General features: G+C 42.0%; 3 protein-coding genes across 6 annotated transcripts; 2 read left to right on the top strand and 1 right to left on the bottom strand.

The window, feature by feature from the left end:
- The first annotated feature begins 6,814 nt into the window (after positions 1-6,814).
- Positions 6,815-20,293, top strand: crb1 (crumbs cell polarity complex component 1). The gene is made up of 9 exons (XM_060916329.1): positions 6,815-6,863; positions 8,387-9,331; positions 9,649-10,199; positions 10,642-10,807; positions 17,133-17,364; positions 17,968-18,642; positions 19,240-19,281; positions 19,465-19,587; positions 19,966-20,293. The coding sequence occupies exons 1-9, from the start codon at positions 6,815-6,817 to the stop codon at positions 20,216-20,218; spliced, it is 3,036 nt and encodes a 1,011-aa protein (XP_060772312.1). The 3' UTR covers positions 20,219-20,293.
- Positions 20,294-23,837: 3,544 nt separating this feature from the next.
- On the top strand, positions 23,838-27,487 carry LOC132886476 (alpha-2-HS-glycoprotein-like). Its single transcript, XM_060921157.1, has 7 exons — positions 23,838-24,047; positions 24,926-25,036; positions 25,466-25,550; positions 25,703-25,854; positions 26,774-26,878; positions 26,975-27,043; positions 27,172-27,487. Exons 1-7 carry the CDS (start codon positions 23,838-23,840, stop codon positions 27,418-27,420), a joined length of 981 nt encoding a protein of 326 aa, XP_060777140.1. The 3' UTR covers positions 27,421-27,487.
- Positions 27,488-35,818: 8,331 nt separating this feature from the next.
- LOC132891003 (profilin-2-like) lies at positions 35,819-42,383 on the bottom strand. Of its 4 annotated transcripts, none has more exons than XM_060928453.1 (4): positions 42,254-42,375; positions 42,014-42,150; positions 39,942-40,134; positions 35,819-37,588 (listed from the first exon to the last, which is right to left on the bottom strand). In XM_060928453.1, exons 2-4 carry the CDS (start codon positions 42,143-42,145, stop codon positions 37,491-37,493), a joined length of 423 nt encoding a protein of 140 aa, XP_060784436.1. In that variant the 5' UTR covers positions 42,146-42,150; positions 42,254-42,375; the 3' UTR covers positions 35,819-37,490. The 4 variants fall into 4 exon arrangements, with proteins under 4 accessions (XP_060784436.1, XP_060784445.1, XP_060784418.1 ...); XM_060928462.1 differs by having other exon boundaries at positions 42,014-42,147; XM_060928435.1 differs by having other exon boundaries at positions 42,014-42,375.
- Between the last annotated feature and the right edge of the window lie 18,565 nt (positions 42,384-60,948).

Here is a 60,948-nt window from a genome sequence, read left to right as displayed (position 1 = left end):
CACACAAAGACAGGTTAATTACCGTCAGGTGTAGTGATTCTGCCACTCACCTTCCCTGGCTCCGCCCTCCTGTCACAGACCGGCGCTTGACCACGCCCCCGCTGCCACATACCCCCACCGCCCGACTCAGGCCGGGCGGCCGTCCGGCCCGCAGCCGACTCCCCCCCCCTTGGCGGGAGAGGAAGTCCACCACGACCATCTGCGCCCCCGGCCTGTGGACCACCTTGAAATTGAAGGGTTGGAGTGCCAGATACCAACGGGTGATCCGCACGTTGGCATCTTTCATGCGGTGGAGCCACTGGAGGGGCGCGTGGTCCGAACAGAGGGTGAAAGGGTGCCCCAGCAGGTAGTAACGGAGGGCGAGGACCGCCCACTTGATCGCTAGACATTCCTTTTCAATAGTGCTGTAGCACCCCTCACGCACCGACAGCTTCCTGCTAATGTACAGGATGGGGCGGTCCTCCTCCTCCACCTCCTGGGACAAAACCGCCCCCAGCCCTCTGTCCGACGCATCGGTCTGCAACACAAAAGGGAGAGAAAAGTCAGGGGAGTGTAATAGTGGCCCCCCACACAGTGCAGCCTTTACCTCAGAGAAAGCCCGCTGGCACTGCTCCATCCACTGGACCGGGTCTGGTGCCCCCTTTTTAGTGAGGTCAGTAAGCGGGCTGGTGACGTCCGAATAATTAGGTATAAACCTACGATAGTAGCCAGCCAGCCCCAGGAACTGTCTCACCCCCTTTTTGGTCTTGGGCCTCGGGCAGGCCGCAATCGCTGCTGTCTTATTAATTTGGGGACGCACCTGCCTGTTGCCCAAGTGGAAGCCCAGATACCATACTTCCACCCGCCCAATCGCACACTTCTTCGGGTTGGCAGTGAGACCCGCCCGCCTCAGCGACCTAAGGACGGCCCTCAGGTGTTGCAAGTGCCGCTGCCAGTCGTTACTATAAACGATTATATCGTCCAGATATGCGGCCGCGTAGGTGGTGTGGGGCTGGAGGACCCTGTCCATCAGCCGCTGAAATGTAGCAGGCGCCCCAAACAGCCCAAAAGGAAGTGTGACGAATTGGTGTAAGCCAAACGGAGTGGAAAAGGCCGTTTTTTCCCAGGATAGTGGAGTCAAGGGGATCTGCCAATATCCCTTTGTCAAATCCAGTGTCGAATAAAAGCGAGCCGTGCCTAGTCGATCGAGCAGCTCATCAATACGAGGCATTGGGTACACGTCGAATTTAGACACCGCGTTGACTTTTCTATAGTCCACACAGAACCGGACCGACCCGTCGGCCTTGGGGACCAAGACCACCGGGCTGCTCCAGTCACTGTGGGACTCCTCGATGATGCCCATTTCGAGCATGGTCTGGAGTTCTTCCCGAACCACCTTTTTTTTGTGTTCGGGCAGCCTGTAAGGGCGGCTACGCACTACCACCCCCAGGGGCGTCTCTATGTGGTGCTCTATGAGGTTAGTGCGACCGGGCAGGGGCGAGAACACATCCGAAAACTCGGCCTGCAACTGGGCGACCTCCGTGAGTTGGGTCGGGGAGAGGTGGTCTCCACAGGGGACCGGAGAGGTACGTGATGCCAATGTCCCTTTTTGAACCTCCGGCCCCAGCTCCGCCTTCTCCAGAACTACCGACACCAACGCCACAGGGACCTCCTCGTTCCAGAGTTTAAGCAGATTGAGGTGGTAAATCTGTAGCGCCCCACCCCTGTCCGTTCGCCTCACCTCATAGTCGACGTCCCCGACTCGCCGTGTGACCTCAAAGGGTCCTTGCCACTTGGCGATCAATTTGGAGCTCGACGTGGGCAACAGTACGAGTACCTTATCTCCCGGAGTGAACTCTCTAAGGCGCATACCCTTGTTGTACAGGCAGGCTTGCCGTTCCTGGACCTGCCGCAAATTCTCCTGAGTTAGGTGGGTGAGAGTGTGGAGTTTTGCACGCAGGTCCATAACGTATTGGATTTCGTTTTTGCTTTGTGAAGGTCCCTCCTCCCAATTTTCCCGCAGCACGTCCAGGATGCCGCGCGGCTTATGCCCATATAACAATTCGAACGGGGAGAACCCCGTGGAGGCTTGGGGGACCTCTCGCACTGAGAACAGCAAGGGTTCGAGCCACTTATCCCAATTACTTGCGTCCTCACTTACGAATTTTTTAATAATATTCTTGAGGGTGCGGTTGAACCGTTCTACTAAACCGTCCGTTTGTGGGTGATACACACTGGTGCGGATCGGCTTAATCCCCAATAACCCATACAGTTCGCGCAGTGTCCGTGACAAACGTAGTGCCTCGATCAGTCAGAATCTCTTTCGGGATTCCAACTCGGGAGATGACGTGGAAGAGTGCCTCCGCAATACTGCGTGCGGAGATATTGCGCAGAGGCACTGCTTCCGGGTATCGCGTTGCATAGTCCACCAGGACTAATATAAAGCGGTACCCTCGTGCTGACCAATCTAATGGCCCGACAAGATCCATCCCAATTCTTTCGAACGGGGTCTCGATTAGAGGTAGAGGGCGCAAAGGCGCTTTTGGAATGGCCGCTGGATTTACTAATTGGCATTCACGGCACGCCGTACACCACCTACGGACATCGCCACGAATCCCCGGCCAATAGAATCAGGCCATTATTCGGGCTAGTGTCTTATCCTGCCCTAGGTGTCCAGCCGTGGGATTAAAGTGAGCCGACTGGAATACCAATTCCCGGCGGCTCTTTGGAATTAAAAGCTGCATGACTCGCTCTTTCGTCTGAGTGTCCTGCGTCACTCGGTATAATCTATCCTTCATAATAGAGAAATAGGGGAAGGACGGGGTGGCGTTCGGCTGGAGCGTTTGACCATCGATTACTCTCACTTGGTCAAACGCATGCCGCAGAGTCTCGTCTCGCGATTGTCCTAATGGGAAATCCGCGAGGGGATTCCCCAACAGAAAGAGGAGGAGCCGGCGGCTCCTCACTCTGTCGCGGAGATGACGTAGACGGCTCTGCGACAGCAGCTCCAGCCAAAGCGACACCGGGACCTCCCCCTGTCAAATGGCAGGACCCACTCTTTACTAGGCACGTCATTAAACCCCGAAATCCCGGCCAATCAGTCCCCAAAATTAAAGAGTGGGTAAGGCAAGGATTAACCGCCGCCTTCACTATAGATTTTTCCCCTCTGAAAAATATGTGGACCGACACCAAAGGGTAGCTGTGAACATCCCCGTGCACACACAACACCTTCACCCCCTGTGCTCCTCCCAATGCCTCGTCTTGCACCAGGCTTTGGCGGATCGAGGTCTGATTGCAACCAGAATCCACCAACGCCTGATATGTAGCCCCTTGGACACTCACCGGTATGCGATACGCTCCGGCCCGATCGAGGGCGGCCTCTGGCGCGTCGGGGATCCGTACCACCGCGCCCACCTCCATTGCTGCGCACTGTTGTTGCAGGTGGCCTGGCTCCCCGCAGCGCCAGCAAACCGGCCCGGGCTTTCCCTCTGCACCGGTGCTCTGGGGCTCACTCACCTGAGGGGGGGGAGAAACAGACACAGAAGGGAGAAACGGGAGGGCACCACGGGTGCGGCGGGCCAGCTGGGGTGGAGCCGGCCCCCGTCTCCGTGGTGGGGGAATGGGGCGAGGATGGGACACAGAAGGGAGGGGAGAAAGAGAGAGAGAAGAGGAGAGAAGAGAAGACGTCGTCGGCTGTCCTGCCACCGGAACAGCCGCCAAATGATCCTCCGCCAGTCCTACTGCCTGATCCAGCGATGCCGGGCGGTGGCACTGGACCCACTCCGTGGTTCCGGCTGGTAAGCGGGCGATGAACTGCTCCAGCACCACCTGATCGATGATTCCCTCGGCGTCACGATCGTCGGCCCTCAGCCACCGCCAGCAGGCGTCCCGGAGCTGCTGGCCGAATGCGAACGGCCGGCCAACTTCCTCCAATCGCAGCGCGCAGAAGCGCTGGCGCTGTTGTTCTGGTGTGCGCCCCACGCGCTGGAGGATGGCCTGGCGGAGGTCCGCGTAGGCCAGCCAGCGGTCGGCGGGGAGCTGTAGCACGGCCAGCTGCGCCTCTCCTGTCAGGAGGGGGAGGAGGCGCGCTGCTCCATCGGCCACCCCGAGGCTTCGGCGACCTGTTCAAACAATGTGAGGAACGCCTCGGGGTCATCCTGCGGGCCCATCTTGGTCACAGTGAGGGGAGACGGGCCCGCGGCCGGGGCGCTGGTGGACCCCGCAGACGCGAGGAGATGCCGGAACGCCTCGCAATCTTCCTGCTGGGCCAGCACCAGGGCTTCGAAGCGCCGCTCTTGTTCCTTTCAGAGAGTGACGAGCGCCTGGTGCTGGCTTTGCTGAGCCGTGGCGAGGGCGTGGACCAGGTCAGCGAACGGGGAGGATTCCATGGGGCTGCTGGGTTGGTGCTCCACCTTTCCCGGGTTCCGGCACCACTGTAGAATGTCCCTTATGTGTAGGTGGAGCACAGAGGACAGCAGGACAAAGCTTAAGGTACGTAACAGGCTTTATTGCCAGACTTTTCAGTTTAACAATATTTCAGCGACTCACACACACACACACACACACACACACACACACACGCTGTGTTCTCGTCCCAGGAAGAGCTCTCCTCTGCTCTCCCTCTGTCTCCTTAAATAGGGCGCAGTTACTGGGAAGACACACAAAGACAGGTTAATTACCATCAGGTGTAGTGATTCTGCCACTCACCTTCCCTGGCTCCGCCCTCCTGTCACAGACCGGCGCTTGACCACGCCCCCGCTGCCACAGGGATGTTCAACAAGAATACATAAGTGTTATAATCAGGTGTCCACAAACATTTGGCCATATGGTGTAGCTATAAAGCAGAAACCTTTCTTGTGGGAGGGAGAGGAGGGTATCTATTGTCAGCCCCAAGAAATTAACATTCTAAATATGTTGTTAAATATTCCCTTATTTTCAGTCCATAATTATGATCTGATGTGGAAAATGTGTGTTTGACAGAAATAAATCAGGATTATTTACTTCACTGAAGTGTGTATTATGCAGGAGTGTTGTCATGTGACCTGACACAAAGGTAAGTTACTGTTAGCCTGAAGTTAATTATGAGAACATGTTCTGAACAGTTTTATTCCTCTTATACCACAGTGACTTGTGAATGATTACGATTTTTATTAATGAAAGAATATCATACTTTTTAGTCATTTATAGTTACATTTCATGTTGTGGGATCGCCATGAAACAAATTACTTCCTGTTCTCACTAAGAACCCCAACACAGAAAAGTTGGGACAGTATGGAAAATGCAAATTTAAAAAAGGAAGCAGGAATTTCAAAATTGACTTTCACTTGAATTTAATTGCAGACAGTTTATCTTGAACCCAAGATATTTCGTGTTTTGTTAGTCAACTTCATTTCTTTTGTTAATATACATCCATTCCTGTGTTTCAGACCTGCAACACATTCCATAAAAAGTTGTGACACGGGCAATTTAGGGCTAGTAATGAGGTAAAACAATTAAGTAATTTGATTTGAAACAGGTGATGTCAACAGGTGACTGTCATCATGATTTGGTACAAAATCAGTATCCAGGAAAGGCCGAGTCTTTGAGGAGTAAAGATGGGCCAAGGATCTCCAGTTTGTCAAATACATGAGAAAATTATTGAAATGTTTAAAAACAATGTTCCTCACAGAAAGATAAGAAGGGATTTGGATATTTCACCCTCTACAGTGCATAATATCAAACGATTCAAGGAATCTGGAGGAATTTTGGTCTGTAAAGGGCAAGGGCTCAAGCCTAATCTGAACACCCATGATCTCTGATCCCTCAGACAGCAAGGCATCAAGAACCGTCATTCATCTATAGTTGATATAATCACATGGGCTCGGGATTACTTTGGCAAACCTTTGTCAAGCTACAATACAGAGTTACATCCACAAACACCAGTTAAAATTTTACTGTATAAAAAGAAAGCCTTGTGTTAACTGCGTCCAGAAGCACCATTGACTTCTCTGAGCTCAGTGGCATCTGGGTGGACCATCTCACAGTGGAAATGTGTATTGTTTTCAGATGAATCAGTGTTCCAGACCTTTTTTTGGAAGAAATGGACACCATGTGCTCTGGACCAAAGAAGAAAAGGACCATCCAGACTGTTACCAGGAAGAGTCTTTAGCATTAATGCAGAAGAGTACATTGAGATTTTGGAGAAACAAAAGACAACATCTTTTCCAGGGAGATTTCAGCAAAACCACATTTTGCACACATTACAAAGGCGTTGCTATGGAAGAAGAGGGTGTGTCCTCTCTGTCCCCAATAGAGAATGTGTGAATTTTGAAATGAAAAATGTGACAATGACGACCCTGTACTGTTGGACAAAATAACACCTGAAACACTTCATCACTTGGTGTCTTCAGTCCCTAAACATCTTTTAAGTGTTGTGAGAAGGAATGGGAATATTATAAAGTTTTAAATGCTTTACCATCCCAACTATTTTTTAAATGTGTTTATTTTGGAAAAAAAAAATCTTACTATTGTCAGCACTGCTGCCTTGGACAATTAATCAATACCTTTTAAGCAATCAGATTTGAGAATTCAACAGTGCTGTGGGATAAGTCATGACAGACCTTGGTGTGAAGTGTCCTTCATGTGTGATGTCACGTTAACTAGCCCATGGACATGTAAGTGCGTTAGCCTAATCCTGTGGATCTGACTACCGTTAATCCGAGACTCAGTCAGTCACTCACACACATATGCGCGCATAAATGAAGATATGTTGTAGAAGTTACTTGCTGTGATGGTGATTTCCCAAGCTGAGAATCGCCCAGGTCTCGGGATTCAGTCATCTCATCAATTGTGAATCATGTCAGGAGTGAACATGCTAATCTGGACCATCTTGTTGCTTTATGCAGGTAAAGACTGCCTTCTTCAGTCAATTTTTAGCATAACCAGTGAATGACTCATGGTGATGTCTGTTTGCTCCATTATTCTAAATGTACTTGAGTCTCCAAAACTTGTCTGGTGTCAAAAGTGTGCTTTTTTAGTTGTGCACTGAAGCTAAATGTCTGGTATAGCTATTTAAAAAATTGTTAACCTCCATAAACTAATTTTAAACTAAGATTTTTAAAATGGCAGCAAGATTCCATATTTAAACATTTTACATCAAAGCAGAACTCCATCCATATCACTTCCAGCTTTCCGCTACAATTTCTCCTTGAGATGTTATGCAATAGCAAAATACACTGAGTTTCTGTTTGTCCAAAATGGCTGCCCCATATCAACCCAGCATTTAGCTACAAGTTGAAGTTTAGTTAATGTTTATAGGCCAATCCTGCCTATTCCCTCAGATACTACTGACCAATCCCACCTGCTCCCTCAAACACTCTTGACCCTTTGACTCTTGACACTTTGACCATTCCCTCAGACACTCGACCAAGCCCGCCTATTCCCTTAGACATGCTTGACCAATCCCAGAGAAACCTTACACAGTCTTGACCAATCCTGCACGTTCCCTCAGACACTCTTGACCAATCCTGTTTCTTCAGACACTCTTGACAAATCCCACCAATTCCCTCAGATATGCTTGACCAAACCCAACAGAAACCTTAGACAGTCTTGACCAATCCTGCACATTCCCTCAGACACTCTTGACCAATCCCACCTATTCCCTCAGACATGCTTGGCCAATCCCAACAGCAACCTTACACAGTCTTGACCAATCCTGCCCATTCCTTCAGACACGACCAGTCCTGTTCCCTCAGACGCTCTTGACCAATCTTGTCCACTCCCGCAAACTCTCTTGACAAATCCCACCTGCTCCCATGCATAGTCTTGTTCAATCCTGCCTGCTTCTACAGTTATTTTATTTTGTACTTGCCCACAATATATTGTGACAAACTTAATGTCAAACTATTTGTCAAATTATAAACAAATTTGTACTTTAAGCTTCCCCCCCCCAACAATAATCAGGACAAAACAGTTACTCATGATGAATAAATGGAAGCAGTAAATGTGTTGTGCAGTGCTGTACAAGCACCATGTACTCTTTACTGTATATTAGCCTCATTAGCATCATAACTAGGGTGCAAAACTAAAACAGCACATTTGAGACACCAAAGACATCTTGGTTGATGAACTACATTTAATTTAACCTGGATATTGTGTCCATTTGATTTTTTTTCCATCCAGTCTATTTCTAATCACATTATTGACCCTTAATAGAAGTATGTCTCGGAAGCTTCCTTCGTTTTAAATCGATAAATCTGAATGTGTTCCCAACCTACTGTTAGTGCAAATGTAGTGTTAGAGTTGTGTTCCCCATAGGATCCATAAAACCCATAAAGAGGCCATGTTGTACATTCATGGCCTCTCAGGGACAGTGCTTGAAATACACTCCTGTACTCAGATAAACAACAGCATTTTTATTTTGTAACAGATGCTCTCTTTCATGAGGACATTGATGCCTGCAAAAACAGTCCATGCCAAAATGGTGGTGTTTGCATAAGAAACAAAGGCAATTATACTTGCCAATGCTCTAAAAGTTCCCAAAATGGCCGACTCTATGGCGGGCCAAACTGCACGACTGTACTGCAAGGCTGTGAGCACCATCAATGCCAAAATGGTGCCACGTGCTCTCCTTTTCTCAGTAGCAGTCAACACAGGTACAGCTGCACCTGCCCTGAAGGTTACACCGGCACAAGGTGTGAGATTTCCACTACGTTCTCTTTCGAAAAGAATGGATTCTTACACATCAAAACAACCCTCAAGGACACAGTGGCACTTTTGAACACTACATTGAGTTTTCGCACAGTGCAAAAAACAACTACTCTACTTCACTGCGAAGTAGACGACTATGTACTCACACTGCAGTTGCACAATGGACGACTACGTCACTCCATGCAATGGGGCAACAACAGCGAGTCAGATCTGGTGGACCTTTTTCAGGATGTAGCAGATGGCCATTGGCATAAGGTGCAGGTTTCCTTGTACGAAAGTGTGCTAGGACTTGATTTGCATGACCCATCATGCACTGCAAAAACCTGCCACAAAGAAGCACTTGTGGAAAGGGATCTGGGATCTGGGTCAGGACAGTCCTCTTTCACTCTGATCCAGAGTGTCTATATCGGTGGAACAGGAAATGGACAAGTAAATTCGGACTCCTATTTCCTGGGCTGCATGCGAGATGTCTACATTCAGTCCCACCTAGTGGTTCCAGAGTTAAAGGTCAGAACTGAGCAGTTCAGCATGACTTTGGGCTGCAGGGAAAGTGATGGCTGTGAGGACAATCCATGCAGGAACAGAGGAAAGTGCATCAGCTTGGGATGGAAGAAGCACAAGTGTGAGTGCCGTCGTCCCTATGAGGGAAATGTCTGCTCTGAAGGTGAGGCGCTCTCTGAGATAAGTGTCATTGTGCTAATATTGTTACTATGGCGGAGGTCACACAGGGTTACAGTGTAATAATTAATAGAGGGTATGTATTTTCTGTCTGTCCTTCTGTCTCACTGGCTGTGTCTTTCTTTCTGCTAGCGTTCAACCTTTCTGTCTTTCTGTTGCTTACTCTATCTCTGTCAATCCTTCCATCTTTAGTTTTGCACTGCAGATAGAAGGCTGATGGTGCTAACAGGAAATGGAAGCTCATAGCCCTTAGTTTAGGACTGCGCAAACTACACAATGCTAAAACACTCTGTGTGTTCACAGAACACATCGCTGCACGGTTTGGACATGAAGATGTGGAAAGCTATGCAGTTTTTTCCGTGGACGATGACCCCATGGACACTTTCACTGTGTCAATGTTCATTCGCACACGGCGTTTAAATGGTCTGCTCCTCGTTTTTTCCAACAGTACGAGCCATTACTTGCACGTATGGCTGGATGGTGGGAAGGTCAAAGTTCAGGCGAATCACTTTGAAATCCTGCAGAGTCACGACGGAGTTAATGATGGACATTTTCACCTGGTGAGTGTGCATGTGGAGCGGGGAACACTCACGCTCTCGCACTCGGCTAGGACTCAGGCCTTGATGTCCAGCCGAGGTTTGATGATCCAATCAGGTGACACGGTTCATGTGGGAGGCTTAGAGGATCGAAAAGCCTCGTTAGCATTCAGTGGCTACTTTAAAGGATGCATCCAGGACCTGCGGCTGAACTTCAATCACCTGCAGTTTTACCCAATCAGCACTCCACTGGTTTCCTACAGGCTCAAGACAATGGTGCAGATTATGCAAGGCTGCAATGGCGATAATTACTGCAGGGTATGTGTTTTCTGTCTGCCTGTGTACATATGAGTCTGTCTTCTTTGGCTGGTTGATTCCTGTCTTTCTGTCTGCTTGTCTATCCAGTAGTATCAAGTAGCTTGTCTTACTGTGTATTTGTGTGTTAGTATATCTATTTGCCTGTTTATCTGTCTGTTCATCTATCTGTCTTTGTAAATATCTTTCTGTTTGTCTTTCTGTCAGTCTATCTCTCTTACTGTCTGTCTGTCAGTCTATTTACCTGTCTGTCTACCAGTCCATGCATCAATACATCTATCTGTCTATCTCTGTTTTTCAGTTGATTGGCTTATCTATCTATCTATCTATCTATCTATCTATCTATCTATCTATCTATCTATCTATCTAGTTTGAAGGCTCACGTGTCATGACAGTAACTCTGTTGTCTCGGTGTTGACTCATTGCTCTCTCTTTTATTTTGCAGATAATCCCCTGTCTGAATGGCGGTGTGTGTTACCCCATGTGGGATGATTTCACCTGCAGTTGCCCTCCGAACACAGCAGGGCGGCGCTGTGAGGAGCTGAAATGGTGTGAGCTTTCCCCATGTCCTGTTACTGCAGGGTGTCTCACACACGCTCAGGGATTCGACTGTGAGTACAGCTCCACAGACAAACTGAGACACTGTATACGTCTCACTTCTATATTAGGAGCTCAATGTGATTCAAATCAACTCGTTGTTTTAATCAAGTAACTCTGTATATATCAATAGGCTACATTTAAATGATTGTTGCTATGGTCACTTATGGTCATCTTTTATTTCTGTGCAAGTCCATGCAAGAAGGTTCTGGGTTTGATATTTGCGACTGGCAGGGGCCTTTCTGGGTGTGTCTCCTGGTGCCTGTGTGGGCTTCCTCCAGGTGCTGCGGTTTCCTCCCACAATCCAAAGCCATGTGGATTAGGTCAAGTGGTTACTCTAAATTGCCTATAGGTGTGTCGTTTGTCTCTTTGTGTTAGCCCTGCAATAGATTGGCAAGCTGCCCGCTTCTCACCCAAAGTCAGCTGGGATTGGCTCCAGATTCCCCTGCATCCCTGACAGATAAGCGGTATAGATAATGGATCTATGTTACTGATGTGAAATTTCGTTCCGGTGATCAGTTCCAAACTTCCAAATGTGATTGAACTTTTGAAATCAATTATTTCTTCATTCCTATAGTGAAATAAGTCAAATCAAGTCAAGCTTATTTGTATAGCGCTTTTAACAACAGACGTTGTCACAAAGCAGCTTTACAGAAAATTAAAGACTTTAAACATGAGCTAATTTTATCCCTACTCTATCCCTAATGAGCAAGCCTGTGGTGACAGTGGTGAGGAAAAACTCCCTCAGACAACCTGAGGATGAAACCTCGAGAGGAACCAGACTCAAAAGGGAACCCATCCTCATTTGGGTGATAACACATAGCATGATTATAAATAACTTGCTTCTATAACGGTGTCCTATAGAGTCACAAAGTATAACTGTGAAACCAGGAAATTCATGATAGTTTGAACACAAAGTCTGTTTTGTTGAAGCTATAAACTGTTCATTGCTGGAAACTTGAGTGTAAAACTGTTCATGACAACTGCAGTCCTAAAGTTAGCAAGTCAACTGTAGTCCTCAGGCATAGTGTCCAGAGCCATCTTCCAAGTGTGACTTTCGACTGTCCATGCGGGGCCATCCTCCACAGGGGTAATGTGATGAGACTCCAGCTACAAGCAGGGCATCGGGATGGATCAGGCAGGTCCGGAGAGCAGAAGAGGTCAGCATCACTGGTGTCTCAGGATTGATATGTAACTCAGAGAGGGACAGACAGAGGGAAGAGACTGGAGGGGGGAGGAATGACATAGGTTCTTAGGTATGCCCCCGATGTCACCTAAAGAGTAAGAACAGTGTACATTTTACACTGAGTGTAAGCAGGGACCCCTTATGAAAGAATCCTATAGTTATATACTATGGTTATACTATGGTCATCGTGACTATAGTATTTTGATGGTATTTTTGTCACTATAGGACTATACTATAGTAATACAATAGTTCTGGAGACTATAGTATTACAGACTATAGTTATACTATAGTTTTAGATACTACAGTTCACCAGACTATAGTGATACCATAGTTCACCAGACTATAGTAATACTATAGTTCTCCAGACTATAGTAATACTATAGTTCACCAGACTATGGTAATACTATAGTTCGCCAGACGATAGTAATACTATAGTTCGCCAGACGATAGTTATACTGCAGTTCACCAGACTATAGTAACACTATAGTTCACCAGACTATAGTAATACTATAGTTCTCCAGACTATAGCGATACTATAGTTCACCAGACTATAGTAATGCTGTAGTTCTCCAGACTATAGTAATACTATAGTTCACCAGACTATAGTAACACTATAGTTCTCCAGACTATAGTGATGCTGTAGTTCGCCAGACTATAGTAATACTATAGTTCACCAGACTATAGTGATGCTATAGTTTGCCAGACTATAGTGATACTATAGTTCGCCAGACGATGGTAATACTATAGTTTGCCAGACCATAGTAATACTATAGTTCGCCAGACTATGGTAATACTATAGTTCGCCAGACTATAGTAATACTGTGGTTCTCCAGACTATAGTAATACTAGGGTTCTCCAGACTATAGTAATACTATAGTTCACCAGACTATAGTGATACTGTGGTTCACCAGACTACAGTGATACTATAGTTCTCCAGACTATAGTAATACTATGGTTCTCCAGACTATAGTAATACTATAGTTTGCCAGACTATAGTAATGCTATAATTCGACAGGCTATAGTAATGCTATAGCTCGCCAGACTATAGTAACGCTATAGTTCGCCAGACTATAGTAATACTATAATTCACCACCAGACTATAGAAATACTATGGTTCTCCAGACTATGGTAATACTATAGTTCACCAGACTATAGTGATACTGTAGTTCACTAGACTATAGTAATGCTGTAGTTCACCAGACTATAGTAATACTATAGTTTGCCAGACTATGGTAATACTATAGTTCTCCAGACTATAGTGATACACAGCAAAATCCCCAGTGTTGAATTAACACCCAGAGTGTTTGTATAGGTCCAACTAGACACAAATTAACTCTGAAAGTGTTAATTCAACACTGAGGAATTTGCTGTGTACTATAGTTCTTCAGACTATAGTAATACTATAGTTCTCCAGACTATAGTAATACTATGGTTCACCAGACTATAGTAATACTATAATTCACCAGACTATAGTGATACTGTAGTTCACCAGACTATAGTAATACTATAGTTCTCCAGACTATAGTAATACTATGGTTCTCCACCAGACTATAGTAATACTATAGTTCTCCAGACTATTGTAATACTATAGTTCACCAGACTATAGTGATACTATAGTTCACCAGACTATAGTAACACTGCAGTTATCCAGACTATAGTAATACTATAGTTCACCAGACTATAGTAATACTACTAATTACTATAGTCTGGTGAACTATAGTATTTCTATGGTCTGGAGAACTATAGTATTACTAATGTCTGGTGAACTATAGCATTACTATAGTCTGGTGAACTACAGTATTACTATAGTCTGGAGGTGAACTGTAGTATTACTATAGTCTGGAGAACTATAGTATTACTAATGTCTGGTGAACTATAGCATTACTATAGTCTGGTGGTGAACTTTAGTATTACTATAGTCTGGTGGAGAACTATAGTATTGCTGTAGTCTGGTGAACTATAGTATTGCTATAGTCTGGTGGTGAACTATAGTATCACTATAGATATGGTGAACTATAGTGTTACTATAGTTTGGTGAGCTACAGTATTACTATAGTCTGGAGAACTATAGTATTACTATAGTCTGGTGAACTATAGCATCACTATAGTCTGGTGAACTATAGCATCACTATAGTCTGGTGAACTATAGCATTACAATAGTCTGGTGAATGAACTATAGCATTACTATAGTCTGGTGAACTATAGCATTACTATAGTCTGGTGGTGAACTTTAGTATTACTATAGTCTGGTGGAGAACTATAGTATTACTATAGTCTGGTGAACTATAGCATTACTATAGTCTGGTGGTGAACTTTAGTATTACTATAGTCTGGTGGAGAACTACAGTATCACTATAGATATGGTGAACTATAGTATTACTATAGTCTGGAGAACTATAGTATTTCTATAGTGTGGAGAACTATAGTGTTACTATAGTTTGGTGAGCTACAGTATTACTATAGTCTGGAGAACTATAGCATTACTATAGTCTGGTGAACTACAGTAATACTTTCACCAGTATAATACTTACTGGTGAAAGTGTGTGCCGGTGTTTGCGCATGCGCATTGGGGCTTTGTAGGACGCATTGACGTGTAGGACAGTTTATCAGAACACCTGGCTGAGCCGCGACGCTGACAGAGCGCGCGCGTAGGCAGCCATTTGCCGGCATTTTTAAATCACTGCTGTCCTGTCGCTCCATTCTTCATCTGTCTAATCTTTGTCTAGTCTCAACAAGTAAAATAATCCACGCTGTCTGTTAAAAACTTCATTTATTGGTTAAAACTTGTGTTACTAGAACTCCGCGAGCAATTCCCTCAGCAGGCATTCACAACGCTCTTCCGGGTCTCGTTTGGGAAAACATGGAATGTTCCATTACGCGGGAAAATAGAGGGGTGTCCCGGGTTCTTTGTGGAGCAGTCCATTTTGACGGGGGTGTTTCAGGGGTAATGACTTTAAAGCCATTTGGAGGGTTCAATAAGGTATTTTTGTTCATGTCAGTTATTGTATGTATTTTATAGAATGTGAGAGAATGTGGCTTCATTTGATCAAGCACACTCCAGCAGTTTCTGCAGAGGAAATGCAATCTAGTTTGAGTACTATCGTATTACTATAGTCAGATAACTATAGTATTACTATAGTTCGAGTACTATAATATTACTATAGTCTAGAGAACTATAGTATGACTATAGTCTGGAGAACTATAGTTTCTAAAACTATAGTATAACTATAGTCTGTAATACTATAGTCTCCAGAACTATAGTATAACTATAGTATAGTCCTATAGCAACGAAAATACCATCAAAATACTATAGTCACGATGACTATTGTATAACTATAGTATATAACTATAGGTAGTTTTTTTTTTTTTTTTTTATCAGACATCTAATTTTTGGGTTTGTTTACCTGACATGTTTCGACGTACAACTTCCGTCTTCCTCAGAGTGTCACCGGATGTTATTGGTGACGCATCTTTTATCAGCTGCTGTATCTGAAGGCCTGGCCTTCCTGTCTGGTTTGACAGGTCGGTCACACCTTATACTGTCTGTTCGTCCCCTGCAAGATGTCACTCCAGGTATGGGAGAGCATGTATGCTCCCTCATCCCGGTTGATGGTCCTTGGGCTTCGCTTACGGATCTCCATGGCCTCCCTGATCCAGCGCTGATGTTTGTTATCTTCTGTGCGGATGACTCTGGCATTCCCCCAGTCCATAATGTGATTTTCCCTTTTGCAATGATCTGTTATAGCTGACTTATACCAGACAGGGAGGCCACGCCTTCAGAAACAGCAGCTGATAAAAGATGCGTCACCAATAACATCCGGTGACACTCTGAGGAAGACGGAAGTTGTACGTCGAAATATGTCAGGTAAACAAACCCAAAAATTAGATGTCTGATAAAAAAGAAAAAAAAAACTAACTATATTTAATATAAGACATAATGAACGTAATCAAAAGATATAACTATAGGATTTTTTCATAAGGGGTGTCTTATTAATCTATAGTGATGCTATAGTATTTCTAAATAAGTATAGTACTTGTATAGCACTAAATAATACTATAGTCTTTATTGTGTAACTATAAGAATCCTATAGTTACTAGTTCAGTGTTTTGAATAGCTATGGTAACTCTACTGTGCTGATAGTAAAACTATCATAATCCTATAGCTACTACTATAGTATATTTGTATAACTATAGTATTACTATAGTTCTAATGGTAATACTACTGTGCTGATAGTAAAACTATAGTAATCCTATGGCTACTACTATAGTATTTTTGTATAACTATAGTATTACTATAGTTTTAATGATAATACCACTGTGCTGACAGTAAAACTATAGTAATCCTATAGTAAATACTATAGTATTTCTAGAAAACTATAGTTTTACTATTGTTGTTATAGTACTGTAATACTATAGTAATACTATAAAAACTATAGTTATACCATAGTATAACTATAGGATATTTTCATAAGAGCGACTCTGGCAAGGCTAACTATGACAGCATAACTAAAAGGGAACAGCCAGAAGGTAACACAGACATGCGGGAGCCCGGGGACATAAAGCAGCCAGCCACTAGTCTTTGGACTGATTGTGAACATCAGGTCTAAAAATAGCAGTACACAGGATTTCTTGGACTCGGGGATTATCCCAAAGTGGATTAAACCTGCTGTGTGCTGAGACTGCGGTGGCACAGTGGTGTAGTGGTTAACACCATCGCATCACAGCAAGAAGGTTCTGGGTTTGAGCCCCGTGGTTGAAGGAGGGCCTTTGTGTGCGGAGTTTGCATGTTCTCCCCATGTCTGCGTGGGTTTCCTCCAGGTGCTCTACTAACTGGCTACTCTAAATTGCCCATAGGTGTGTTTGTGTGAGTGCAAGGAAAGAACCAGCCACCCTACTGCTGCATTTCCGGCCAAGTCAACCAAACATGGTTCGGTGGTGAAGACGTGCTAAGAATGCAACAAATCTCATTAATCTGCATCATATCGAGAACACATGCATGGCTATACTCATATCACTTTCCTTCTCAGTGATGATCGATAAATACGCTAGCGGTTGGAACAAAGTTGCTGCCCTGTGTACGGGGATTCCATCTGACGTCAGGTTTGAGTGAAAATAAGAATTACAAACACACTATTTTCCTCTCCACCTCACAGGTGTTACGAATGTCACTCTTCGTGAAGGAAACCCCATCATCCTGTTTCGAGGTAACGGCAAAATCCGCCGCCCCCTCCACAGCATGTCGTTAACGTTCCGCACGAGGAGTCGTGACGCCACACTGCTGCATGCCTCACAAGAAAATGACTTCATTACAGTTTTCCTCAAGGACAGACGACTTGTTCTGGAGCTTCAGAGTAGCTCAAACATCTCACTCCGAGTGCAGAGCCGGTGAGGGATGAATGCATGTACTCTCACTACTACTACTACTACACCCTGATCAGAGCAGTTTGATATCATTCAGCCCCTTTATGATCACATCTCTCAAAGAAATCTGGAATCAGTCATGCCATAAAGGTTATTGGTTTTCAAAAAAACCAGCCTAATTAAACATTATCTAACATAATTAACTAGCTAGTTAACTACTAGTACAGCAGCTCATAGTTGTCACAGGGTGACACGAGTGAGATGTAAGCCCCTGATTTTCAACTGTGATTTATTTATTTAACGTCAAATGAAATTGTTAAAATATAAAGTAACCATGACATACTTTTTATGACCAACATTATCTAAATTAGGTATTAGATAAGTTCACGGACATTGATCCTGGTATTTATTTCCGCCATTTCACCCCTGGTGAGGGAAAGTTTTGACATCTTTGCTCTAACTCAACTTTACATCCACACTAATGATGCAAAAACCACCAAAACATCTGCAATTTATTTTAAAAAAATTCTTCAATAGAATTTCAGTTTCTAGGGAAGAATCAGAAATGTGCCAATATTTTTTTTTGTTGTTGTTTTATTTACACTTTTTATATTGAATTTTTTTTAGCCGGGTACTGGTGACTGATGGACGTTGGCACAATGCCATTCTGAGCATGAACAACCCATCCGCGCCAACCTCCAGGTGGTCCATGGTCCTTGACAACCGTCGAGACCAAGTGTCCATCTCCTCCACCTCTTCTGGAGATCTGGATTTCCTGAGGGAAGACACGGACATCCTTCTGGGCGGCTGGGAGCTCGATACTGGGACAAATTTGGATGGATGTCTGGGTTCGGTGGAAATCGGTGGCCTTATTTTGCCATTTTATGCAGAAACAGAACTCAGTATGCCCAGACCTCAGGAGGAAAAGTTCTTGAGAATGTCCGGAATGCTGAACTTGGGGTGCTGGAGCTCTGATATTTGCAATCCAAACCCTTGCCACAATGGAGGCCAGTGTGAGGATCTTTTCGACCTCTTTAAGTGTCGATGCCCAGCTGATCGGCACGGTAAGATTTGCGAGGTCAGGACCAATCCCTGTGCCTCAGATCCTTGCGTTCGTGGATCCTGTGTCATTGTTTCTGAAGGTTACAAGTGTGTGTGTGAGTCAGGATACATCGGTCAGCGCTGTGAAAACAAACAGGACGTATGTGTGGGACACAAGTGCCGTAATGGAGGTACCTGCCTCAGAGGAATCAAACAATATGCCTGCCTTTGCCCAAGTAACACAACTGGAGCGCTCTGTCAGTAAGTCACAAAAACACAATCCTTTTTCTTTCATCCTTTTATGGTATTTGTAAAAATTCGCAATACAAGTCACTTGTATTGCTTCTTGTTTGTCTTTTATGGGTGTGTATTTATGGATATTGTTATTATTTGTGGGTGTGGCCACAAATAATAACACTGATAAAATCACTATCAGTGATTTTAACATTCAGATTTTGTTCAGAAATCAATTTTATTTTTTATTTTAAATGTTTTTATTTTTTAATTTAAAATATTTAATTTCAATTTTATTTTTATAAATTATATATGTATTAATTTGTAGTATTAATTGTTCATAATTTTATTAATTTAATTTTTAATATTTTATTTTAACATTCAGATTTTGTTCTGAAATTAATTTAATTATTTTTTATTTTAAAAAATAATTACAATTTTATTGATTTTATTTTATTGTTAATTGTTCAGAAATTAATTTGATTTTTTTATAAATTTGATTTTTTGTAAATTTTTATTAAATGTTCTTTATTAATTTTATTAATTTAATTTTAACATTCAGATTTTGTTTAGAAACTAACAAATGAAGTTGAATTTGAATGTCAATGTCTTTTATCTTTTCAGAGAACGAATGCCAGAAATGCCTTGGTACATCGACAGGCTTCCGTGAGTTACCTTTCCGTGATATAATCCCTGATACATTAACGTGCTTTTAATGAATGAAGAATAAAAGGAATACAAGTAGATCTTTTGAGTAGTATGATTATCGTACCACTATTTTGCATATATTTCCAGGAACTGATAGTTGCTCGTGGATAATGGTGTATAATGTGTGAATTGTCTCGTCAGGTCTCCCAGGTTGCCGGTGTCCATCTGTGGGAATGACAAGTGGACTTACAGCTGCTTTAATGGTGGAAACTGCTCCATGGTTGAGGACAAGTGTGACTGCCTGCGTGGGTTTTCTGGACAGTGGTAAGCTTGCAATAATAATAATAATAATAATAATAATAACAGCCTGAAAGGGAATTTGATGAGTTTTGATCACCTGTAATTGTCACCATCAGCGTATCTGCGTAAAGCTTCATATTTTCACCTGGAGTTGATCAGAGAGTCCATTCTGGATTCACGTTTATCCCTGTCTGCATGTGACTTGACCCTTTTTATGGATTAGATCATTGTGTGGAAATGTATAGATAGATATATAGGCAAACTAATCAATCACATTTGTGGAACACACTGATGGAGAAAAGATGACAAGATGAGAACTTTAAGTCAAAATGGCAAGAAATCGTTAGAGAAATGGATCACACTGGAGGAAATCCTCCTGACTACTGTCCCGCTTGTGCGTAGGTGTGAGCTGGAGCTGGACGAGTGTGCTTCTGGCCCGTGCATGAACGGCGGATACTGCCGCAATCTCATCAACAGATTCCAGTGTGTGTGTGAGATCAGCTTCGCCGGCGAGCGCTGCCAGATCGACATCAGCGATTTCTACCTGTACGGTTTCCTGCTGATGTGGCAGAACATCTTCCAGCTGCTCTCCTACCTCATCCTGCGCATGGACGACGAGCCTGAGATTGAGTGGAATGGTGCCAATGATGAGTAAAGTGGAAAAAAAACAGAGGAGTGAGTGACGAATGTATTGAAGAAACTCAGCATGAAAGGAGAACTCTGAATTAGTTAAGTACATCGTTCATTTGATGGTGTACGAGTTGCGTTTTTATTTGTAATGGACAGTGATAATGTGGACATTTTATAAATACAAAATATAACGAAGTTTTAAAAGAGAAGTTCTTTCAGAAATAAAGTCCACAATTTTGTACAAGACGTGTTCAGTGTCTGAAGGTTTTTTTTTTTTCTGGAGCTAACAAACTAATGTAGCTAACACATAAGGGAAGCTTACTGTAGCCTCCAGTTTAGCAACGCGAACTAAACTGTGTGTATCACACACTCGTGTCGTTAATCAACGATGGGATAGTGTGATGCAGCCTGACACAAGGCGGAGTTACTGTTGTGGATTTTCAAATAACATCAAGTCACAAAGTGTTTTCTTTTACGTGACCACTATTTTATTTATTTATTTTTTAAACCCATACATTTGTTAAGGGTATTGATAGGTTTTGATCCATCTGTACTGAAAGAGGTCAAATTGACAAAGTATGAGCTAGAGATGTCGACCTCTGCCTCCTGAGAGATTCTACCTCATGGATCCGGGAGCTCACTGACACAGACACAGCTGCTCAGAGATGTTTCTCAGTTTATTATCGGACAAACATGAGTATATCCACATCCAAGAGTGTGTTGTAGCTCTGTGATTGGATGATGATTTAATTGACGAAGCTAAGTTATCTATCCATCCATCCATCCATTATCTCTAGCCACTTATCCTGTCCTACAGGATCGCAGGCAAGCTGGAGCCTATCCCGGCTAACTATGGGCGAGAGGTGGGGTACACCCTGGACAAGTCACCAAGTCATCGCAGGGCTGACACAGAGACAAACAACCATTCACATTCACACCTACGGTCAATTTAGAGACACCAATTAACCTAACCTGCATGTCTTTGGACTGTGGGGGAAACCCACACGGACACGGGGAGAACATGCAAACTCCACACAGAAAGGTCCTCGTCGGCCGCTGGGCTCGAACCCAGGACCTTCTTGCTGTGAGGCAACAGTGCTAACCACTACACCACCGTGCCGCCCGCTAAGTTATCTATGTATGACATAAACAGGTCATGAAGCATGACATCCCTGGTTTAGACTCCACTACTGTATGCAAGAAGAGAGACATTCTGTACCATTACATCACCCGTCAGGATCAGAGTCTTATGAAAAGAAGACAGTCATTACTGGTAAACGTGACTTTCATTAAGCAGAGAGCAGAATGTGCGAGTGAAGATAAATCTCAAGGATTTAACTAACCAAAAGAAGTCCCAATCAGAACAGCCTGTACCAGTTTCAAGCATGCCAACAGATTTCTCTATCAGGTATACCAGTATGTAAATTTCTTCCTCAAATCCTGAGCCATATACAGTTCTGCTTTAGCGTCAGAGATATTTCTGAGCCAGCAGTCTTATATTCCAAGTATGCCATCCCTCTGAATTAGTGTTTACTTTGGCTTCAAAGCCTCTGAGAAGTATTGTCTCCAAACCAGTCCCTATTCCCTTAAAAGGCAAAGTGTACAAGGGTCTGAATGGAGGGAGCTGTGACGCAATTCCATTTCATACAACCCATCAGTCCCCCTGTCGGCCAGACACAGAATTACATCACACGGTCTGATGTGAGCCCTTTCTGTGGGTCCTGTCCTGAAAGTAGCATGCAAACGCATGACTTCTGTAAAAGTCGTTGTTTATGAAGTAAAGAGTTACGAGGATGAAGAGGCAACCCCAAACCACGAGTGCAGTATTTATGACCAGCTGAATGATATTAAACAAGAGAATGGTTGAAAGTTACATCTCAGTAGGATGACCTGAGAGGAACAATGCCTTTACCACACAGGACTTTGAAAAGTAAAGTTCATTTCTGTGTGAGTTTTCTTCTCTTGCAGGTTAAACACACTGATTAATCTTGTTGTAAAAAGGGGTCTGGACAGTTCACAGTTACTGCACTCAATGACCTTGGATGTTATCTAGGGTAAAGTGGACAAACATGTTGGCACAAACCTGAACTTGAATCCCTCATGTAAATAATAAAATCCTATTTACTCAGCCTGGGTACAGGACAAGAGCATGTGTTTAAAGGAGAGAAAATGTCTTTACAGGAGAGAAAAATCTCTTTTTAGATTTTGTGTTACCCTTGCAAAGCCTTTCCCATACTCAGGGAGGCAGATTTGAGTGGGGATGCACTATAAGGCATAGAATAATGCACTACACAACCTATAATAGTCCACAAAATATATTGTATGGCCTATAATAACACTTATAATGCACTATAAAGCATATCGTAATGTACATGATTCACTATAAAGAGTATAATGTCTGTAATGCCTATACTAAGATTAGATTAGATTAGATTAGATTAGATAAAACTTTATTGATCCCTTTGGGTGGGTACCACTAGAATGGCACATACCACTAGAATGGCACATATCAATACTAGTAGTCCCTGAGAAAGTCTATAATGATTTGCATAATACAGTGTTACCTGTAATTCTTTAATACTTTTTACAACCTACAGTAGGGCAATTCCATGTAAATGTCAACCTCACCATGCAAAAATAAAGCAACATGTAATACATCAAAACCACTCCCAGAGATATCACCTAGGCCTGTATTTTACAGATGTGAATAAGTTGAACCAATTTGTAACCAACCTAATATGTCACTGTCAGTCTTTCTTTCTTATAATGTAAAACCCAAGCTAAAATCAACTTTGATCATGTACAATTCTATATTATTGCCACAAGCCACAGAAATGTATGCTAAAATCCACAAAACAGCAAAACAATAGCCATCCTCAATATTATTTAAGAACTTTGATAGTTTTAGCTGATATTTAGAGAGTTTTTCAAAGGGTTATGGTGGTTAAATTGCTGATTTTCTAAACATATGCCATGTCTATTTCAGACGCGTCACATCCATAACGGAATTATGTCACATCCATAACGCTGATTTTTTCTTCCTAGATTCTGCTTGAAATAGAAAATATTTTAAACAAAGGCTTTTTTTATTTTCAGCTAAGACTCCTTTATTAAATGCATGCCTGCATTTGGATATTATGTTTGCAATTTCACAGAGTTTGATGAATATGTGTAGTCACCCTGGAAATGGGGTATTTTTTCCGTCACATCCATAACGCATGTCTTTTTTGGCATTTTCTAGAGTTCTAAATGTACTATGGGAATTCTTTTTTTCCCATGACTTCTCCAATATGAGAGGTCTTAAAAATATACAACAAATTTTAAAATACTGGAAAGGAATAAAAATTAACTAGGTCAGTTGTTGCCATTTTGAGTCCAAATGTCACATCCATAACGCTGGAATTGCTCAGTAACTATCTAAACATCATTATATGTTATAATTTATGGAAATGCAAAAGTCCAGGTCAGGTGAGTGTACTTTTACAAAAAAGTCAGTTCCTGACAGGATGTCCTCACACACTTCCATGACATTGGTCAGAAATGTGTGTGTTTTACCCCTCCCATGTGAAGAAGGGTCAACGTTGGAGTATATATAACCAATCAGTCAGGCAACTGAGTCAGCATTTCCACTCAGACTCGTCATGATGAATCTCAGGGTTGTCGTCGTCGCCCTTTGGGGGCTTGTGGCGTGCGGTTCATGTAAACCGGTGACACACAACATCACTCTGCCGCTCTGCGACTCTCCAGAGGCTGAAGCTGCCGCTCAGGTGGCTTTGGATTTCATCAACGCGCAGCACACACATGGCTACAAATATGCCCTGAACCAAATCGAGGACATCAAGGTCATTAATAAGGTAAAGAGCTATTGAATATGGTGAGGAGCTGTACAACTATACAGCTATGCAGCACTGGTGATAAAGATGACAGTTAAGACATGACAACTGAAAGTTCAGAATCTGGTTCAAGGGGACAACGATGGCAGCTTGGCTATCCTGGGACATGAACACTTCCAATCCGAAGTACAATGTAAATCTATAGGGACCTCAGTAACGATGTTAGTAATTTAATAACGAGAGGTGCGTGTCAGGGACTACAACATTCATAAACTTGGGAAATTCTTCTTATTTTATTTTTTCAGCTGTCATCGTCCATTGCCAACACCATCTTGACATTTAAGCAAGCAAACAAAAAATGTCAGCTTTTATTTCTAAAACATAATTTTCTTGTCATGTTAAGTGGGTTTCCCCTTGAAAAACTGTAAAGTGTAGCTTTTAAATGTTATGGGAAATTCACAATAAAGAAAAATACCTTATTATGACAAAAATAAGCTCAAACATGGACTTCTAATAGTAATAAACAAGCCAGGGCCTAGATCTAGCATATTTTATGGTATTTAGCCTAGTCTACATTATCAGTACATAACAAACATGCTGCGAGTCTCACCAAGCATTAGGTGTAATAAAATATATCGCATCCAAAGCCCACATCTGCAGTTGTGATGACGTCACGTAAAAGCGTCCACGATGCTGTGACCTTTTCGTTCTCGTCACTTTTGCTTTGTTTGTTCAACAACATAACCTAACAGATTTGCCAAGGCAAAATTCAAGTAGGAGCCCTGCGTCCAGGATGCATTAAAATTCTGAACATGCATTTTTTGCCATTTTTGTGTGTAAAACATGCACGATTTCTGCATTAATGTGATCCCTGATAGGTCTAAATTGTTTGGTTGCAGGTTGACGGAACACACACCTATCTGTTGGAGCTGGAGTTCCTCGAGACTAAGTGCCACGTCCACAACCCAAAATCTGTGCCTCACTGTGATGTTAGACCCAAGATCGAAACGGTAAGTGTCGCTTTATTGCAACATCAGCACTTCTGAATATAACTCGTTAGGCTAACTAGTGTTCTCGCTGTAATGATTTCTGTTTTAAAAAATCTCCCAAATCTTAGCAGCAAAGTCAGTTTACGTTTGTCATGTGACAGAGTTAGAGATCATGTTGGTTTAACTGTGATAGTTTAAATGAGTTATCATGGGACACCGACGTTGGAAAGTCTTCAACAGATGAGTTTACACTTTGCGATTTCTCTGTGCTTTGTTACCTTGAAGAGAAAAAAAGGACGCTTGCAAGGGAGCGACTGTTTATAGCTTAAAGAAAGTGAGAACAGGAACTTGTATCATGGACATTCCATAACTAAATGGAACTGTAAACAGATAAAAAAAGACTTGTCCTTTTTAATTATGCATTTGTTCTTCTCTCTTGTTGTCCATTAGGCAGTTGAAGCGGACTGCGATGTAGCGCTCTCTGAAGCTGACGGGCACTTTTCTGTCATAGCATTCAAGTGCAAGAGTGAATTAGGTCAAATATCAATCTTTATTCAGTTTTCATTAACAGACTGCATTAAAATGATTGCTTATTGTTAAGAGGATGTAGATGTTTTGATCAATATACATATATTAATACTCTTATTCCTGTTCTTTTTTTTTTTGGGGGGGGGGGGGGGGGAGCAGAATCATTTGGCCCTTGTCCAGGCTGCCCTTTTCTGCAGCCACTGAACAACACGGCCGGCAATGAGCTGGTCCACACCTCACTGAGGCACTTCAACAAAAACCACACCCTCAATGCTTTCATTCTTCTCGAGGTTGGGCGGCTGTCATCTCAGGTAACACTGACCCTGAATACAGTGAGGGTAGAAGTGATGAAGTCCTTGGATAAATATGTTGGTGTTTTGTTTTTGTGTCACAAATGCCAAGAGAACAAGCCATAGTTAAGTCTGAAGTCTCAGTGTAACAATGGAGATTCAGAAGTAAAATGGTGATCCATAAAGATTGCAACAAACAAAGTGAAAACGCAATCCAGATAGCCACAAAATGATAAGATGTAAAGAGGCGAGTATCAGCAAGGTCAAAGGGTAATCCAAAAACAGGTCTAATGAACATAAAGGTTAGGGTTTAATTTAAGGACTCGTGACTTGACTCAGACTTGGACTCATGCATTAACCGCATTCGGAATCGTAAATTGGAGACGAGGACTCAGATTTTTTGGTTTTGGTTGCGATTCCAGCTATGATATTGAATTTACACTTTGTTGAATTAATTCAGTATCATAGTCGCCACTGAAGTCCACTCGATCCTTGTTTACCGTCAATGGATCGGTCACTCGTCAAACAGTCCGCCAAAATCCGAGTAGGAAATGGCCGCAACAGCCTCCGGGGAATGGCTGAAGGTAGCTGTCAGTCAAACGCAAGTTAGCCAATGGGAATGCATTCCTGGACAGCCCACCCACACGTGAAGTTTGTGCCAAAACTGCAAGCAAAAAGTCAGGGAGCGCAAACGAGAAAGCTGGAATCGCAACCAAAATAAATTACGTCAAACAAAACTGAGAAAGACGCGGAACAAAAATAAAAGGTTTCTGAAGAGTAATAGACTGATATTTTGCACGATTACACGAATAATTTGTTTGCCAGTCTAAAAAAATTGACTTTTTTTTCTTTTTTTGTATTTTGATTTGTCATTTTTGTTTGATATTTCAAAAGTATTGTATAAACATTTTGGCACAAAAGTGATTCCATATTTTTGCAGGTGGTGTCCGGTGGGCCCTTATTTAGAGCTGAATACGCCATTATCGAAACCAACTGCACAAGTGTGGACGATGAGAACTGCATCCCTCTGAACCATGCGGTTGCTGTAAGTGTGTCATGCAACACAGAAACAAAAATAAATTAAGCCACTTTCAAGTGTAATGCAGTTAAATCATGGTGACCTTGTTTACCTTTTCCTTAGCACCATGGATTCTGTCATTCTCAAGGCCATGGACTTCATGTGAAAGTTGACTGCGAAATCTTTCCACCAGTAACTAAGCACTAATACATTATTTGAATGACCACTTAGCAATTTGTTTAAAGAATTTAAAAAATAACCAACCATTTTACTTGAACAGCCCCCACAAACTAAATTCAAATCTAATCTTCTTTCAACAGCACAATGCGACACTTCCTGCTCTACCAGCCGGGCCAGCATCCCCATCCATCACCCAGGGCTTCCAGCACCACAAACTCACAACCCTGCATGACCCTCATGCCACCGGCCTCTTATCTGTAGAGTCTGAATCAGCTGAGAAAGCACCAATCGTCAAAAGGACAGTGGTAGAGCCTCCAACAAGTGGGGTATTAGGTGCTGAACCACTATTTCTGGTTCCGAGGTGCCCAGGGAAAATCAGACACTTTTGAGTCTACTCTTTAAATGTGCCCTTGATACATTTATGTAGTGGGCATTAGGTTTTCCATGGGCACAAAAGCTTGTTGGGTTGAGTTTTGTGGAAATATTGAACTCCTATGCTTAATCCTGCAAACAAGAGCAGCCCCCATTTCAAATTACTGTACTTGTAGCTGTTTGATCTGTACCATTTTAGTGTAATAAAATGGCCCCCAAACAGAGACTCTTTTCCTTTTGTATGCCAAGTTGTGGTTAATAAGGGAGAAAAGTGTTTACTGTTCCTTAGTTTTAGTCCTAACGTGGGAAACATACCATTTTAGAATGATTCTAGCATTCTGGCTTTGAATGCAGCATAACATGTAGAGTGATATTGCTATCTACTACTTTTCAGAATACAACATAAAACTATTTTATCTTCACAGAGATAAGAGAGCAAAAGTTATTCCTCAGGCAATTTTTTTTTCTAAATTGAGGGAGACTAGCTGACCAGTGAACTACCTGCTGCACTTGGCTGAGACTTCTATCCAAAGAAACTGCCAACTGAGTGAAGATCCAACTGAGCAGTTGAGGAATTAAGGGCCTTGCTCAAGGTCCAAACAGTGTCAGCTCCTGACTCGTGACATTTCAATCAGGAACCCAAAGCCTTACCCTCTGAGCCACCTCTCTTACCATCTATTTAGATGTTAGTCATATACCATGGCACAATAACATTTTTTACAGGGAAGAAATTATCTCTCTCATTTATCTTCAGTAAGTGCTTTACCCTGGTCAGGGTTGCACTGACTCTGGAGCCCATCCCAGGAACCTTGGGCATGAGGCAGGAATACACTCTCGATTATGAATCTCTTCCAGAGTAAAGGAATTTCCAAGGACCCCTTATCGTATATATACACATTTAACCTAACTGTTAATTTATTCAAACCATTAGGGCACTGGAGATACATTACAGACCCTTGGAGGTCCCCAGACCTCACTTTGAGAACCATGTCCTGAAATGATACACCAGTCCATTACAGGGCCCCATACACACACTGATGGGTAATTTAGCATAGGCTGTCCACCTATCAGCATGTTTTTGGGAGGTGGGAAGAATCCTGAGTAAACCTACATGCACATGGGTAGGAACTTCCTGTGAAACTCCATACAGACCGAAACTGTGAGATTGCATCACAAGACGATGTGCCACCATGCTACCCAACACAACATTTACACACTACTTATTGGGATATAATTTTTTGGGCAGACATTAAAAATAAAAAATAAAAAAATACTCGAGTCAGTTTAATATTTTATGAGACTTGAATAAAAATTAAAATATGCACTGTTAAACATGTAGGGACGAATAAAAAAATTACATAAGCACTTGACCACTTACCATCTGGTCAGAGTTTAGATGTACTGAACTTTGGACCAGAGAAACTAGAAAACAGCTTGGCCTTGTTAGCCAGTACAACAAGAACCCAGTGTTTGCTAAAGGTTTCTGAGGTTTATCCAAAATTAAGCACAGAAATCTCCCCTGTCACAGGGTCAGAGTCCAGGGCCAGTGGAGGGTCACCAAAAATACTGGGCCTCATTGGAAGAGATCAGCTTGAAAAGCTTGTGCATTTGTTTTGGTGGCTCTGGCTTAGCAGCAAATTTGGGAAAGTTGGCCACTTTTAAAGTCCATATCCTGGACTAATTTCGGGGTGTGTGTGTGTGTGGGGGGGTGTTTATATGAAAGTACGTCCCTTTAAACACTCATCCAGAAGGGTAATTTTGCACAAGGCCATCTGTCTACAGCAGAAAAAAATAAAATAACAAAAAGCGTCTGGAAAAATCCCAAGGGAGTTTGGAGCCAGATTCGTGACGTCACCTACAGAAGCGCCAGCAGACCGCGAGAGCTTGCACAGTTTCAGCACACAGCCTGTGTAGACCAAGTTTAGCAGCTAGCGATTTTGCATTGAAATATGGAATTGTCACCTGAGCGCAATGTTACTTCACCTTTGGATGAAGAATATAATGAGATGTCAGAATTATTTCTTACCCTGGCAACAGTCAACTTGTGAACTGCCGATTTTCTTGGTCTTTTTCTCGGCTCTGCTTGGTCCTCGGCTTCGAGGGCCTCAGTGGATGCGGCACTTCGCTTTCTGTCAGGGGAGACGAACACGGCTGGCTCCTTTGGTAATGCTGACACAGATGGAGACGGTGTTGCTTTGGGCATTCTGACAGATGGAACTGCGTCTTTTTTCAGATCAAGTTCCCTCACGAATCCCATTTCCCACTGCAAATAGTTCTCAAAGTCGTCAGGCCTTGTGAAGTGAGCACCACAAACAATGCTGTAGTCTGTAGCCAATTTTTCAGGGTGCCTCGCCCGAAGCGCTCCCATTTCTCTCTCATTGTCCGGTCTTTTGGAAAACGATGAGTACTAATCCCATCATGATTGGTGTTGCTACACCCTCCTACGATACATCTGTCAACCATTTTAATAATTACGTGATAACGTTGAAGAAATTTGCAGAAAACCACCAGGTCGTTTCCTCATAAACAAACCAGCGCTGACGTAGGATTCAGAAGGAGGCATCCCGCACGTGACATCGCAAAAATCAATGTTTGCCGGGAAATCCAAATGCCAAGTTTTTTCAGAGGCGGACCAATTCACCTCAAATGGTTTGATTTCAACTGAATTTTTCTGGTATTGCGCAAGGTAAAAAAAAATTGTACAAAATGCAAAATGTGAGAGATATTTGACCAAAGTTTAATATAAAATAGGAGAATTACATTGATCTTGTTCCTGAATTTACCCATGATATGCGCTTTAAGGGGTTTTACCTTGTATTGCAAACTAAAGATGTGAGCATATAAATGACAAAAACTCTGTGTGACATAAACACAGGTGTGACGTTTCCTGAATGTCCAGTATATTAGACACCATTAAGAATAATTAAATAAGAAAACTGACAAAACCAAAGGGTATGAAGTGAGGAAGTGTCTCATTACCCATGAACTTCCTTTTCAGCTTTCCGGGAAGGGAACTGGAGAGATGAATGTTTGCGCCATGAGTTTCCGTGCGGGAAACATGACTGATGAGAACAGAATCAAGTGTGCAAACACCAATCAGTGAAATCCAACCTCCAAGGGGAAAACAAAAAATCTAAATGCGTTGGTGCTCCTTCACCTCAGAAGGATCATCAAATAAATGCTGAAATCCAAAGTGTGAATGTCACCAATAAATGTTACGTTCAACTGAAAGCCATTTTCAAGATTTAAAATTATATTTAAAAAATCTTTAACGTGTTATAAACATATGGTCAAAATTATATGGACACTTTTTTCTTTTTTTTAAAGGTGAGGTGTTTCAGCCACACCCGTTGCTAAAAGGTGTATAAAATCAATTACCTAGCCAGGCGATCACCGTAGACAAACACTGGACAGAGAATGGGTCGTACTGAAGCGCTCAATGACTTAAAATGGATTGTCATTAGGATGCCACCTTTGCCTCAGTTCAGTTCATGAAGTTTCTGCCCTGCTACATCTACATGGGTCAAACATCAGCGCTGTTACACATCAACCCCGCTATAATGAACTCCTTGGGGGACATCCAAATAGTTTGTTACACTGAAATGGACACACTTGTCACATTAAAATGCTCACATTATATGCGAAATTTGACACATTCTCCTGATCATGAATTTCTCCTTCCGAGTCACTATTGCAGTTCATGGAGTTCAAGGATCATAAACAGAGGCGATGATTTCTTCATCTGTTATGAAAATGACAGGTTTGTTCATGTGTTGTAAATCACCAATGTCATATTTAAGTCATGCTGCGGGGCTGGGCAGGGCAGGGGGTATAAAAACACCACTAGGATGCTTTAACTAAGTGTTAAATTTCGCCGTATCAGCAGTCTTCATCCTTTTATTGATCAACGTTCTCGCTAATTGTTCAGTGATTGACACCTAAACGAGGCTTTGTTTTATGGCGTTAACATGTATTGTGAACTCGATGGCGGACTTGATCACTTGTCTCTGGGAGGAAGAGGAGCGCATGGCTCAGTGCGTCATGTCAGCAGGTGAATGATAGATGTAATTGCAGGACGTGTTTGTTTACAAACAGGTGGGGAAACAGTTCAAAAACGTAAAACAAAGGCAGGGTCATGAAGCGAGCAATGGGCACAAACAGAATGGTGGAGGCACAGACGAAAGGCAGAGTCCACATACACAAAACAGTCAAAACACAGATACAAAGCTTGGTAATGTGAGACACTCGGTACAGAACGTATACTTTGCCAAGTCTGTGAGTTTAGAGAATCCTTATAAGCGCATGCTGTGATTGTGCTCTAATCTGGAACAGGTGCATGGTACTGTAATTAGTCCTAATAGTCCAAGCATCAAATATATGGACGTGACACTGTTTTTTGTTTTCTTTTTTAAAGACTGTCGTCACTAATACTAATGACAGGGGACATGAAGTTAGCTCGTTATATGCAAAAGTTTGCAGTAAGAGTTCATTATAGCAGGGTTGCAGTGTATTGTGAAACGGAAGCTTCTAGGAGCTCAGCTCAGCCACAAAGTGTTATACCATGCCAATTCACAAAGCAGGGCCACCGACGGCTCATCTTCTGTTGCCTCACTCACTACAGGGGCTCCAAGATGCCTCTGTGCGCCTGGAGCTTCATGAAATTTCTTTCAGTGGCTGCACAGAAGACTAAGGCCGAATCCCATTTCACCCCTTGGACCAACCCCTTGGCCCTTCCCCTCCATTTTGCGCGTTCACGTGAAGGGGTAGGGGTATCCCAATCCCAGTTAACGCGGAGGGGTAGGGGTAGGGCTTCTGTACCCCTCCAAACGGAGATTTTCCTGGAGCTGACTCCGAACGAAGGGGTTTGAGTGATTTCCCACAATGCCATGCGGATTTCAGAAAGATGGCGGTTCCCGCGGCGAAAGATTGTCATAAATGTATTTTCTCCATTATTTACGTGTTTTAAGTTGCTATCCAGAGGAAACACGCCGCTTGATTCGCTTTCGAGCTGAGAATGAGCAGCGATTTCTGAAATCCAAGCTGCTGCTAAAAAGCTTTGGGAGTGAGTATTGTTTTCGGTTGCTTGACTGCGTACGTTTTGTTCTGTTATTCTCGCTTTTATTGTTTACATGAGTGTTCTGACACCTCATTCTGTTGGATGTGGTGCACGAAGCGCCAAAGATATCCCATTCAGTGGTGTTAGTTAACAAATCACACCCTGCCAGCAGAGATTTCTGGTTCTGGCTCTGACTGTAGCGGCTGGTCGCAGCCAATGACGCATTTGGTCGCGTTTTGCTAACGTAAACGCTGACGGAGGTACGCGATGACGTATGCGATCGTTGAAGGGCTATCCCAATACGTAGGGGTTGAATTTCAAGCCCTATCCCTTGTAGCTCAGTTTCAAGGGGAAGGGGGAGGGGTAGAAATTAGAATTGGGATTGGGCCTAAAGATCACATTGTGCAATGCTGGGATAGCGGAAACGTTCTCTGGAGTGATTAATCACACTTCATGATCTAGGAGTCTGACGGACAAGCCTGGGTTTAGTGAATCCAAGAACACACTACCTGGTGGAATACATAGTGGCAAGAGTAAAGTTTAGTGGAGGAGGGAATGATGACCCGGGGCTGTTTTTCCAAGGTTTGGTCCCATTAGGTTCAGCATACAAAGTCATTAAACAATCTGTACACTTCCAACTTGGTGCAATGTCCATAAAGACACAGTTTGACGACTTTATTGTGGAAAAACTCCAGTCGCCTGCACAGAGCCCTAACCTGAACCCCACTGACCACCTTTAGGATCAAATGAAACAGCGATTTTAAGCCAGACCCTCTCATCCAACATCAATACCCGATTTCACAAATGCTCTTATAGCTGAATGGGCACAAATACCCACAGGTAAACCCCAAAACCTTATGGAAAGCCTTCCTAGAAGAGTGGCGGCTGCTGTAGCAGTAAACTGGGGATTGTGAAGGGACGGAGCAACTGCATATTAACTGGCCATAGTTTAAAAAAAAAAAAAAAAAGGGCTCTCCTACAGGTTCACATACATTTACATACTTTTGTCCACATTAATCCTTACTATTCAATTACTCACATTCAGCTCGAAATAATGATTTTTTAAAAAAACCTACACGAATTATATATACCTACAATACACTGACAATAAATGAACTTTAAGAAACTAATGCTAATTTGTTTTTAAAATATCTACACATATGAACAACATTGCATATTGTGCTTAAATAACCAAATACGAGGCATACATTTACACTTTGAAGGAGTATTGTGAGGAAAACCTGGATCAGCTAACCAACACTCAAATAACATTTTAACCAAAATGTAGTGTTAACTAAACCATAAAATTACCATCTAGCACAAAACTTTGCAAATTGTAAAGCATAAGCGCCCATATCACAAGAACTACCTAGGCATTAGTTACAATTTGCAGTTTTCTGATCGTGTATCAGATTACTAGTGAAACATCCTGCACTACGACATTCACTCACGAAACTCACTGGTTGAAAAGGATCAGAGTAGAATGACCATTCACAAGTGTGTTCAATGCATCATGGAACTGATTTGTTCAAAACCGTTAAGGAATTTTGCCAATTTCAAATTATATTTGAAAAAAAAAAAAAATGTTAAATACCTACCTTGACTGTGCTGTAGGTGTTGAAATACTGTTTGTTACACAGAAACCCAATCTTTACGCACCCCAGGAGAAAACAGAAAAAATAAAGCATCAGTAACATGGGATTTTGTTTATCAGCTGGCTTCTGTTCTGGAGGAGTTGAAATCCTTCTGGAAAAAGTTTTTTTTGCTGAGGCACTTCCATACAGAATTATTTAGTATACATTTGATTCAACCAATAGTAGAAAGCAGAAAACAAACGTGCCTAGACTAGCTAAACGCAAGACCATCAAACCTGAAGAGTTCTTGGGTCAGCCTGCTTTATGAGGCGTGTCAGAAAAGTAACAGGACTTTGACATGAGAGGTATCATCCACAGAGTTCTTGCCACAGGCAGACGTGCAGCTTGTGAACAGGCAAGGCAGGCAACTGCTTGGGGCCCCCTGGCCCCCCGAGAGTCGGGGCCCAAGGGCTTGTTTTTGCTTTTTATTGTTCTTTACTACTATATTTTCACATTTGGAATTTTAAAAACTTTGGTTTCATACATTTTTCGATGGTGTCAGATTATTTATAATGTATTGGTGATGAACACTGGTCAGAAGGGCCCCCTGGAAATTTTTGCTTGGAGCCACAACAGACTCTAGAATCGCCTCTGGCTACAGGGTCAAACGATCAACAAGCATGTCTACAAAGAGATCCTGCGGCATTTGCTTCGTTCAGTGCGCAAGAAGAGGCGAGTTGTGGCAGGACAACTCGTGGCTGCTTCACCACAACAATACGCCAACTCACGACGCCCTAAGCATCCAGCAGTTCCTTCCCAAGAACATCAATCACCGTGCTGGAGCAACCTCCCTACTCACCTGACCTGGCTCCGTGCGATTCCCCCCCCCCCCCCCCCACCAAGCTCAAGGGGACCCGTTTTCCAAACTTGGAAGCCATCAAGAGGGCCATGACGACAGCACTTGCAGAGAATCCTGGGAGAATCCTTCCAGGAGTGCATGGTGGAGGAGGATGGGAGAGTGCATTAAACTCGAGGGGGAAAAACTTGTAGCTTGGATTTGACAAATTTGCAACCCCAGTCCTGTTTCTTTTCTGAAGCACCTCATTTTTTCCCCCCAAACATCAGCTTTAATACACTTTATATTAGACTCTAAAGCCCTCTTTGGAATGGATTTGTTTTGAAGGGGGTAATCACTACCAATGTATCTAGGATTTTATTCCTGTCCAGATTAGGAAGTCATTGTTCCCTCTACATGCAACACTTACCTACATTTATATAATTTAAAGCTTCCCATTCGGAAGTTATTAAGTTAAGGATGATCAACTAAACATTTTCAGAACAGGAAGCAAACATGGAAGCAGACCCAGCAACCATAGCTTAATAGCACAAAGACTTTACCAGGAAGGAGAAGAACCCCCATCACCCTGATGAGTGTTTTAAACTTGACCCATCCAATACCAAGAGGTCATGTGATCATATTGGCATCAAAGCCAAAATGTATTTACAATTTGCAAATCAGTGTCCATAAAAGTAGGTGAAAACTAGTGTTGCACACAGCAAAAAAGGCTTAGACAATATACTGATTCTCAGGACACTTTGAATCATAGATACATGCAAAGAGTACTATTTACTAGGCATGAACAAGTTCCTGTCTCACATTTGATACAAAGCTGCCTGGTAACAGCTACAAGTAAAAAGTTGTTTCATCATGTTTGAAGGGTTAAATGCAAAAAGAAAAAAAAAAAGTTACACACCATCACAACTCAAAGAAAGGAAAAAAAACACTTCTGGTTGGAATAGATTTATTTGATCTGTCTGTAAACAAGGTGGTTAATTCATGGCATTTTTCCACGCAAAATTGGGTTGTATAGATAGTCAGCTGGTCAGGATTTCAATCAAATCAGGTGAAATGAAAAAAGGAGAAATGAACATTTGTTGACATGGTTTCACTTTAATCTGTACATATTCCACAAGCCCTGGAGAGTTTGAAATTTTTAATGTCATATCCCAAAGAAGGTGCCATTCAAGAATCGACTCTTTACAAGGCAGCGGTTTTAAAATCCATCTCACAGTAGCAACAGATCAGATCTATATTATGGCACAGGATACACTGCTTTGATTAAAGTTAACAATACAACCAACTAGTGGTCTTCCTTCTTTAACTAATACCTTCATAACCCAGAAAAATTTAGTGTACAGTTACTTCAGTGTTTTTTTTTTTTGCCTATTTAATGAAATTGTACCGTGCTATGACAAGTTGATACATCTCAGTCGCATAAAGCACAAATGACTTCATATTTGAAAACGGACAGATTAACAGGACAAGAGGGTTATAAATGATCAAGTCAACAAGAAGACTGCCATTTCATCTATTCAAGACCGTCAAGAGAGGGGGGAGGGGGGCACCTCAGGTAGTTACTCTGAGCTTTGTAATCCTTTGCTCCTCAAGACATGGATACCATTACTAGTGAACTGTCAAGAGGTTAGTGTTACACTGTGCATTTGAAATGTTTAAGTGTTCTACAAACAGATGAAACTAGCAGTCGATCCTTCAGTAATGCATTAATCCTCAAAAGAAGAGAATTGGTCCTACTGGAGAAAAATAATATCTACATGTGAATGGACACCAAACCAGAGTTACATCGTAAGGGCAGTGCTTAAAAAAAAAAAAAAATCAAAATCACTAGCTGGTAAATAAATTGCTAAGTGGCTATATTAGTGATGGAATGTCCTTAGAGTCCAGAAGCAATTTATGTTTTAAACCTTGACATTGTAAATGCTGATCTGCCATCACATTTGAAAGGAAAAAAAAGCCAACATTACATTGAGGACTCAACACCATTCCAGATACAACAGTAAAAGCACTGGATGTATTTTGAATAAAATGGGTTCCAAGTATAAAGGCAAGAATTATGTAGTGTGGTTCAATTCATTTTTTGTTTGGAGGACACTGGTAGTGTAGTGTAGTGTATGGTAGTTTGGTGTTTGATATTGAGCTAAAAGATATGCATGCACTTTAAACCCTCCTGGCCATGCTGGAAAGGAGAAGAAAAAAAAAAGTCACTAGGGAAGACCAACAGCTCAGCAAGGCTCAAAGCACTCAATAGGCATCGATGGACCACTAGACAAGCGCCTCAGGAAAACTGGACAGTGACTTGATGCAATTTGAAAAGCCCAATCGTCTGAAATGCTTTATGTACAGTACTGTTTTCATTTTAATCCTTGATAAATGAACATGCTTGTTTTGTGGCACTATCAGGATGAGGGGAAACAGGAATTGATAGGTATGCTAAATAGAGGGAAGAGGTGTATATATAAAAAAGTAGTTAAGGGTCTGGATAGACAATGATGCATCCATTAAGTATCTAGTGCTGTGAAGGTGTGGGGGGGAGGGGAATGAAGGAGAAAGGGATGGGATGTTACAGTGAGCTGCTGTGTGGATGGAAAGAGGGCTGCTTCAGTATCCACATTTCCTCAGGTAGTCAGCCATGGTGTATGCTTTCTTGTTGAGCTGTCCTCCGTGGACACCTTCCTTTCCCAAGACTAAAACCAATACTGGGGAGTACATAATGGGGAGAAAGGGAAAAAACGTGACAAATGAAAAACTTTGGGGGGAAAAAAAAAAGAAAAAATGTCTTTCCCCCATAATACAGGGACATTATAAGATCTTACCACCATTCTCCTCATTAAAGACATTAACAGTGAAGGAGAAAGCTTAAGCAAACCCTCTTCTTTCTGTCCCTCAAAGTTGAAACTAAGCGAGCATTAATTACATTAGAACCCCGATTCCCTCAAGTATTTTGCCATCGAGTATGCCTTCTTATTCAATCCGCCTCCATGGACCCCTTCTTTGCCCATTACAAGAACCAAGACTGAAAGAGAAGAAATGGAAACAGTTGAGAAGTGCTGCTAGTTGAGAAGAGGAAAAACATGGAAAAAATAAAAGTTACAGCTGCAGTCCAAAGCGTTTGCATGCTCATGCATAGAATTATAAACAAGCAAACCCAGAAATGGAAAGTGAATCAGCCTCTGAGTATTTGAGTAGTTTGAAACTCCACGCACCATAGAGTCATTTAAAAAGCATAGGACAGAAGATGAAAGAAGGGGACTTCCTGAATTCACTGCACCATCATTAACTGGTAATTATTAACACCAACTAGGTTACCTGGTTTAACATTGGCTGAATTTCAAAAGGTACACCAGAACACCCATGAGGCAGTTTAGAGAATTTTGCATCTGGTCTTCTTGTGTCTAACGTTGAGGCAAATGGCTGAACTGGCATTAGGTGAAGAGCTGCTAATCTCATATATAGCTCCTTGTACGGCCCAGTCCAAGCTGAGTATTTGATTCTAGGCTGTCCAAGTCTAGTCTACACTAGGTGCGGCTTCATAAAAGTTAACTGATAAGGACTATTCTGGGGAAGAGGATATCACTGACTGTGCATGGAACTATTTATGGCAGCCTAACCAGTGACCTAAGCAATCCCAAAATTACAACTGGGCAATACAGCAAAATATACCCTATGATGTTTGAAGACTCAAGACAGTTTTGCTTTACTTTCTTGGTGATGGCTAAAGAGCAGTGTCAAGCTTAAAATCTGTGGCTGATTGGATATCCAATCATCCACTCATGACTGAGGCATAAAGTGGGTCAGTGTTACAGACACTAAAAACTACGGCATTGAAAAGTGCCCAATTCACCATTCTGTAATGTGCAAGGTAGCAGTTTGTAACCCGACCTTGGGTTTAACAAATGCACTACATAAACCAAGCTTATTTGTTCGCTTAATCTTTATAGAAAAGGACAAGGGCTGTCAGTCATTTACAGTAAACTGCACCATGAGACCAGTGCAAACGGAGCAATGACACGCTGAATTATGGCCATTCGTAAGCAGCATGAAAGGTTAAACTGCTCAGGTCACTAAATAATGAAAAAATTTGCCAATTTTAAACCAGTTCAGAAGAGTAGTGTACATGCTCAGCAGTGGCATCCAATTATCCAGGTGGTTAAGAAGGTGGGGGGGAGCCCAGGGAGGGAAACTGGGAAAAGGGACAGAAGAGCCTTCACCCACTTTTTGTAACCAGATGTTTAGTAACACCAACAAAACAAGGACCACAAAGGCAGATGTACATTTAAAGTATAACAAAGTAAGGTAAATAAATCAATCGCATTATCTGGACAACAAGTCGTTCCAAATACTTCCGGGTTCGTTTTTGTCCCATTATGGTTACTGTACAGCAGCACTGCATCATTTCCCCCCCCCCAAAAAAAAAAGCTGTGTACATGCATTTTACTGCCCTTCACTAGCAATACTTTAGTTTTGATAAAATCTGTTCAGCTTATAAGCAGCTTTTGATTGAGCTACTCCAGTTCCAAGTTCTGTTAACACAGTGATGGGCTTAACTATGCACTAATCTGTAGGACATGATTAAATACTTCTGAATATTATTTTGGCAAAAGTTTAAGTAACATTCACTAGGGAATGTTACAAAGACAAACACCTTACAGTCCAGACAATACGAATTCTGATTCATTGTTTTTCTTGTAACTCAAGCTAAACAGCATGCTTGTGCATAGAAGTTAAGCATTTCATTAAAAAAAAAAACCCCAGCATACAATAACTTACTGCATTGCAGGCAACAAAATGAATCCACTTGCTCCAAATTAAGGTCAATGATTTAAAAAAGGAAAAAAAAAAAAAAAAGGCACCACAACCACCAGAAAGCACACCCTCAGAGAACACCCACCAGTTACCTAAAAAGGTGAGGCAATCAAACTTTTAGGAAGCCCCAGTCTTATGCAACTGTACAAGCCTTCTCTGAGGTTGGTCGCTTTCGTTGGTCGAGTTACATTTTCTTTTCCATATGCAAATGTGAGGGTCATTTGCAAATAGCCAAAGCAATTTTACCTTTGTCTGCTCTGCCTACAGCAACGTTGTAGGTCGGCTCACCACCATGACTCTTCGTCCTGATGTCCATAGTCCAGTCGCCATCGATCGACAGGCTGTCTCTGATCACAGAGCACTTCTTTTTCCCTAGGGTCAGCCCACTGGTGAAGAAGCCCTCCCGGTCCTTGCCAATCATGACATCGATTTCATCGGGCTGTGACCGGGAACAAGACAAGAAGATGTTCAGTTAAGGATATTGATCATTTCTTTTTTTTTTTTTTTTTTTAAAGATATTTTTTTGGGCTTTTTGCACCTTTATTGGATAGGACAGTGTAGAGACAGGAAATGAGCGGGAGAGAGACGGGAAGGGATCGGGAAATGACCTCGGGCCGGAATCGAACCCGGGTCGCCCGCATTCATGGTATGGCGCCTTAACCACCTGAGCCACGACGCCCCCAGGATATTGATCATTTCTTAACACAGGGCATGGCTGTCCAAACTAGGTCTAAGAAGAATAGCCAGGGGAGGGGGTCTGTTTCTCTCCCTTATTAAGCATTGTGCTATTAGAATAACTAAAAGACCAACTAAAACTTGATTACAATTTTAAGAAAGAAGTAGTGCACAAGATCTCAGGACAATGCTACACAAAGTAATGTTAGATTCTTGATGTTAAGAATAACCACCACTTTAAAAAAAAAAATCAAATTAATACAATACCACCAACTTGGCTAAAGGGCACAAGATTTGCCTAGATTTGGATGAGTTTCTCCCCCCCCCCATCTTTTGAATAAATATTAGAAGTAATCTGTACAAAGACCTCCTAGCACACAATGAAAGTGAAAACAAACCAGAATTTAAAGTCAGACCAAAATATTAACCAACCATTCTCAAATCACGTAGACATGTCAAGTTAGCATCTAGTCTCTGGAGCCGAGACTAGACAGACTTGTAAAAGGGAACGAACGCCTGGTAATACTAAACACCACTGCCAATGTGTCATTTCAGTTTAAAAACTGGAAAGCTTGAATAAATAGGAAACGGACGCCATCTTTGAAGACCGAGACATGCTCCTGCAAGGAGAAGAGGAAAAGGGCCGCACAGGACAAATCCCAAATCCCACTCAACACCCACCAAACCAAGGGCACTAACTAGCTTGTAGAATAATGCTACTCAGTGCCCTACGTAGTGCACAGACAGGGTGCAATTCAGGACCGAGCCAAAGGAAGAAAGACCATGTCCAAGCACCAGTGGCCAACTTCCTTCCAGGCATGGCCTACGCCTCAAAAAGGGATAAGACTAGACGTTTATATAAAGTGTTCACAGCACACTATATTATTATATTATAATAATTTCATACCACATGGTCAATGATGAGCACTGAAACCAGAATGCATTACGTATTGTCCAAATAGGAATTAAATATTTATATTTAAAAAAAAAAAACCACACACACACACACACAACGGACAACTTGCATGCCATGCTAACTACTGCTGTTTGTTTTTTGTTTAAAAATGCATTATTTTACCTCACACACACACAAAAACACAAACAAACCGGCTGTTAATGACTGGACAACTTAATGGATTCAGGAATATTCTGGAAAGGAACACTCGTGCTCGGGTTCTGGTTCAGCGTGATATCTTTTTCATTCAAAGACAAGCTAGTCAGCATCTTTTTCCCCTCATTTTCCTTTAAAAAAAGAAATAAAGAAAGAAAATTAAAAAAAAAAAAAAAACACGTTAGTCGAGCATCGCTGTCTGAGGCCTAAGGATTTTCTAGCGTTGCCGTATTCGCTTCATTACCGGATCGAACCTAAAATAAGCACTTGTTTAAAATTAATCTGATGTATAGGATTTTGAGGTTTGTTTTTATGAGGTAAAACCGGTGCACGTCATGAGGATTAAACGCGCTAACGGCTCTTTTTCTCGAAGGCACGCGCGCTTGTTCATGTTAGCCTCTGCTGCTAACCGTAACGTGGCCCCCTCCACACACACCGACACAAAAGACCACAGATTTAGACATTACACCAAACCAGGAGGAAATAATACAGTCATTAAACCATGTAACACTCTTTTGAAAGACAATCTCACCGTTATACAGCCAAAACAGCCCCCTTTTGACGCTGCCCAAACGTATTTACCGGTATCCCCGTAACCGACAATGGCGGCCTCCTGGCAGCAGCCGTCGGCCATCAGGTTATCCACGTAGCTTTGCCAAGACATGTCTGCTGCAATTTGTAAACAAAAATAATAATATTACGACGCTTTACAGAGACTCTTTGGATGGATTTAAGGTTAAAGAAGGTTTGAAGAACCAGATTCGAGCCTCGCCTCTGTCCAAATAGCGCTTAGCTGCGTGCTGCCGAGATCTGCTTTTTTTTTAGGGGGCGAAGAAAAGCCGATGTGCATCCAGACAGCGCCTTGGGTGTAGTCCGTGCTGCAGATCACTCCGCGCAAGCTGTGCTACGCCCTTTCAGTCAGTTTTTTATGTCCGCCGGCGATAAGATGCTCACAACTGCCAACAAACTAGTCCCTTTTTTTCTCATTTTAATTACAGACACGTTAAAAAAAACACCAACGTTTCCTCATATTTTCTTTCAAAATATTTTTTTTAGTTTAAAAAAAAAATCACACGGGATTTTTTTTTTTTTTTTTTTACATTTTAAAGCCACGCCCCTCTCAAACCGGGGCTCAAAAACTTTTTGTAGCCAGGAGTCTCTTTTTTAATTAAAGTGCCATTCCACCATTGGATGTATTCTTTGGCATAAAATACAGTATATATTTTATGACAACATGACTAGACAGAGAAATCTTTTAGCTTCGAAATGATATATCGAACATAATTTTTTGACGACAAGTATATTAATTTTGCGACCAAAGTCACCTACCCTTTTAATTTCCGCGCGGTAGTGAAACGTGATGTCATCGGCAGGTTGCCCTTCTTGTGTACGACGTGGCACAGATTATCAGCAATGGCGGACAGAACGCGATTTCCACTTGTCGATTGCTGTGCCGATATTCACCATCGACCGTCTCCTTTGGGCATCACTTGCTATTTTCCTTCGCTTCTTTCATACATGTCAACCTTTGGTCAATCAAACCTGTATAACCAACCTCCAAAATCCGTATTTCCCTTATAAAATCCGTATAAGATGCAAATTAAAATAATTTACCTAAAATTTGAATGATAATTAACAATGATATATCCAAGTTACTTTTTATTCATTATTAATAACAATAAACCTTCAGAATGAATACAACGCTCCAATGTTTGACAAAAACACAAAGTGTTATCAGCGTAGTTACGAAGGAAATACTTCGTTGTTTGGAGACAGGTTTCACCGAGCGGCTATTATGCGCGAGACTTCATATTAGCCACAAAGTCAGGAAAATCTGTTCGTAAAATTACGTTATAATGACCAAATACAATGAAAAGTATTTTTCCAGTCTCACCTTTGAAAGGTAATCCCATGTGATCTCGTTTGGACGGTAAACCTGTTAGTACAGTTAAACGCAGCACATGAATGAGGCATCTTTATTCTCAGAATCGCCAATTTGGCGGCGAGGATGACGTATGATTCTACGCAGAAGGCGGCGTCTATGTTTATATGTCTATGACTTCCGGGTTGGCGGGATTCTCACAATGCGGTGTGCGCATGATCAAAAGTGGAACGAAGTCTCGCTACCACAAGATAATGCGCGATTTCATAAGACTCTTTATTGGCTGTCGTGGGAATTGATTATAGCTCTAAATAAATATCGAAGTTTTTTTAAAGAATCCGTATAACTTTATTTATACGCCCGTATACTACGTTTATTGAATCAAATCTGTATAAAATACGGACATTCCGTATAGGTTGACATGTATGTTCTTTTCCGAAGCTGACAATCGCGTTCTATCCGCCATTGCTGATAATCTGTGCCACGTCACACGTGACATGGTACACAAGAAGGGGAACCTGCCGATGACATCACGTTTCATTACCGCGCGGAAATTAAAAGGGTAGGTGACTTTGGTCGCAAAATTAATATACTTGTCGTTGTCAAAAAATTATGTTTGATATATCATTTTGAAGCTAAAAGATTTCTCTGTCTAGTCATGTTGTCATAAAATATATTGTATTTTATGCCAAAGAATACATCCAATGGTGGAATGGCACTTTAAGGGTTGTTTTACAATCAGGGTACAAAGTTTGTGTCACAGGGGTCCAAAATTCAAATTTAAAAAAAACCCATAAAATCTGCACTTTTGGAAATTAATACGCATATGAACATAGGCATGTGTAATAGGCCTTTCTCGTTCATTCATTATTCTATTTTGGAATGAAAGATGAAATTTAAAAAAGGGTGCAGCTTGGTGTTTTATTTAAAACAATACAAGCAGAAATGGCTCTGTTTTGTTTTCAAAATGTATTGCCATCATCAAATAGTAGTATTAGAAAAGTGGACAACATTTCTGATCATTTTCTTATTTTGTAATATTCATTTATTCCTTTATTGAATTTCATTTGACTGATCCTATATTTTACCCGGAAGTAAATTACACCGCCTGGCTCGCGCTCACTCATGTCTCACTTACAACACACGACGACGACGATAGATCGACCTCCAGCGAGTTCATGGATCATGGATGCTATGCAGTACATGCTCTTCAAAGGCCCTAAACGGGTGAATCTACATGATGCCTTCGCAACATTTCGCAAATTAAGTCGGAATATGCCTCCAAAGACGCCATGTCATGCGGATGAGAATAAACAAACCATAATGCTCCCAACCCGCCCACAAGCTTAGGCTTCCAGGTCACCCAAAACCTAAGTTCTAAATAAACTAAAACGCAATTCAGAATGGCATTTTTCAAAATTGCTTTTTCCCTTTTTCTGCTGTTCAATGACTCATTTTCAATAATTAAAAATACATCAAAACATGGCTCTGGATTCCATTTCACAAGTCATACACAAGTGCAAAAATTCATCAACGAGTCCTTTTTCATTTCTCATGTGACTTCCAAAATAGAATAATGAATGAACGAAAAAGTACACGGACCTGCTTTTAAATATAAGGCTGTAAGCTTCGTGTTAGTTGTCTCTAATATTTATGTCCCAATATCTTGACTGCATTTTAGGATGAAAATAATCATTTTAGATATGTTATTTTATATTGAAAAATTAGCTGTCTCGGAGAGGACTTTTTTTTGACACTAATTTGATCAAAATAGTATGAAAACTTACTGGCTTTCAACATTAAAACTTAACTATGTTTCCAATGATATGGAACCAAATATGTGTTTTATGGTATAAAGAATGATTTAAGTGCATCCCTTTTGGAGCTACCTGTGGTCAAAAAAGCACTTTTTCTAAATGACGCAAGTAATTTTGCTAAATATGACATATATTGCCATACATTCACCAAAAATAACGTTATCACCAATTTTTTTTTGCATGGTAAATAGAGCTATCACAGGGCTACCCTGTACCCTGATTGTAAAACAACCCTTATCGAAATCGGTGTTTAATTTAAAAAGTATTCAGTAAATTCACATTGCCATTATTATTTTTTGAGGTTAGGCATTGTGTAAATTAAAATGAATTATTATCGAAGCTACTATAGTTGCAACTATTATTATTAGTTAAATATATAATTATAAGTCGTGGTTAGCACTGTTGCCTTACAGCAAGAAGGTCCTGGGTTCGTCTGGCATGCAAGTTAGGCTAATTGGTGGCTCTAAATTGACCGTAGGTGTGGATGGTTGTCTATGTGTCAGCCCTGTGATGACCTGGCGACTTGTCCAGGGTGTACTCCGCCTTTCACCCGTAGTCAGCTGGGATAGGCTCCAGCTTGTCTGCGACCCTGTAGGACAGGATAAGTGGCTACAGATAATGGATGGATGGATATTATCTAAGCTACTATAGTTGCAACTATTATTATTAGTTAATTATATAATTATAACCGGGTGGCACGGTGGTGTCGTGGTTAGCACTGTCGCTTTACAGCAAGAAGGTCCTGGGTTCGAGCCCAGCGGCCGACAGGGGCCTTTCTGGCATGTAGGTTAGGCTAATTGGTGGCTCTAAATTGACCATAGGTGTGAATGTGAGTGTGAATGATTGTCTGTGTCTGTGTCGGCCCTGTGATGACCTGGCAACTTGTCCAGGGTGTACCCCGCTTCTCGCCCATAGTCAGCTGGGGTAGGGTCCAGCTTGCCTGCGACCCTGTAGGACAGGATAAGCGGCTACAGATAATGGATGGATGTTATCTAAGCTACTATAGTTGCAACTATTATTATTAGTTAAATATATAATTATAACCGGGCGGCACGGTGGTGTCGTGGTTAGCACTGTTGCCTCACAGCAAGGAGGTCGTGGGTTCGAGCCCAGTGGCCAACAGGGGCCTTTCTGTGTGGAATTTGCATGTTCTCCCTGTGTCCGCGTGGGTTTCCTCCGGGTGCTCCGGTTTCCCCCACAGTCCAAAGACATGCAGGTTAGGTTAACCGGTGGCTCTAAATTGACCGTAGGTGTGAATGTGAGTGTGAATGGTTGTCTGTGTCTATGTGTCAGCCCTGTGATGACCTGGCAACTTGTCCAGGGTGTACCCCACCTCTCGCCCATAGTCAGCTAGGATAGGCTCCAGCTTGCTTGTGACCCTGTAGGACAGGATAAGCGGCTACAGATAATGGATGGATGGATGGATGGATGGATGGATGGATGGATGGATGGATGGATGGATGGATGGATGGATAATTATAAGCCTAATTGACAAATTGGCTGAGGACTACAGTTGGCTTGCTAACTTTGGGACTGCGGTTGTCATGAACAGTTTTGCACTCAAGTTTCCATGAACGAAGAGTTATAACATCAACGAAACTGACTTCATGTTAAAACTGTTAATGTTATAGTCATGTTGTCTGTTGTTGTCCAGGTGAGGATGGGTTCCCTTTTGGGTCTGGCTCCTCTCGAGGTTTCCTCCTCATGTCGTCTGGGGGAGTTTTTCCTTGCCACCATCACCACAGGCTTGTTCATTGGAGAGAGTACTTACTTACTAGTTGTACTTATGGTCCGCATCACGTGTGACGAACGGAGGCTCTCATATGATGTTGCACGCGGCACCTTTTGGAACGGTTCGCTAGTGCATCCGTTCTTTATTACTGAACTAGTGATCTGTCAATTAGGCTTATAATTATGTATTTAACTAATAATAATAGTTGCAACTATAGTAGCTTAGATAATAATTCATCTTAATTTACACCATTGTAACGTCATTACAAAACACACACACACACACACACCACACACACACACACACACACACACACTTGTACTTCTGTCTTTGTACTTTAGGGAAATGCCTAACCCCAACGCTTACCCCCTTTACCCCCTTACCCTAACCATAACCTAAACCTAATTCTAACCTGAACCCTAAAACTAAGCCTTAACCCTCAATACTCTTTGAAGAATTGAGCACCAGCCAAAATGTCCTCACCTTCCAAAAATGTCCTAACTCTGTTGGTTAAAAATGTGTTCTGGTCCTCAATATGTAGTAAGTACAAGTACCCATCATATGTTATGGACCCTAGAGGATTCCTGGACCTAAAAGACCCTCCAAATACCTGATGAAACATCAATACAGTGGTTGGTTATCTACATTATTTTCCCCACTTCTATGAGGGATCAGTGTGGATAGGTGTTGAGCAGGTTGGCTTAAGGGCCTTGCCCATGGGCCCAACAGTGGTAGCTCAGCAGTGTCAGGGTTCTGATCAGCAATCCAGTGCCTGAGCCACCAGCACCATAGTTTTTAGACTTTATTAATATATGCAGACAATAATTATATACACAAATGCATACAAAATATCTTTTTCTTTTAAACCAATTATTATGATCAGAAATTGAGAAAATGACTTGATCCATGGACAAATAACATGTGATAAACATCATGCTGGAAACCAGCCAAATCCCATGAACTACTGTCATTCAGCATTATTCATTATTTATCTCAGACCATGTCTACACATGACTATATAACATCATGTTTTAGAAAATAAGCAAGAATTTCACCAACATATGATACAATATTAAGACATTAAAAATCTGTTGAACCTTGACTTAAAAAAAGAAAAAAAAAAACCACAATGTTAGGAGAAGGTAACAGAGTGCTAATGGATGTATAAAAGTTTTTTTTTTTACTGTCATGTCTTGCCTTGTATTGTTAATTTTTTGATTCACGCTCAATCAATTATGCCAAATTATTACTTTTTTAAACTATTTTTACATGTTTTCTTTACTTAATACTCCTATTTTTCTGAGAAGGAACAGAGGACAAATTCCCCACAGTCATATAGTATTATATTGCCTTTTGGTACGTGACCTATGGATATATTGAGGTCAGAAATACAAGTACTGCATAGACTACTAAGTATTCTAAACTTGATTCTCTTTCATCCTGTATTTTTACACCTTGTATGAAAACATTTTCTGTATGTGTCCTTATATACACATCATATGTATTTATATTATATGGACATGAGTGTTTTACTGGGAAATACACCACTCGTATTTTTTTATACGAACTACATCCAGGATATTGAGTGACATATTTTCCAATATCCTCGCTCATGAGGAAATCGATGACTTGTTTTGATAAATTTGGGTACTTTTTGTTTGTGAACGTGTCGATATAATAAAAAGAAACTCACACGTTAGCTTGAAGATATGAAGTTTATCTTCTTTTGTTGAAAAACTTGCATTTATCAAACAAAATACATCCTAGATCTGAGTGACATATTTATTGGCTGGCTTTTTTCATGGTATATCAGATATATTCCAGTCAGCTAGCATGATTTTGAACAAGTCGAAGACGAGTAGCTGAACGGAATATATCTGATCAACCGCAAAAAAAGCCAGCCAATATCTCATCTCATCTCATCTCATTATCTCTAGCCGCTTTATCCTTCTACAGGGTCGCAGGCAATATAATAATAATAATAATAATAATAATAATAATAATAATAATTATTATTATTATTATTATTATTATTATTATTATTATTATACATTCCTTTTGGGTGTTCAACATGTCTTTCTCTTTCAAAATTCTCTCAAAATCTTCCGTATTTAACAAAACAAACCTGGTGGTTATGTTTGTTTACAGATTGTCACAGTCACTCGCTAGTGTGGAAGTTTTACATCTCCGACATCTGACGTCATGTTGGCTTGACAACCATGCAATATCGTAAATCATATTCAACGCTCATTCTCCACTGGGTAGAGTGACGTAATACATGTAAGATAAGCGATATGCTAACAATATTGCATGCTATCAAACCAAATGAATAAAACCCGCTAGAAGAGAATAGAACGCATGTTTTTATTCCGCCGACAAAGTGTCCTATATGTATAATAAATATGTTATTTACCAGCTGGGAGGTCCGTATCGTGAAATACCGTGACCAAGGTCTTGAAAGTACTGAACGAGGTCACGGTATTTCACCATACGGACCGATCTTAAGCTTGTAAATAATATATTTATTTTTTTCTTTACCAAATTCTAACAGAAAACGAGAGCGCCCGAAAGGGAAAACGAAGCCAAGGCAAGCCGCCATTTTGAATCCTCATTCACGGCTGTAATGCAAATGGCTTCCTCCTCGGTATACAAGTGCACTTCCATGGCAGGGAATAAAAACAAACTACATTTTGCCGCCTATGTCGTTCCCTATTTATACAAAATTGAGTCATTCAGGATTCAGCCATGTTTTTGCTTGGCGTTAGCAACAGTTACAGGTTTTCAGTTTTCTCCTGAAATGTTTTCTTTTATTTTGTCTTCATCAGGGTAGCAAAACTCGCTTTCGCTGTGAACACTGTCGTTATCGCTATCCATGCTGTAAAATTAATGCTATTATACTGAGAAATGCGAAAATAAACGTTGACAAAAAATGCTTCTATGTTTGTTGTTGTGAACGAGCGAGTCGCCAGAGGTCCGTATCGTAGGATACGGACCCGCTCGCCAGCCAATCAGAGCGCAGGATGGAAATGATGGAAACCGGACTGCGAAAAAAATAATTCCCGATATTTCACTCAGCTGATGTCATTCCCAGTGTTTTCCTGCTGAATAGACGTGCGTTGTCAAAATGGCAAACCGGTTCAAAATTAAAATTCTTTTGATTAGCTTGCGTATTTTTTTGTGGATTTGTCCATATAATATAAAGAACGTGACATGGTAGTGTGAAGGTATGAAGTTTATCTTCTCGTGTTGAAAATATTTCACTCGTTAGCTTTGCTCACTTGTGAAATATACATTGACCACTCGAAGATAAACTTCAGATCTTTGCACCACTGTGTAATATACTCTCTCTTTATATATATATATATATATATATATATATATATATATATATATATATATATATATATATATATATATATAAAAGGTAGTTTCGGAAGACGCCTTGCAATTTGTCATGCAAGTGAGTCATGTTGGTTTATTATATCATCCCAGTGTCCCAGCCCAGAAAACATTTGAAACATGGGAGTGTTTCTTCTAAGAGGCAAAGTTCACCACATGGACATGAGATAAGTGCCTTACAATGTGAGCAGTTACTTTTAGGCCTTGCAGTCATGTTTATTTATCATATTTTATGACAGAGTAATTTTTTCCTCGCTGAACTAGTGATGTAACTTTGCTAAGAAGCAAGAACAGAGTACAATGGTATGATTAGAATATTAATAATGTTAATACAATTGACCATAAAGCGTTACCGCTTGTCCGGATACACTTTAGAGCGAGCTCAAAAATGTTTTGTTTAAGCCAAACGCATCTCTTTTGTGTCTAGTATCTTGGTTCGGTTACATCTGAAAACCACAGTGAGTTAAGGACAAGGGTGGATCACTAAGCAACAGGACAAATACAGCTGCCTGCTTCTGGTGCCTGTTGACATTCAGTCACACACCCACAAGCAAAAATCACTGCGGCGTGTGACGTGTGTAAGACTCTCACATATTCATAAGAGTCAAATATGTGGTAAAGGATCACATGAAATGCCAATCCAGGCGTCCCATTCCGGAGGGAGAAACAATTCAGTGTTTCCTCATAGACTTTTCTAGAAGTGGTGTGTGTGTGTGTGTGTGTCTTGGGGGAGGGTTGGGCTGTTGAAGTGAGCCATTGTGACACTTCCTGCTTTTTCTCAGTGCAGCTCTGGTTTAGAGCGCAAGCACTGGAATTTTTTCCTCTCCTGACATGAGAATGCACTGCATGGCAGGAAAGAATTTTGAGGCAGCGAGTCATGTGCGCTCGGGAGGGACTTCCTCAAGGGGCAAAGTGAACACGAGCTGCAACTTTTTACCTAACATCAATTTTCAACTGTTATCTCATCTGATCATTGAGCATTTCTTACCTATAGCAAGAGCTGTCGCAAAGTATTGCTGTATCCTTTTTGATATAAGTGGGGAAATAAATGAACAATACAATAAAATCTGCAGTATTTTGTACATATTCTACATATTGTTTTTATACGTGATAAGAAACTGGAAGGTTTTTCTTTCACACCGCTTGAAAATTATGGCAATTATGATAATAATGGACAGAACCTTTTATATATTAAGATTGAACTTGTTTTTATTTACATCTCAAGGTAAGAAAGTGCTGTAAAAAAGTCAACATTTTTATACATCACAGCAGATTTGACAGTAGTGAAGCTGTAAATCACGCTTTTTATTATATTATTAATGTCCTAATGTGTGTAATTATTGATATCATGATTGATATCGTGCCATCTCGAGGCACTAGCATCCAACAGACCAGCCTGGAGAGCCACGTGCAACAAAGCAGCTGAACAAATCAACGACACCTTCATCCAAAGGAGGACCGCAAGACGTGCACAACGACACCAGCAGGCAGACCCCACCCCCCAAACATCAGGGCATGCCTGCTCCATCTGTGGAAGAGTGTGCGGCTCCAAGATTGGCCTCCATAGCCACATGAGGTGGCATCAACGCCAACAATGTTGAACCCCCCCTCCCCCCCCAACCCCTGGAGCAAGCGTCATCATCGGACACGATGGACAGCTAAGGAATTATTGATATCGTGATGTTTATTTAACATTTATGGAAGGAGTCTCCAGTGTTGGCACTTTGTAATGGCTGTGACTTTAAATATTCTGACAGAAAAAAGAAAGGCTGGTGAGGGAACGACTGGTTACAGCTGCTATGATGTACAGTAAGTGATAGGAACGAACTTGTTTCATAGATGTTCAACAACATTAAATGGAACTATTAATTGAATAAAGCGTATGACATGTCGTTCCTAAAGTCACGGCTTTTCCTCTGAGTAAATGTTAAATAATCGTCACTATACAAGTCAGTGTGAATAAGCAATTCCTATATAACCTATTAGAATATCAACCTGGGATTTGCAGCTGCATTATTGTCTAAAAGATGTAGCTATATAAAATTAATCAACACCTTCTGATTCAACAGTGGTATAAATGTATCTGTGGCACTTTCCGTGTTCTTCCGAGAACTAAAGCAATGGCTATGTAAACAGATGTAATTGTGGACATTTGAATGTCTAGACCTAGAACAGGGGTCGGCAACCTTTAACACTCAAAGAGCCATTTGGACCCAGTTTCCACGGAAAAGAAAACACTCAGAGCCGCAAATACTTTTTGACATCTAAAATGAAGATAACACTGTGTGTATTTTGTTATTATTATTATTTTACCTTTACGCTTTGTATAAACAAGTATAGTATGTTGCTTATGAAATCCATGAAGTGCTACAGAGAAAATGGAATTTTATTCATGTAATGAAGATATTTGGAACTCTTAAAAAAACTAATTAAAAAAAACACCAAGTTAAGGGTCTCTTTCAAATGAATTAAAAAGTTGAACTTAAATTATACATGTAGCAAACAAAAAATGCCGTGAGCCGTCATCCTCATATCGCCTTTGGGCTTTTGGGGTGTGTATCGGAGCCTTGACCTGAATTTAAAAAATAAATTGGAAAAAAAAGAGCACTTTCACTGAACAATGAAAATTAAATATTTGCAAAATATCTGCATAAATATTTATTTTACCTGGTTAATGGGACTTCTGCTCCTGAACTTCTGCGCACAGTGTCTGCAAATCAGGGCTGTAGGAAGTCACTTTCATCTTTCCGCAGGACTGTAAGCGGTCATCTGGGAGGCGTGAGCGGTGTTTGTTTTTAACAAAGTTCATGGTGGAGAATAGCTGCTCACATACGTATGTGGATCCGAAGATCGACAGGACTCCAAATGCATATTTCTTCATGTTTATGTAGGTGTCGGGGATTACATTTCTCCATACTTAACAGGGCTCGAAATTCGCGGTGGTCCGGTCGCCCGAGGTGACTTAATTTGCCATTTGGCGGGTAATTCCTGTCACTCGCCAGCCCAGCTGGCTAGTTGAAAATAAAAAATATATATGAAGCGAAGATTCAGCTAGGGCTGTGCGATATATCAAATATACTCAATATATCTCCAAAAATTCTGTGTGAGATACATAAAATTTATTATATTGTAACTATTGAGCATTTTATGGTCATTTGCCGACTTGCGTTTGTTTAAAACCTTTTCCGGTGGTTTTCTCCCTGTCCCTCAGGCAGTAACGTGAGAGGCTGCCTAAGGGTTTAAAAAAAATAATAATAACAATAATAATAACGTCACGCACTCGCCAACCAATCCTGGGTGACATTTCGGTGCTGAAAGGAACGTGTTGCCAGATTGGGCGGTTTCAAGTGCATTTTGGCGGGTCTTGAACATATTTTGGGCTGGAAAACGTCAGCAGTATCTGGCAACACTGGTCGGTTTAGAGCACTGACTCAGTTCGTGCAATCGCTGGTGTTGCGTAGGCTACCGTGTAAGCTCTGTCAACTTCAGCGACAAATTAAAAATGGAAGCAGACGAATTGGTTCCTAAAAGAACTAGTAAGGGGTCAGTCATCTGGCATTTTTTTGGATATCGCAAGGAGGACGTAGAACAGCAAATGCCAGTTTGTAAAGTGTGCAAAAAAAAAAACAGTATCAAAATACTCGGGTCTTGAAATAAATGCACATTAGTCATGAACAATGGTAACTACTCTCTTTTGTGTTATTTTTGACAGAAGTAAAATTCACACATGAACAAATTTTGGCAAGTTGCTTTGGAAGGTAACTAGTCTGGCTGGCTGGTGAAAAAATATTAGTTTCGAGCCCTGCTTAGCCTACCTGGGGTTGAAAGTCTCGATAGATGCACAGCGTTTTGGCGGGTATAGGCTACCGGCTTCCACGAGTGACGCATATATTGAGAGACGAAAAAAATGTATTTATATATATATATAATAAAATAATTTTATTTTAATATTTCAAGATCACATTAAGGCCATTGTCGCTAACATAAATATGAGCCTCAAACCACATCCACAGTTTGCTGCACAGCAGAATTTACTGTCACGTTTTAACATGGACAAACTTCATTGTGTGGCTGAATGCTGGAGCGTTGTGGGGCCGCCATTTTGAATAACCAGAATAGCGTTTTCCATTGTAAAATTTGGTCAGAGGGTGTTGAGTCATTTTTAAATTAAAATGTGTAAATATAGACAGACTCTTGCTCTGCTATTGTACTGTAGTGGAAAATTCTGAAGCAAGTACAATAGACTTGCTATTAAAATTTGGGTGTGAGCTCGTGTGGAAGATTGAGTGAGGTAAACTTCATTTACTCGTTGAACAAAGCATTCTTTGGCTAATTCATTTTAGTTTTAGAATGCATCACTTTTGCTACTTTTATACTTGGAGTCCACTCTACTCTGGAGTTTTCGAGCCCCAAAAATGGAGACTTTTGGAAATGCCCCGTTCCCTGGCCCCATTTTAGTGTAGACAGGCAAAAACTGAGACGTTTGGAAATGATGACACAGACACCCACGTTCGTGTCTACATCTTATCTATCACTGATTTTTCACTCTCCTATCACATGACCCTTTTCCAGAAGAAAACAAATGATCGAGATATTTGTTTGACAGTGGCAGAGGTCTACATTCCTAGATTATACTTTGTCAATTTGACCTCCTTCGGTACAGACAGATCAAAACCCGACAACAAAAAACAACATCAGCTGTTTATCCCGGCACGTACATGCCCAGTGAAAGGTCATGTGGTATGCATTTTCGGGCGTACAAGTATGGACGGAGATTATTTCTGATTCAGAGCAAAAGCAAAATGCTCATCTGGACAGACATGGTTTTCATTTTAAAATGCAGTTTTACAACTAAAACATATTAGAGTGGCTGTAGCCTGTGTTAAATAAAGTGTACAGTGTCTTGCAAAAGTATTCATCCCCCTTGGTGTTTGTCCTGTTTTGTCGCATTACAAGCTGGAATTAAAATGGATTTTTGGAGGGTTAGCACCATTTAATTTACACAACATGCCTACCACTTTAAAGGTGCAAATTGTTGTTTTATTGTGACACAAACAATAACTAAGATGAAAAAAAAACAGAAATCTGTAGTGTGCATAGGTATTCACCCCCTTTCATAAGAAACCCCTAAATAAGAGCTGGTCCAACCAATTCACTTCATAAGTCACATCATTAGTTGATTAAGATCCACCTGTGTGCAATCAAAGTGTCACATGATCTGTCACATGATGTCTGTATAAATCCACCTGTTCTGGAAGGACCCTGACTCTGCAACACGACTAAGCAAGCAACATGAAAACCAAGGAGCCTCCAAACAGGTCAGAGACAAAGTTGTGGAGAAGTATAGATCAGGGTTGGGTTATAAAAAAGGTCCCAAACTTTGATATCTCACGGAGCTCCATTAACTCCATTATCCCACCAAAACTCACAGACCGGGCAAGGAGGGCATTAATCAGAGATGCAACAAAGACACCAAATATAACACTGAAGGAGCTGCAAAGATCCACAGCGGAGATGGGAGTATCTGTCCATAGGACCACTTTAAGTCGTACACTCCACAAGACGGGGGCTTTATGGAAGAGTGGCCAGAAAAAAGTAATTGCTTCAGAAAACACGTTTGGAGTTTGCCCAATAGCATGTGGCAGACTCCCCAAACACATGAAGGAAGATTCTTTGGTCAAATGAGACTAAAATTGATCTTTTTGGCCATCATGGGAAATGCCATGTGTGGCACAAACCCATCACCCTGAGAACACCATTCCTACAGTGAAGCATGGTGGTGGCAGCATCATGCTGTGGGGATATTTTTCATCTGCAGGGACAGGAAAGCTGGTCAGGACTGAAGGAAAGATGGATGGCACTAAACACAAGGCAATTCTGGAGGAAAACCTGTTCGAGTCGGCCAGAGGTTTGAGACTGGGACGAAGGTCCACGTTCCAGCAGGACAATGACCCTAAACATACTGCTAAAGCTACACTGGAGTGGTTTGAAGGGAAACATTTAAATGTCTTGGAATGGCCTAATCAAAGCCCAGACCTCAATCCAATTGAGAATCTGTGGAATAATTTGAAGATTGCTGTACACCAACGCAACCCATCTAACTTGTAGAAGTTGGAGCAGTTTTGCCTTGAGGAATGGGCAAAAATCCCAGTAGCTAGATGTGCTAAGCTAATAGAGACATACCCCAAGAGACTTACGGCTGTAATTGCAGCAAAAGGTGGCTCTACAAAGTTTTGACTTTGGAGGGTGAATACTTATGCAAACTCCAGATTCCTCTTTTTTTCATCTTAATTCTTTTTTGTGTCACAGTAAAACAACAATTTTCACCTTTAAAGTAATAGGCATGTTGTGTAAATCAGATGGTGCTAGCCCCCAAAAATCCACTTTAATTCCAGCTTGTAATGCAACAAAACAGGACAAACACCAAGGGGGTAAATACTTTTGCAAGACACTGTATAAATTGTTCGCAGCTAGTGTTAACCGATGTTAGCATCGAGGATGAGTAACTCGATGTGTCGTTGATATTGTGTACGTGCTGTCTCATATGTACCACATTTCAGTTAATTTCTGTTCATCGCTTTGCAAAATGGTAAAATCAAGCTATTTAATTCCACTGCAGTTTATAGTTTTTCTCTAACACTTTTCTATGCCCACTGTACTTTGTTACATCTCATTGAGCTGGGCAATATGATGATGATGATGTAATATCAAGATCATGATGAAAATAGCCTAATATGCTTCATGCTGACAATATTGGACTTTTTTTTTATTTATTTAATTGGGTATGACGTGAGATTATTGCCTTCGTAAGGCCGCTTCACTTTAACCCTGAGCTGTCCTGCTTCATGCTTGAATCGTATCCTTTCTTATTTGCTTTGGAGAAGAGTCTGTCGAAGTAATATATTTAAATGAAATGTAAATTTCTCATGGCCGCATCACAGTGAACCCTAATGTACCACTTTTGACTCTTCAAGCTGTCACTTTTACCTTACTATCAATAAGAAACACACTATTATAAGGGTAATCCTTTATTCGAACCATTATTCAAAGCCTTTTTCACTTTCACAATCCTATGACCCCTAATTTGTGACTTAAATGTAGTCACACTAAAATCTCCAGGATTATATTTTTATACATGTATACATATGTATTTAATTAATATTTGTTTATTCGCTGGGCATCATCTCATCTACAGTCGGCTGCAGAATTATTGGCACCCGTAGTAAAGATATGTAAGATGTCATTGCGGCTCGTTAGTTTGTTAGCATAATCTCACGCTGAAAATGTGAGAGAAATACATTTTACTGAAGTAAACATATTCTAAGATATGTTAAAATACGTATCAAGACACTTTTCTGTAAACAAAGCTGACTGTCTCTGGTTATGACAAAATACATCTAGTAATTTAGTTTTCGTGTCGAACATTTCATAACGATGCTTTACTTTTTGAAGTATATAGAACTGGATCTCCAGTTTGTCAACAAATACACGAGAAAATTATTTAAATGTTTAAAAACAATCTTCCTCAGAGAAAGATAGGAAGGGATTTGGATATTTCACCCTCTACGGTGCATCATATTATTAAATGATTCAAGGAATCTGGAGGAATTTCGGTTCATAAAGAGCAAAGGGCCCAAGCCTAATCTGAACACCCATGATCTCCAATCCCTCAGACAGCACTGCATCAAGAACTGTCATTCATCTATAGCTGATCAAACCGCATGGGCTCGGGATTACTTTGGCAGACTTTTGTCAAGCTACAATACAGAGTTACATCTAGAAACGCCAGTTAAAACTTTACTTTATAAATAGGAAGTCTTATGTTAACTGCGTCCAGAAGCACTGTCGACTTCTCTGGGCTCAGAGGCATCTGGGATGAACCATCACACAGTGGAAACATGTATTGTGGTCAGATGAATCAGTATTCCAGGTCTTTTTTGGAAGAAATGGACGCCGTGCGCTCCGGAACAAAGATGAAAAGGACCATCCAGACTGTTGTCAGGAACAATTCCAAAAACCAGGTGTAGAGCTCTTTGAAGTGTGGGTGGAGCACAGAGGACGGCAGGACAACGCTTCAGATGCAAAAAGTCTTTTTATTCCCAAACTTTTCAGTATAATCGCCAGTTCTTAATCTGCTAGCGTCACACACATACACACACACTGTGTTCTTGTCCCGGGATGAGCTCTCCTCTGCTCTCCCTCTGCCTCCTTAAATAGGGCGCGGTTACTGGGAAAACACACAAAACACAGGTTAATTACCGTCAGGTGTAGTGATTCTGCCACTCACCTTCCCTGGCTCCGCCCTCCTGTCACAGACCGATGCTTGACCACGCCCCCGCTGCCACATACCCCCACCGCCCAACTCAGGCCGGGCGCCCGTCCGGCCCGCAGCCGACTCCCCCCCCCCCCTTGACGGGAGAGGAAGTCCGCCACGACCATCTGCGCCCCCGGCCTGTGGACCACCTTGAAATTGAAGGGTTGGAGTGCCAGATACCAACGGGTGATCCGCACGTTGGCATCTTTCATGCGGTGGAGCCACTGGAGGGGCACGTGGTCCGAACAGAGGGTGAAAGGGCACCCCAGCAGGTAGTAACGGAGGGCGAGGACCGCCCACTTGATCGCCAGGCATTCCTTTTCAATAGTGCTGTAGCGCCCCTCACGCACCGACAGCTTCCTACTAATGTACAGGATGGAGCGATCCTCCCCCTCCACCTGCTGGGACAAAACGGCCCCCAGCCCTCTGTCCGACGCATCCGTCTGCAACATAAAAGGGAGAGAGAAGTCAGGGGAGTGTAAAAGTGGCCCCCCCACACAGTGCAGCCTTTACCTCAGAGAAAGCCCGCTGGCACTGCTCCGTCCACTGGACCGGATCTGGCGCCCCCTTTTTAGTGAGGTCAGTCAGCGGGCTGGTGACATCCGAATAATTAGGTATAAATCTACGATAGTAGCCAGCCAGCCCCAGGAACTGTCTCACCCCCTTTTTGGTCTTGGGCCTCGGGCAGGCCGCAATCGCTGCTGTCTTATTAATTTGGGGACGCACCTGCCTGTTGCCCAAGTGGAAGCCCAGATACCGTACTCCCACCCGCCCAATCGCACACTTCTTCGGGTTGGCAGTGAGACCCGCCCGCCTCAGCGACCTAAGGACGGCCCTCAGGTGTTGCAGGTGCCGCTGCCAGTCATTACTATAAATGATAACGTCGTCCAGATATGCGGCCGCATAGGTGGCGTGGGGCTGGAGGACCCTGTCCATCAGCCGCTGAAACATAACGGGCACCCCAAACAGCCCAAACGGAAGTGTGACGAATTGGTGTAAGCCGAACGGTGTGGAAAAGGCCGTTTTCTCCCGGGATAATGGAGTCAAGGGGATCTGCCAATATCCCTTCGTCAAATCCAGTGTCGAGTAAAAGCAAGCCGTGCCTAGTCGATCGAGCAGCTCATCAATACGAGGCATTGGGTATGCGCCGAATTTAGACACCGCGTTGACTTTTCTATAGTCCACACAGAACCGGACCGACCCGTCGGCCTTGGGTACCAAGACCACCGGGCTGCTCCAGTCACTGTGGGACTCCTTGACGATGCCCATTTCGAGCATGGCCTGAAGTTCTTCCCGAACCACCTTTTTTTTGTGTTCGGGTAGCCTGTAAGGGCGGCTACGCACTACCACCCCCGGGGGCATCTCTATGTGGTGTTCTATGAGGTTAGTGCGACCGGGCAGGGGCGAGAACACATCTGAAAACTCGGCCTGCAACTGCAACCTCCGGCCCCAGCTCCGCCTTCTCCGGAACTACCGACACCAACGCCACGGAGACCTCCTCGTTCCAGAGTTTAAACAGATTGAGGTGGTAGATCTGTAGCGCCCCCTCCCTGTCCATTCGCCTTACCTCATAGTCGACGTCCCCGACTCGCCGTGTGACCTCAAAGGGTCCTTGCCACTTGGCGATTAATTTGGAGCTCGACGTGGGCAACAGTACGAGTACCTTATCTCCCGGAGTGAACTCTCTAAGGTGCGTGCCTTTGTTGTGCAGGCGGGCTTGCCGTTTCTGGGCCTGCCGCAAATTCTCCTGAGTTAGGTGGGTGAGCGTGTGGAGTTTTGTGCGCAGGTCCATAACATACTGAATTTCGTTTTTACTCTGTGAAGGTCCCTCCTCCCAATTTTCCCGCAGCACATCTAAGATGCCACGCGGCTTACGCCCGTATAATAATTCAAACGGGGAGAACCCCGTGGAGGCTTGGGGGACCTCTCGCACTGCAAATAACAAGGGTTCGAGCCATTTATCCCAGTTACGTGCGTCCTCACTTACGAATTTTTTTAATTATATTCTTGAGAGTGTGATTGAACCATTAAACGGTCCGTTTGTGGGTGATAAACGCTGGTGCGGATCGGCTTAATACCCAATAGCCCATACAGTTCGCTCAGTGTTCGTGACATAAACGAGGTGCCTTGGTCAGTCAGAATCTCTTTCGGGATTCCAACCCGGGAGATGACGTGGAAGAGGGCCTCTGCAATACTGCGTGCTGAGATATAAACCAATATAAAGCGGTACCCTCGTGTTGACCGATCTAATGGCCCGACGAGATCCATCCCAGTTCTTTTGAACGGGGTCTCAATTAATGGTAGGGGGTGCAAAGGCGCTTTT

Source organism: Neoarius graeffei, chromosome 1, assembly GCF_027579695.1.
Source record: "Neoarius graeffei isolate fNeoGra1 chromosome 1, fNeoGra1.pri, whole genome shotgun sequence".
NCBI classification, from domain to species: domain Eukaryota; kingdom Metazoa; phylum Chordata; class Actinopteri; order Siluriformes; family Ariidae; genus Neoarius; species Neoarius graeffei.
Note: the sequence above shows the minus strand (reverse complement) of the source record. Positions and strands in the feature narration are given on the sequence as shown.

Coding starts and splice junctions, on each gene's coding strand:
- crb1 (XM_060916329.1), top strand. CDS start 6,815: ATGTCAGGAGTGAACATGCTAATCTGGACCATCTTGTTGCTTTATGCA. Junction 9,332..9,648: donor GGGAAATGTCTGCTCTGAAG/GTGAGGCGCTCT, acceptor GTGTGTTCACAG/AACACATCGCTGCACGGTTT. Junction 19,588..19,965: donor CGTGGGTTTTCTGGACAGTG/GTAAGCTTGCAA, acceptor GCTTGTGCGTAG/GTGTGAGCTGGAGCTGGACG.
- LOC132886476 (XM_060921157.1), top strand. CDS start 23,838: ATGAATCTCAGGGTTGTCGTCGTCGCCCTTTGGGGGCTTGTGGCGTGC. Junction 25,551..25,702: donor CAAGTGCAAGAGTGAATTAG/GTCAAATATCAA, acceptor GGGGGGGAGCAG/AATCATTTGGCCCTTGTCCA. Junction 26,879..26,974: donor CTCTGAACCATGCGGTTGCT/GTAAGTGTGTCA, acceptor CCTTTTCCTTAG/CACCATGGATTCTGTCATTC.
- LOC132891003 (XM_060928443.1), bottom strand. CDS start 42,145: ATGTCTTGGCAAAGCTACGTGGATAACCTGATGGCCGACGGCTGCTGC. Junction 40,135..42,013: donor GCTGTTTTGGCTGTATAACG/GTGAGATTGTCT, acceptor TCCCGGTCACAG/CCCGATGAAATCGATGTCAT. Junction 37,906..39,941: donor TGTAGGCAGAGCAGACAAAG/GTAAAATTGCTT, acceptor CTTCTCTTTCAG/TCTTGGTTCTTGTAATGGGC.